General features: G+C 33.5%; 1 protein-coding gene across 1 annotated transcript; it reads right to left on the reverse strand.

The window, feature by feature from the left end:
- Positions 1 to 36177: 36177 nt before the first annotated feature.
- Positions 36178 to 49124, reverse strand: LOC139888949 (uncharacterized). Its single transcript, XM_071871930.1, has 10 exons — positions 49098 to 49124; positions 48873 to 49010; positions 48593 to 48787; positions 38840 to 38958; positions 37929 to 38061; positions 37682 to 37769; positions 37233 to 37312; positions 37033 to 37167; positions 36667 to 36858; positions 36178 to 36273 (listed from the first exon to the last, which is right to left on the reverse strand). Exons 1-10 carry the CDS (start codon positions 49122 to 49124, stop codon positions 36178 to 36180), a joined length of 1203 nt encoding a protein of 400 aa, XP_071728031.1.
- Between the last annotated feature and the right edge of the window lie 15546 nt (positions 49125 to 64670).

Here is a 64670-nt window from a genome sequence, read left to right on the forward strand (position 1 = left end):
AAAATTGAATTACTAACAACGAACTGCTAACTACGGACTAAGGAAATATTCAAAATATTAAAAGTATAACAAGTATATATATATATAACGTTTGTTTTAAAATGAAAACATATTGATATATTATATATGGATAGGTTCGTGATATCAACCGGAAGACCGAGTCAAAATATATATATCATCAAGACAAGAGTGAGTATATAGTCCCACTTTTAAACTCTAAAAATTTCGGGATGAGAATACATGTATTTTATGTTTTACATTATGGACACAAGTAACTGAAAAATATATTCTACGTTGAGTTGTACCACTGGCATACTTCCCTGTAGCTTGGTAACTAATATTTACAGCGGTAATGTAAACGCGAATCCTGTTGATAGATCTATCGGGCCTGACAACCCCAACCGGACTGGACGACCAGTATTCAACGGTTGCACAGTACTTCGTTTTGTGACTACACTTGGTACGGTGTAGTAAGATTTCATATTAAAGGGAATATGCGACGTGAAAATGTTAAGTATGGTTACCAAGTGCTCAACCACTTAGAATATTTTTATTGAAATGTTTATATACGAAATCTTGTGGTCTATATATATATATATATTGCTGCGCACTAAACCTATATCTCACCAACTTTATGTTGACGTTTTTAAACATGTTTATTCTCAGGTGATAATTAAAGCTTCCGCTGCATTATGTTGAATCTAAGCAGGATCATGCGTACTCATATTTGTGTCAAAAATAAAACTGCATATCCGAGGACGTGTGTTGTAAAATATGCTAGAAATCGTGTTGTTATTATCATTTGTAAAGTTTGTAAGTCGAAGATTATCGTTAAACGATAATCATCTTTTTATTGTCTAAAACTTGTAACAAAAATAATGGTTTGGTTTGTAATGTATAATATATGCAGTTTTCTTTTTTAAAAATGTCGCATATAGAGGTCAATACCTCGCAATGAAATCATACGTTATCTAACACGTTCCTATGGTTAAGGACGGGTTATGACATGTGGTATCAGAGCGTTGGTCTTAGCGAACCAGGTCTGCATTAGTGTGTCTAACCGAGAAGCCGTTAGGATACATTAGTAAGTCTGGACTTTGACCGGGTCTGATCTAAAAAAAAAAAAAACCATTGCTTATCACTGTTGGTTAAAATTTATATGTAAATATTATATAAGTACTAATGGGTTAGTTGTTGTGTGATAGATGTCGAGCTCAAAAATTGTTATCACAATCAACGACTCCGAATCAGAATCTTCAGATGGCGTTCCAGTCATTAACCTGTCCGACGACGAAAATGATATCCTTGGGGAAGACTCACAATTTCCGGATGAACCAACTATAGAAATATCGGAAAGTGAACCCGAGGAGGAAAGTGAACCCGAGGAGGAAAGTGAACCCGAGGAGGAAAGTGAACCCGAGGAGGAAAGTGAACCCGAGGAAGAAATACAGGAAATTACAAAAGACGAGTTCGAACTAGGAAAGAAACGAAAGGCTAATGAATTAGAAAATCCAAATCCCGAGTTTAATGAGAATGATGTGGCACCAATTCCACTCAACACTACCACCCCTATTCCCGCTATTCCTATTCGTTCTGTCCCGGCATCCAGTTCTTCAGTCCCACAGCCAAAATATAGGCAGACAGTTAGGATAAGCGTTAAGCAAATCTTTGTGTCTAAACGTCCTAGAAAATAGATCAAACGATGCGCTGCTGTGTCAAACCATGGAACCGAATAATGTTTTGTATAATATTAATAGTGTGGTTTGCTTAATGTTCGATGTAAGATAAGCATATGTAAAATATTGAAGTATGAAATGCAATAATTTTCCATGGTTAAGTATTATTTAGATTGTAGTAATTGATTCTGTACTAAGCTATTAAGTATGAACATTAACGGGTAGGTACTACCCAAGATATAATTATAAAACGCTAATAAGAAGAAAAGGCTTTTATAATAATACCTAGTTCATATTATTAATAAGCTATAATGTACTATAAATACACACTACATCTATAATAATCCATGTGAATAATTATTTTCTTTCATTAGGAAATGGCGCGATTGAATCGAATGACGGAACAAGAACTCGAGGAACTCATCAACCAGCGAGTGAATGACAGAATGTTATGGGTTGAGGCTGCAAGAGCTGCTGCAGTTAATCCAAATCCTCGTGTAGGATGCTCCTACAAGACGTTTCAAGCTTGCAAGCCCTCATCATTCAGTGGAACGGAAGGACCGATCGGTTTAACCCGATGGATAGAAAAGATGGAGACGGTGTTTAAAATCAGTGGTTGTGATGAAAAAGACATGACCAAGTTTGCATCGTGCACTTTACAAGATAGTGCACTCACATGGTGGAAGAATTATGTGAAGGCGGTAGGAGGAGATGTAGCTTATGATACTCCATGGGAAGAATTCAAAGCAATGATAATCACCGAGTATTGTCCAAGGAATGAGGTTATTAAGTTAGAAGATGAGTTACGAAGTTTGAAGGTGGTTGGTACTGAAATCACCAACTACAATCAGCGATTCATGGAATTGGTTTTACTATGTCCTGAATTGGTTCCAACCGAAGCACGGAAGATTGAAATGTACAAAGGTGGTTTGCCCAAGAAGGTCAAGGCAAACGTTACGGCGTCGAAACCTAAGACAATTCATGAAGCTATAACCATGGCGAACGAGTTAATGGATCAGGTCATTCTGGATAAGAAAGAATTCACTACTGAGGTGAAGGTATCGAGTAACAAAAGGAAGTGGAACGGAAATTATGATCGAGGTTACCAACAGCAATCTTTTAAGAAACCAGAAACCCCGAAAGGTGCGGGTAGCGGTTCAGGCTTTGGTTACAAAGGACAAAGTCCTTTATGCAACCGTTGTCACAAACATCATTTTGGTTACTGTAGTGTGTTGTGCACTAAATGCAATAGACAGGGACATCTTGCTGAAGATTGTAAGGCTCTCGTTACAAATGGCAACAAGACTCCTGCCACCAACGCAAATAGAACTGCTTTGGCTACCATTACTTGTTTTGGTTGTGGAAAACAAGGTCACTATAAGAGTCAGTGCCCGAATCAGAATGGCGGACCTGCACGTGGAAGAGCGTTTGTTATTAATGCTAGAGAGGCACGAGAAGACCCGGAGCTTGTTACGGGTACGTTTACCATTAATAACTTATCAGCATCTATTTTATTTGATACTGGCGCCGATAGAAGTTACGTGTGTAGAGACTTTCACGCTAAATTGAATTGTTCATCATTACCTCTAGATGCTAAGTACTTGATTGAGTTAGCTAATGGTAAACTAATTAAAGCCGATAAAATTTGTCGTGATTGTAAGATAAATTTAGCCGGAGAAACATTTAAGATTGATTTGATACCCGTAGAATTAGGAAGTTTCGATGTAATAGTCGGCATGGACTGGATGTCCAAAGTAGGAGCGGAAGTTGTTTGTGCCAAGAAGGCAATTCGTATTCCTGGTAAGGATAAAATGCCGGTGATGATTTACGGAGAGAAGGGTGATTCAAAGCTAAAACTCATTAGCTGTATGAAAGCCAAAAAGTGTTTAGAAAAGGGATGTTACGCTATTTTAGCACATGTTAATAAAGTCGAAAAGGAAGAGAAGTGCATCAATGACGTGCCTGTGGCAAGAGATTTTCCCGAAGTTTTTCCGGAAGAATTGCCGGGATTACCTCCATTTAGATCGGTAGAATTTCAAATAGATTTAGTACCAGGAGCTGCACCAGTGGCTCGTGCTCCATATAGACTTGCACCGTCCGAGTTAAAAGAACTTCAAAGTCAGTTAAAAGAATTACTGGACCGTGGATTCATACGACCGAGTACTTCACCGTGGGGAGCTCCAATTTTGTTTGTTAAGAAGAAAGATGGATCTTTTAGGATGTGTATAGACTATCGTGAATTAAATAAGTTAACTATCAAGAATCGGTATCCACTACCGAGAATTGATGACTTATTTGATCAATTGCAAGGATCATGTGTTTATTCGAAAATCGACTTAAGATCGGGCTATCATCAACTACGCGTCAAAGAAGAGGACATTCCGAAAACTGCTTTTCGGACACGTTATGGACATTACGAATTTTTGGTTATGCCGTTTGGATTGACGAATGCGCCAGCTGTATTCATGGACCTCATGAATCGAGTTTGTAGTCCGTATTTAGATAAGTTTGTTATCGTTTTCATTGATGATATTCTTATCTATTCCAAGAGTGAGCAAGAGCATGAAGAGCATGTAAGGTTGATATTAGAGTTGTTAAGAAAAGAACAACTTTATGCTAAATTTTCTAAGTGTGCTTTCTGGTTGAAAGAAGTACAATTTCTTGGCCACGTTGTTAGTAGCAAAGGAATTCAGGTTGATCCAGCAAAAACTGAAGCCATTGAAAAATGGGAGACTCCTAAGACACCAACGCAGATACGTCAATTTTTGGGTTTAGCCGGTTATTATAGAAGGTTTATTCAAGATTTTTCCCGAATAGCTAAGCCGTTGACAGCATTAACGCAAAAAGGGAAGAAATACGAATGGACCTCGGAGCAGGAGAACGCATTTCAATTACTGAAGAAGAAGTTAACTACGGCGCCTATTTTATCGTTACCAGAAGGGAACGATGATTTTGAAATATATTGTGACGCTTCGCGACAAGGTTTTGGTTGCGTTCTTATGCAACGAAAGAAAGTTATTGCATACGCATCCCGACAATTGAAGATTCACGAGCGGAATTATACGACGCATGATCTAGAACTGGGAGCAGTCGTGTTTGCATTGAAGATGTGGAGACATTACTTGTATGGGGTTAAATTCACTGTGTTTACTGATCATAAAAGCCTTCAACATATTTTCGATCAAAAACAGCTGAACATGAGGCAACGTAGGTGGGTTGAGTTAATAAATGACTATGATTGTGAAATTCGTTATCATCCCGGGAAAGCGAACGTGGTGGCCGATGCTCTAAGCAGAAAGGAACGAGAACCAATTCGAGTTCGAGCAATGAACATAAAAATTCGTATGAATCTCAACTCACAAATCAAAGAAGTTCAACGAGAAGCACTCAATGAAGAAAACATAAAGAATGAAATAATGAAAAAGTACGAGAAACAACTTGTTGTACGGGAAGATGGAATTCGGTATTTTGCAAATCGTATTTGGGTACCGAAGTTGGGTGGATTAAGGAAGTTGATATTGAACGAGGCACATAAGACAAGATACTCGATACATCCTGGAGTTGGAAAGATGTATCAAGATCTTAAGACACGTTATTGGTGGCCTAATTTAAAAACAGACGTTGCAACATATGTTGGGGAGTGTTTAACTTGTTCCAAGGTTAAAGCAGAACACCAAAAGCCGTCAGGGTTACTTCAACAACCAGAAATCCCAGAATGGAAATGGGATGGTATTACCATGGATTTCATCACGAAGTTACCAAAGACTGCCTGGGGATACGACACCATTTGGGTGATTGTTGATCGTCTCACCAAGTCTGCACATTTCTTGCCTATAAAGGAAACGGATAGAATGGAGAAACTATTACGATTGTATATAAAGGAAGTTGTTTCAAGGCATGGGATACCTATTTCCATTATATCCGATCGTGATAGTAGATTTACCTCAAAGTTTTGGCAATCACTACAGGAGGCACTAGGAACTCGGTTGGATATGAGTACCGCATATCATCCACAAACCGATGGACAGAGTGAGAGAACGATTCAGACTCTCGAAGACATGCTCAGGGCATGTGTGATCGATTTTGGAAACGGATGGGATAAATATCTATCGTTAGCAGAATTCTCGTATAATAATAGTTATCATGCGAGCATTGGAGCTGCGCCATTCGAAGCATTGTATGGAAGGAAGTGTAGATCTCCTATCTGTTGGAATGAAGTAGGAGATCGACAATTAACTGGTCCCGAGATCATACACGAAACGACCGAGAAGATAGTACAAATCAAGGAGAGATTGAAAACAGCCCGTAGTCGCCAAAAGAGCTACGCTGATGTCCGAAGGAAACCATTAGAGTTTCAGATCGGGGACATGGTTATGCTAAAGGTGTCACCTTGGAAAGGTGTAATACGCTTCGGAAAAAGGGGTAAACTGAACCCAAGGTACGTAGGCCCGTTTAAGATCATCGAACGCATTGGACCGGTAGCTTATCGACTCGAGTTACCGCAACAACTCGCCGGAGTACATAATACCTTTCACGTCTCGAACCTTAAGAAGTGTCTTGCAAAGGAAGACCTCACCATTCCTCTTGAAGAAATCCATGTCGACGAGAAACTACAATTCGTCGAAGAACCAATCGAAATCATGGACCGTGAAGTTAAACAGCTCAAACAGAGCAATATACCGATTGTTAAGGTTCGTTGGAATGCTAGAAGAGGTCCCGAGTTTACTTGGGAACGAGAGGATCAGATGAAGCAAAAGTATCCACACTTGTTTCTCGATGACGCAAAATAGGTACAATTTTAAAATTTCGGGACGAAATTTATTTAACGGGGAGGTAATGTAACGACCTGCACTTTTTCGATCATACTATACTTATAAGATTAATATTTACATAAATTAAACCTTGCCAACATGATAAGCAATCCAAATTGTCGAGACTTATATTTCCGAAAAGAGTTTTACACAACGTTTGACCGTCTAGTTTGACCGATGATATCACGAACTATACAATATATGATAATTATACGTTTGTGTATATAAATGTATATATACATATTTAACATGATTAATAAATGTTTTAATATCTCATTTTGTATTAATAACAACAAGTTATATGTGTATTTTGAAACTACTAACTTAAGTTTTCAAAACAATAACTATACGTAACGTTATTTGACATAAATACTTAAGACTTATAATGTTATACATATATTGTATAAGTAATGTATTTAATTACTTTTAAAGAACTTAAATACATAAAACCATATAAGTGTATTCACAAAAGATAGCTATATTTGAATCCTCATTTCATTTTTCACAAAATTTCTATACGTATACCTAGAGTATTTGTACTCGTATCATACCTAGCTCCTATACGTATTTACTAATAGTAAATATACATCAAAATCACCACCTAACCAGCCATTATTCATGCCCTTAGAGCTAGGTAATTACTTTTGGATGATTACTTGACTAATTAACAAAATTACAAACTAAAAATCTTATCATGTATTACATGATACACATTTTTTTTAGGTTATAAGTATCACCATTTCTAGTTCATTTTCTAACCTCATTTTTAGTTAAACACACACTCTTTCACAACCCTTAAAACCCTTAATCAATTCAGCAAAGTTTCCAAGAAGATCTAGCTTCAAAAATCATACTAAAACACCATAAGAAAACCATACAAAAACACTTCAAGAAAACCCTCCAAGAACACCAACTTACTCCCAATCTTTCATCCACTTCTATCACCCTTTTGATTCTAGCTTCTTACTCCTCTTTTACAGCAAACTTATCCAAGGAACTTGAGGTAGAATCTATGTTCATAACCTTATTCAATTCATATATATATAGCTATCTTATTTTGTGGTACAAAAGTTTAACAACAAGAACATAGTTTGAATGTTTTCAAACTTGTTTGCAAACTAAATAGATCCTTCTAACTTAACTTTTAAAATACTTCAAGACATGTAATATAACTTATTTATATGTTAATTTAACAAGATAAAACTTGGTTTTTCAAAGTATAAGTATTTTTGGAAAAATGGTCATTAAATGATTTTGTTGTAACAAAAATGTTTAACTTCATATGTTTCACTAAACTTTCACTTATGCCGTATGATTTTGAATACAAACCAAGGTATTTACAGTTCATAGTCTTAAAGAAGAACTCGATCCAAGAAGATGGCAATTTGAATCAACGAAAACGGACTTGTAACGAAGAAACTATGACCGAAACAAAATTGGCTATCCTAGACATTTTCAACTTCGGGATTCATTGGAAAAATTTACATAAAATCACATACTTCTAAGATAACATGATATTTTATATATATGTACTCATAATTCAATTTTATATGGTTCAGGATCACCCGTAAACAACACGAGAAGATTAATCATAAGATCCCATGATTGTACGCAACATGTCATTTGACAACACCGGTACTTTATGTACGCAACACGTCATTTGACAACACCGGTACCATGGGTCAAGATTAATCTCGACCAATACATATACGATGGGGTTTTATTTATTTCGTTGGGGGTTTTATTTATTTCATTGCGGGTATATTAAACATCTAAAAATGAACCATTAAAATTGAATTACTAACAACGAACTGCTAACTACGGACTAAGGAAATATTCAAAATATTAAAAGTATAACAAGTATATATATATATAACGTTTGTTTTAAAATGAAAACATATTGATATATTATATATGGATAGGTTCGTGATATCAACCGGAAGACCGAGTCAAAATATATATATCATCAAGACAAGAGTGAGTATATAGTCCCACTTTTAAACTCTAAAAATTTCGGGATGAGAATACATGTATTTTATGTTTTACATTATGGACACAAGTAACTGAAAAATATATTCTACGTTGAGTTGTACCACTGGCATACTTCCCTGTAGCTTGGTAACTAATATTTACAGCGGTAATGTAAACGCGAATCCTGTTGATAGATCTATCGGGCCTGACAACCCCAACCGGACTGGACGACCAGTATTCAACGGTTGCACAGTACTTCGTTTTGTGACTACACTTGGTACGGTGTAGTAAGATTTCATATTAAAGGGAATATGCGACGTGAAAATGTTAAGTATGGTTACCAAGTGCTCAACCACTTAGAATATTTTTATTGAAATGTTTATATACGAAATCTTGTGGTCTATATATATATATATATTGCTGCGCACTAAACCTATATCTCACCAACTTTATGTTGACGTTTTTAAACATGTTTATTCTCAGGTGATAATTAAAGCTTCCGCTGCATTATGTTGAATCTAAGCAGGATCATGCGTACTCATATTTGTGTCAAAAATAAAACTGCATATCCGAGGACGTGTGTTGTAAAATATGCTAGAAATCGTGTTGTTATTATCATTTGTAAAGTTTGTAAGTCGAAGATTATCGTTAAACGATAATCATCTTTTTATTGTCTAAAACTTGTAACAAAAATAATGGTTTGGTTTGTAATGTATAATATATGCAGTTTTCTTTTTTAAAAATGTCGCATATAGAGGTCAATACCTCGCAATGAAATCATACGTTATCTAACACGTTCCTATGGTTAAGGACGGGTTATGACATTTAGTACTTCGAGGTTATTTTAAACACACTTGATCTGGTGTACTTCAGAGGGTAAAACATGAACGTTAAGGCTTGTTACCGGGTGCCTACAACTTATAGAATACTTTTATACACTTGCGAGTGTTCATATATTTATAAACGGAAATCTTGTGGTCTATTAATATATTGAAATGATTGTTATGATAAACCTATGAACTCACCAACCTTTTGGTTGACACTTTAAAGCATGTTTATTCTCAGGTATTAAAGAAATCTTCCGCTGTGCATTAGCTCATTTTAAGGATATTACTTGGAGTCATTCATGGCATATTTTGAAAGACGTTGCATTCGAGTCATTGAGTTCATCAAGATTATTATTATGTCAATTATAGTTGGATGTATTATGAAATGGTGTGCATGCCGTCAACTTTCGTTGTAAAGAAAGTTTGTCTTTTAAAAACGAATGCAATGTTTGTAAAATGTATCATATAGAGGTCAAATACCTCGCGATGTAATCAACTATTGTGAATCGTTTATAATGTATATGAACAGGTCCTTTCAATCAACAATACTAATATTAATAATAATAAATAATGATAATTATAATAATAATTATAAAAATGATAATAATCATATTATTAATGATAATAATAAAAATACTGATTTTTTTTAGTGATAATACTTAATAATACTAAAATAGCAAGTTACATTGTTTTCAATTTTTATAACTATATTGTATATTTTATAATAATATTACTAATACAATTAATAATGTTAATATTAATATTAACATTAATAATAAAAATAAAGATAATAATAGTAACATTTATATAACACTTTATTTAAATTTGTATTATAGTTAAGATATTAAAAGTACATAAGTCCTTTTTAATATTTATATATCATATTTTAATATTTATATATTTATATATATGATGATATACTTTCAGTATTAATTATAGAAGTCATATGTATATAGATTCCTTTTAAATTACACATAATTATTTTGTGCCTTATTTTACATATTTGATTTTATTGTTTAAATTATATTTTATTACTTTCAACTATTATCTATATATATATTTACATTTATTTTTATTTTCAACAATGGTTCGTGAATCGTCGGGAATAGTCAAAGGTGTAAATGAATCTATGTGAACTGTTCAATATTTTTGAGACTCAACTTTACAGATTTTGCTTATCGTGTTGAAATCATATAGAAATTAAGTTTAAATTTGGTCGAAATTTCCCGGGTCGTCACAGTATTCAAGTTTGAGTTTTATATACCATTTAATTGAGAAGAAGTATTCACAATGTGTTAAGAGTACAGCAACCAAGAGGGTTAAATTGCCCTTTTAGGTAATTTGACAATTGGAATCACAAATGTTATTTCATCCTTTCCCTTTAGAAACAAGTCACAAGGCAACGGTTACAACTACAGCTCATGTTTCCATAAATGTAATAGGGGGTCCCAAAAGTATTATGGATTCACCCCTAAACTAGAAATAGCTGTTGTGTGCCTTAGTGTATATAAACACTTTGTAATCAGTAACAAAAATATAACAATTGTATCAATTCAAAGTTCATGAATAAACTGATCAATACATACAATTACAATCTTTAATTTTCTTAAACAAACATGGTATCAGAGCTGAAGGTATCAATTCATTGATCAAGATACTTCAATGGCTCAATCATCTACCTAGAATCAAGCTACCATGTCCATAATTGACGGTAGCTCTGGATTAAACCAAGCTGCCATGTCAAGTAAGGACGGTAGCAGATTCACTAACCCACAGAATGAAAGAACATACCTAGATGTTCTTTATAAAACATCACCCATCGACAAAATTGAAAACACCATAAACTACCATCAACCACTACAACAATTAAGTTGCATTTGCTGTGGAATACAAGGACACGTAATAATTAATTGTTTTAGGCTCCTTGGGTACCCCAAATGGTGTAACAAACAGAAAAAGGGCAGGGTGGTGATGACGGTAACAGAGACGACCGGCGGCTACCATGGGATTATCGGCGACGACATCTCAGAATCATCTAAAAACTTGAAAAGAGGTACTTCAAATTCCCTTTTACCTAAAAAATTGACCGAATGGGTGAAGGTAAAACCTTCAAACCCTAATTTTGCTTTAAAAAAATCAGTCAAAGGGATCGGAGTAAATCCTAAATCGAATGAAAAACATAACCATAATAGGTTCCATTATTTACAAACGATTGAAGAAGAGTGATTAAACCCCTATCTTCAATCAAAAACATCCAAATCGATTGTTTTAAAACCCGAAAACCCTAATCAGTTTCAACCCTCAAATTGCTTTCGAAATTTTAAAGAAAAGGAAGAATCAAAACTTACTTTTCAATCGGATGTATCATGTATTGATAAAGAAAAAAGGGATAGAGAAGATAAGTTTTTTGGGGATAGTAACTTGTCTGGGAACGATGAACAAAGGAGACTGACCACTCTTGGGAAACGTGGGGTACTAGAACCCATACACACGCATGATCTGAACAAAGCAAAAAGATCTCTTAAAAAGCTGGTCAAAGTAATCCAATCTGTTGGGCTAAATAAAGAGGTTGGGCCAAAACAAGAAAAGAATGTGATGTTGGGCCAAAGGGGTGGGAAGTCTCAACAAAAAGGGAAAGCACAGGCCCAAATTTCAAAAGGTGTTATTAAAAAGGCCAAACAATTAAACTTAAATTGTTTAAGAAAACCCAACAAGATCAGGCCCAAAATTTTAACTTTTTTGAGGTTCAAAATTTTGAAAATAAAAATGTACCTAATAACTTATGTCTTATCGAAAAAGCCAATATCATTTCAAATAACGTTAAGAATAACGAATGGATTTTTGATTGTGGTGCTACCCACACTATTTTTATTGAAAAATCCGATTTTTATGATCAATCAAAACCTCGTGTTAGTAAAATTCAAACGGCTAATGGAGGTATTGTACAAGTTGAAGGGGTGGAAAAATTGAAATTACTCCGACTATGAACTTATCAAATTGTTTATATATTCCAACCCTGTCCCATAAGTTGTTGTCCGTTAGCCACGTTACAAAGGAATTAAATTGTTTTGTCTTATTACACCCTACCTTTTGTATCCTTCAAGATATTAGGACTGGGGTGATTATTGGGCGTGGTACCGAACTGGATGGGTTGTACTATGTGGACGAAGTAACCCAACAAGGTACCGTGATGCTTGCTCACGGAACACCTACGAGGGAAGCTTGGTTATGGCATAAGATGTTAGGTCACCCATCTGCCAGATACTTACACTCTTTATTTCCAAGTCTTTTTCCATCCAATGTTACGTTAAATTGTGAAACTTGTATTTTGGCTAAAAGTCACCGAAATACGTTTAAACCTAGTAACACTAGGAAAGAAATTCCTTTTGCTTTAATCCATTCTGATGTGTGGGGTCCTCTACCTGTTGTTGGGGGAAATTTTTTTTGATATTTTTTCTTATTTATTGACGATCATACCCGAATGACTTGGATTTATTTTCTAACCCACAAATCAGAAGTTTTTGAGAAATTTTCTCACTTTTATAAAATGGTTCAAACCCAATTTAATAAAAACATACAAATGTTAAGATCCGATAATGGGGTGAGTTTGTGAACTCATCGATGAAATATTTTTGCGAAAATAATGGGATTATTCCTCAAATCTCATGTGCTCATACCCCCGAGCAAAATGGCGTAGCCGAACAAAAAAAATCGACTACTTTTAGAAATGACAAGAGCATTATTAATTGAATCCAAAGTTCCGAAGAGTTTTTGGCCCGAAGCTCTTGCTTTCGCTACTTATCTTATCAATCGTTTACCTACCAAAGTTTTAGGCACAAAAACCCTTAAAGATACCCTTTCCAAATTTCATATCCTTCCGACTTCATTTACCATCGAACCTCGAATATTTGGGTGCTCGGTCTTTGTTCACATTCCAAAACATGAGCGCACCAAACTAGATCCATGTGCGGAAAATGTGTCATGGTTGGCTATGGAATAAACCAAAAAGGATATCGATGTTGTAGTCCAAAAAGGCGTCATTTTTTTACCACAATGAACTATGATTTTGTTGAAACTGAATATTTTTACAACAATACCCAACTCACGAGTGAGGAGGAGAATGAAAGTAATGACACTCTCAGTTGGATGACGTGGGTGCCACATCAAATACCTCAAAGTCAACTCCCTGAACCTCAAACACAAACCCCTGAACCACCTCAAACACGAGAGCCCGAGCCAACACAAAACCTCGAACCTATACAAACTCGAACACTAAACTCCGGGCCAACACAACCAACACAAGACCATGAACCCACGGAAACTATCCCACTAAACCATAAAACTACTGAAACCTCCTCGAACAATGAACATCAAACCCTTGACACAAATCCTGATGAAACCACCCAACGATATGTCCTACCTCAAAGAGCCAATAGAGGTGTCCCACCAAAACGATATTCTCCAGAAAAAGAAGAGCAAAGATCTAGATATCCTATGGCTAGTATAGCACAAGGAAATCTGTCAAAAGAAGCTCAAAAATTTAATTCCGCAATTTACTCTGAAAATATTCCAACTTCTGTTGAACAAGCGTTCAAATCAAAAAAACTGGAAAAAAGCAATGAAAGTTGAAATGGAAGCTCTGAATGATAATGACACTTGGGAAAAATGTGTCATACCTCAAGGAAAGAAACCAGTGGGATGTCGATGAGTATTTACGATAAAGTATAAACCCGATGGAACTACTGAAAGATACAAAGCACGACTAGTTGCAAAAGGGTACACTCAGACATACGAGATTGATTACTCCGAAACCTTTTCACCAGTTGCAAAGATTGATACCATTAGAGTTCTATTCTCTATCGCTGCAAATGAAGATTGGCCACTTCATCAATTTGATGTGAAGAATGCTTTTCTCCATGGCGAATTAAGAGAGGAAGTCTATATGGAAGCACCTCCTGGATTGTGACGATCGCTCCAAATCCATATGGACGAACACGTCATTCATCGATTTCATTGCGAGGTATTTGACCTCTATATGATACATTTTTAAACATTGCATTCTTTTGAAAAGGCACACCATAAATGAATATTTAAATCAAAGGTTTTCGACATCTGATGATTTCTACATATAGACAATCACCGTAAATAATAGTTTACAATAGTACTTCCATTGACAATGCAGTCAAAATAAGATACATGGTGATGATTTGGTGAATGCAACGTTTCCTTGATAAATATGCCATGTAAGACTCCATGCACATAGCTTGTCTAACATATAAGCAAACAGCGGAAGACTTCTAGGAACCTGAGAATAAACATGCTAACAAGTGTCAACACAAAGGTTGGTGAGTTCATAGTTTTAGTATTTCGCACAATCTGTATATAAAGGTGGATCACAAGATTTCAGTTGTTTCATCTAGAAACGTTTATCAAAATATTCTACGAAATTAAGCACCCTGGTAACTAAACTTAACGTATATATAATTTATACCCTTTGTATAATCATCTTAATAATACACGCAAACCAACGTGTACGCTTCTCAAATAGCATACGTCCATTAAAAGGTTAGTGCTCTAGCTCGGACGGGGATATCAAGCCCTATGGATCCATATACCTCTATTCGTGCCCATCGGTTCTTATAACCGACAGTTACTAGTTACCAAAGCTAAGGGATTTTTGGTTCAAACTTGGTGTAGAATTTAGTATGTACTTGTGTCCATTGCGTTTAAAATAAATTGCATGTATTCTCAGCCCAAAAATATATTGCAAAAGCAATTAAAAATGGAGCAAATGAAACTCACCTTAGCCGCATATAAAGTCGTTCACCAAAATGTGATCGAAACTCGGATTACCAAATAACCGTAGATCTCAACCTAGAGAACATATGTTGGTCAATAATTGTTTATCAAGCTAGGTCAGGTCATAGTGTATCACAATCCTAATGCTCGAGATCGACATACAATAGTTATCAAAAGTTATTTCAAAAAGTCAATCTGACTCCATATAATAGTTTAATGATCATGGCAATCGAATCATTTTAATATTTCACATAGTTTTACAATTCTTGTAAAATTAAACTATAGTTTTTATAAGGCTTTAAAATATGATAAAACAATCAGTTTTGACAATTGTTCAACAAAACAAGACGTGCCTTATATAAGATTTCAGTTACTCGGCTGGTAATATTTAAAAATCCATTTTATCAATCTCGTAAACAAGTTGTTTATATCTTAATTGCAGATTCAAAAGCAATTTCAATTAACGTCAATCATAATTCAGTTGATCATATCTTTTAATCCGTTCATCGAAACTATTCGATATCTAAATGAAAAGTTATTGATTTTTCGCCAGCTTTCCAAAAACATGTATATCATATACCTTTTACCAGTAATATATGTATTTAATTCATGATCTATTATAAACTATTTAACGACAAAATTTAGTATACAAGCATGTATAAATATATATACTCGAGCACTAGACATGTATACACTATTAATTTATAAAAGATAAAATATAAATGCTTACGTATCAATATTGTGATTCAATATTTCAGAAAAGTATGTAGACGTAACGGAGATGATAAACACTAGGTTAAATATACTCCCGAACATTACCCATAACCTCCTTGGCAATAACCCATAATTTCCTTAGTTCTATCCCTCTCGAAAAACCATTTTGAAAGTGATACGCTCAAGACCTCGTCGTAGTATTTTATGTATAATATTAATACTACTAATAATAATAAGATTAATAATAATATTAATCTTAATAATAATAATAATTATAATAATAATAATAATAATAATAATAATAATAATAATAATATAAATATAATAAATAATACGGAGGAATGAATTGGAAAGAAACTGAAACCAGCTCGAGCTTTTATAGGATTCTGGCCTGCTACAGTACCCCATGTGATCGCATGGTTTTTGGGCATCAAGGCCATGCGATCGCATGGCCCTCTGATCCAGCTCACAAACTTTTGTTTTCTTGTTTGTCGACATATTTATTTATTAATATATAATATATATAATTTATATTAATTAATTATATATTATATTATATTCTCGTGCATAGCTGACTTGAAATTTTCGTTCCGATGTCTCTTACGTTGTCACTCGACTTATGCCCCGGTTCCGGTTTCTCGAACGCATTTTCGTATGCATAGAAAACTATCACTTTACGTTTCGTGACTCGTACCTTTGTCAAAATATAGTTTTAAATTATCAACAAACTATACCACTCAAAGTATATCTTAATCTTTCGAGTGTTTTGGTTATTTACTTCTATAAATCATTGTCTCGTTATTTATTAATATAATAGTATTTATCAAACGTTTCATAACCAAGTTAATATCTATTTTCAATATTTATAAACACGTCTTAAAATACATAACGCAATTTATTCATATATCTAATTCTAACAGTTAATATTTCTTATTATTGTATGTGTCCAAATTACGTTATTTAAACAAACACTTTACCATTTATTCCGAATACCGTCGAACATGAATGATTTCCCAAATCAACGTGGACCTCACAACAGAAACTCGTAATAATATTATAATTCTTAAGGGACTTAATAAATATCTTTTAATTCAATCGTTTGGCATAATCTTTTAATTCCGTAGTTAAATATATCAATCAGATAATCAAACCAATAAGTTTAATGCACAGTATCATTTTCTTAACACTTTGTTATGTTTTCAAGTTATAGTGTATATATATATATATATATATATATATATATATATATATATATATATATATATATATATATATATATATATATATATATATATATATATATATATATATATATATATATTTACATATAATTGTTTGCGAATTGTTGAGAACAATCGAAGGGTATTTGAATAGTTTAAAATTTTGAGATTCAACTTCATAGACTTTGCTTATCGTGTCGGAAACGTTAAAGATTAAGTTTAAATTTGGTCAGAAATTTCCGGGTCATCACAGTACCTCCCCGTTAAAGAAATTTAGTCCCAAAATTTGAGTGAGGTCGTCATGGCTAACAATAAAAATGTTTTCATGACGTACATGAGTTGATAAATAGGGTTTTATTACCGTTGAATAATATGGATAAAATAATCCAGCTGCTCGAAGCGTATGAGAGAAGTTATCGTAATAAAGTGAAATGAGGGAATAGAGATTCATCTTAACTTTTGACGTATTAACGATTGATTTCCGAAATTTAAAGAATAGAAAATCTTCATAATCTATATAAGATTTGATTCTTCAGAATTTGCGAAAATTAGGATTTTCTTTGATTAAATGCGTAATCTGCCTCGATTGCTATGTATGATATTTCGCTATAAATTGACCTCTTCCGTTTCATTTATTTTCACCACTCCTATAATCTTCTTTCTTATTTCATACATCCCAATAGATTGTGAAAATGCTTAATCCAGTTCTGATTCTTGATATACTCCTAACTTTCATATCTGTCATTCTTCTTTTTCATCTACCACCAGAGGAAGTTATTTTCTTCTATCACTACCTTGGGGTTATAGTGTTTTTCATTCTCCCGTGTCTTTATATTGCTATACGCATTGATATACACGGTTTGTAATTTTGGAGTTGTTATCGGGCTTTATATTCTCCATTATATTTCGAAGCTTCATACTTTCGTTTTCTCTTCTCGACCTTAAGTCAAGCGGATAATGGTCCAGAATTCGTAGCCATACATCTCGGAATGAACATAGTTAATGTTCTAAGAAAGAAATTGTAATGACACGATCTTGATTTGTCAAATTACCAGAATATCTAGAAAAGACCGAATCATCAAGAAAAGTATTTTTCTTGATATATTTAGAGATTAAATAGAATGAAAGAGTTATGTAACATGGTTCATGATGAGGATGTGATCGGTGAACCTTTATCACGTTCCATTAGAAACTCAGCATGACTTACTGTAATATAATCACGTTGATCAAGTGTCATTATATTATACTAACTCATGCTTCAGTTCCTAACATTACTTCAAAACATCCATTTTTTTTCGAATTTTTCAGATTTTAGAAACTAAAATAGTTTCTTTTATGATGTAACACAGATAGTGCGAAGAGATGAATGATTTTCGATAAGAATAGGTATGAAGATATCTCCAGAAATATCGAGGATATTTATAATGAAAGATACGATGATATCTTAGAATTTCTAATATCAGAGGATGATGCGGAAAATCTGTCTGTGAAGGTTTAGAATAAGAAGTAAGGTTCTTACTAATGGTTTCAGCAGTCACTAAATCATTTGGATTCTTTGAAAGCACGTTCAGTCTTTGTGATTTATCCACAGCCTCTTTCATACTTTACTCAATCCGTTTTTAGTTCCAAACCTTCTCTTTTTCTCAGCTTTACCACCATACTATTCTTTATCATCAAACTTTCGACTGTTAAGGTCGTTCACAGTTTTTGCTGCTTCATCAACATTTTTCCAATTTCAGAGAACTAGTTCATAGTTTAGGATGTTTTTCAGAAACTTCACATTCGAAGTATGTAAGTCTAGAAGTTGGATGTTATCTATATATAACTGTTGTCGTAGAAAATGCTGCGAGATTCAAAATACTGATTGCTAATTCCTGGTGGTTGGTATGACATTTATTGTTACAAGATGTGGATGAGTACATGATAGGGTTTCAATGAGTATAAGGATTTTTCGAAAGGTCAAGGATTAATAAAGTTGTTGGTAAATTTACTGCTAATGTGGTGGAACATGAAAGGTTCCCCAGTAACAAGAACGTATATGTCAAGGTTATAATAAGGTTAATCTGAAAAGTCGAAGTTAACTGGTTGAAAGTGTGGTAAAACTGGATACTTTGAAAAGGGATTGCAATTTTATTTTCAGTAATAACAATGCTAAAGGATCTTTCACATTTTTGAAGTCAAAGTATAGCTTTGAAAGATGTAGAGATCTAAGAATGATGTCACCCGTTAAATCTTGACTTGGATTCTGATCCGTCAATATCAGAATATGTAATTGAATTTGTATGGAAACGATTGTATATCGCTGTGAACATAGTTAATAATTTTTTTGAATCAAAGTTGAAGAATGTATAGTATAACATATTAATTGTGAACTTATATATTTCTCGGGAATTACCTACCCGTTAAAGATTTCACAAGTAATATTTTGTACAAAAGAATTTTCATTACAGTCTTTATGAAAATATATGTATGTATATTTCTTCAGATGTAATACAGATTTAATGAGTTAATATCATATTAAGCTCATTTGATTTTCGGCTTGACTTAGAAATGATTAATCTCTAAAACATTAAAGATTACATAATCTTTGCGGAGTTTTTCACTAATGAAATCAACACTTCATTATTTATTCTTATTGATATTCCTCGGTGAAGGATGTTGGTGCTCGTGGAATTTTTGTGAACCTTACAAGGCACAGATGATGTTTTCTGGAAAGTTTTGAGTATATCGAAATTGAAAATGTGAAATCAATTATGTAATTGATTAATACACTTGATTTATTATGAAATGGAATTCATTGGGTTGAAACAGAGATTGTAGTTAACAATGGTTAAGTTGTTAAGGAAGGATGTACATCATTGCATATTAGTAATATGAACTAACCGAGTAGTACCTACCAGTTAAGATTCACATGTAATAGCTTAGTACGAAAAGATTTATTTTGATTTCAAAATTCATATATATTAAATATACATAAAATTTCTTCAGGGGAAATGAGTTAATACTTCATCGGTTATTGTTGCTGGTATTTCTTGGTAGCTACGGTGCGTATGATGTTGATGCTCGTGGAACAGATTGTGAAGTTGAGGTTTGCGATGCGGATGTTGTTGGTGGTGGTAATGGTACTGTTGGTGTTGTTGTCGGTGGTACTGTTGATGCCGGTGATGCTGCTGGTGCTTGTAACCTTTGTACCATATTCTCCAAAGCCACTATCCGAGCGCGAAGCTCGTTGACTTCTTCTACTACACCGGGATGATTGGCGGTTCGGACGAGCGGATGAATAAGATCCAGAATTTGATATAGTATATTATCGTGACGAGATACTCTGGAAATGAGAGAGAAAATGGTGTCTCGAACAGGTTCGCCGGTAAGTGCTTCAGGTTCTTCGCCAAGAGGGCAATGTGGTGGATGGAAGGGATCGCCTTCTTCTTGTCTCCAATAATTAAGTAGGCTAGAACCCATCCCCAATTCATCCAGAATAGGTGATGGCTGATTGTTTGATCCATTCCGGTTACACTATCTTCGGAATTCAGGTGAATATCCATATCGGAATAGCTGTCGGAGTTTAAGGAATTTGAACTAGATACGGGATCCATCTTGTATAATTAGAGAGATGATTTTTGATATAATATAGATTATAGAATTTAGATTGGTACTCTTCAATACATAATTTACATATGTATATATAATACCAAAATTCCATAAATCACGGAGGAATTTTCGGAAGATGTCAGGAAAAGTTTACAGTAACAGATACGCTAAGATATGAATTTTGTCTATACGCTATCTATGCAATCAATGCAATAAGATGCGTTTAGACTTAAGATGATAAACATGTAATTTCTGACAAGAAATGATAAGCAAAACTTTTAACATGCAGACACGGTCGAAGTCCAGATTTACTAATGCATCCTAACCACTATCAGTTAGACACACTCATTCAAGACCTAGTTCGCTAGGACCAATGCTCTGATACCAACTGTGATGATCGCTCCAAATCCATATGGACGAACACGTCATTCATCGATTTTATTGCAAGGTATTTGACCTCTATATGATACGTTTTGTAAACATTGCATTCTTTTGAAAAGGCACACCATAAATGAATATTTAAATCAAAGGTTTTCGACATCTGATGATTTCTACATATAGACAATCACCGTAAATAATAGTTTACAATAGTACTTCCATTGACAATGCAGTCAAAATAAGATACATGGTGATGATTTGGTGAATGCAACGTTTCCTTGATAAATATGCCATGTAAGACTCCATGCACATAGCTTGTCTAACATATAAGCAAACAGCGGAAGACTTCTAGGAACCTGAGAATAAACATGCTAACAAGTGTCAACACAAAGGTTGGTGAGTTCATAGTTTTAGTATTTCGCATAATCTGTATATAAAGGTGGATCACAAGATTTCAGTTGTTTCATCCAGAAACGTTTATCAAAATATTCTACGAAATTGAGCACCCTGGTAACTAAACTTAACGTATATATAATTTATACCCTTTGTATAATCATCTTAATAATACACGCAAACCAACGTGTACGCTTCTCAAATAGCATACGTCCGTTAAAAGGCTAGTGCTCTAGCTCGGACGGGGATATCAAGCCCTATGGATCCATATACCTCTATTCGCGCCCATCGGTTCTTATAACAGACAGTTATTAGTTACCAAAGCTAAGGGATTTTTGGTTCAAACTCGGTGTAGAATTTAGTATGTACTTGTGTCCATTGCGTTTAAAATAAATTGCATGTATTCTCAGCCCAAAAATATATTGCAAAAGCAATTAAAAAGGGAGCAAATGAAACTCACCTTAGCCGCATATAAAGTCGTTCACCAAAATGTGACCTAAATTCGGATTACCAAATAACCGTAGATCTCAACCTAGAGAACATATGTTGGTCAATAATTGTTTATCAAGCTAGGTCAGGTCATAGTGTATCACAATCCTAATGCTCGAGATCGACATACAATAGTTATCAAAAGTTATTTCAAAAAGTCAATCTGACTCCATATAATAGTTGAATGATCATGGCAATCGAATCATTTTAATATTTCACATAGTTTTTCAATTCTTGTAAAATTAAACTATAGTTTTTATAAGGCTTTAAAATATGATAAAACAATCAGTTTTGACAATTGTTCAACAAAACGAGACGTGCCTTATATAAGATTTCAGTTACTCGGCTGGTAATATTTAAAAATCCATTTGTGACGACCCGGAAATTTCTGACCAAATTTAAACTTTAATCTTTATATTATTCCGACACGATAAGCAAAGTTTGTTAAGTTAAATCTCAAGAATTTTAAACTGTGTTCATACATTCATTATAACCTCGACCAAATTCCGACGATTCACGAACCGTTATATATAAATAGATATGTATATGTATATATATATTATAACTTGAGAATATTAATAAAGTATTAAACGTATAATACCTTACACGAACGTATTTGTTTCAATATGATTTTCGATGAAATTAAAAAAATATATTAAATGATTGAATTATCAGAAACATTGAATTATGATTACAAGTCTCTGTTGAGAGGTCCACTATGATTTGAGAAAATCTATTCCTCTTAACGATATTCAGAATAATTTGTAAAGCTATTTATAAATAAAAACAAAAAGTGTCATTTATGAAAGTTAGACAAAAGTTAGTGGAGAATTGGTTTCCATAATATTCTATTAATTTAGTTTCAAAAGTACAAAAAACGTTTTCAGTTTAAAAAGAACTTTATTATTAAAACGTATATATCTTTTATAAATATCTTGAACCACTTTTGACAACTCATTACTTAACCAGTATGATAAAGATAACGATATTTATATTTTATTTTATTAAATATATATAACGATTTAAATTAATATTATATATACTTATACGCGTATTATACGTATATAGTTTTATACTTTTACTGTACTTTAACTTTACATTTACTTTACTTTTATCTTACTTTAACTTTAATAATTCATACTTTAATAATTCACTTTAATAATTCACTTTAATAATTCATACTTTAATAATTCACTTTAATAATTCACTTTAATAATTCATACTTTAATAATTTATTTTAATAATTCATACTTTAATAATTCACTTTAATAATTCAAAAATCTGTTATAAATAGAATTCAATAGGTTTCATTATTTCATAGAAATTTGAAAATATATTTCTCTAAACTCTCTCAATCGAATTACATATATATATTTTCTTTGTATTATTTCAAGATATTATTAGTATACATAAAATATTACGACGGATTGCTGTCCGAGTGATTTCAAAATAGTTTTTTTGAATGAGTCGAAGCTAAGGAAATTATGGGTTATAGCTATGGAGGTGATGGGTATGGTTCATGGGTATGCTCGTGAGGTCAATCTAGTGTTTATCATCTCCGTTGCGTCTACGTACTTTCCTGCAATATTGAATCTCAATATTGATACGTTCGTGAATGCGAGTCCAACCTTGTACTTGTTAAATGATGTTATATGTATTTTTACTACAAAATACAGTATTGTGAGTTTCATTTGCTCCCTTTTTAATTGCTTTTGCAATATATATTTTTAGGCTGAGAATACATGCGCTGTTTATAAATGCTTTACGAAATAGGCACAAGTACTAAAACTAATTCTACGTGGGTTTAAACCAGAAATATACCCTTAGCTTGGTAACATTAAACTACTTGTCTATATACGGTAGACGCGAATCCTAAAGATAGATCTATTGGGCCTGACAAACCTCATCCTGACTATGGGATGCTTTAGTACTTCGAGGTTATTTTAAACACACCTGATCTGGTGTACTTCAGAGGGTAAAACATGAATGTTAAGGCTTGTTACCGGGTGCCTACAACTAATAGAATACTTTTATACACTTGCGAGTGTACATATATTTATAAACGGAAATCTTGTGGTCTATTAATATATTGAAATGATTGTTATGATAAACCTATGAACTCACTAACCTTTTGGTTGACACTTTAAAGCATGTTTATTCTCAGGTATTAAAGAAATCTTCCGCTGTGCATTAGCTCATTTTAAGGATATTACTTGGAGTCATTCATGGCATATTTTGAAAGGCGTTGCATTCGAGTCATTGAGTTCATGAAAGGACCCGTTCATATACATTATAAACGATTCACAATAGTTGATTACATCGCGAGGTATTTGACCTCTATATGATTCATTTTACAAACATTGCATTCGTTTTTAAAAGACAAACTTTCTTTACAACGAAAGTTGACGGCATGCACACCATTTCATAATACATCCAACTATAATTGACATAATAATAATCTTGATGAACTCAATGACTCGAATGCAACGTCTTTCAAAATATGCCATGAATGACTCCAAGTAATATCCTTAAAATGAGCTAATGCACAGCGGAAGATTTCTTTAATACCTGAGAATAAACATGCTTTAAAGTGTCAACCAAAAGGTTGGTGAGTTCATAGGTTTATCATAACAATCATTTCAATATATTAATAGACCACAAGATTTCCGTTTATAAATATATGTACACTCGCAAGTGTATAAAAGTATTCTATAAGTTGTAGGCACCCGGTAACAAGCCTTAACATTCATGTTTTACCCTCTGAAGTACACCAGATCTGGTGTGTTTAAAATAACCTCGAAGTACTAAAGCATCCCATAGTCAGGATGGGGTTTGTCAGGCCCAATAGATCTATCTTTAGGATTCGCGCCTACCGTACATAGACAAGTAGTGTAATGTTACCAAGCTAAGGGTATATTTCTGGTTTAAACTCACATAGAATTAGTTTTAGTACTTGTGCCTATTTCGTAAAACATTTATAAAACAGCGCATGTATTCTCAGCCCAAAAATATATATTAAAAAGGGAGTAATGAAACTCACAATACTGTATTTCATAGCAATTATGTATATGACGGCACTGAAAATGATAAACGTTTGGTTGACCTCACGAGCAATACCCTCGATCAATACCCATAACCTCCATAGCTATAACCCATAATTTCCTTAGCTCTATCCCGTTTGAAAACTTATTTTGAAATCGTCCGAGTATAACTCCGTCATAGTATTTTATGTATACTAATAATATCTTGAAATAATACAAAATATATATATATATATATATATATATATATATATATATATATATATATATATATATATATATATATGTAATTCGATTGAGAGAATTTAGAAAAATATATTTTCAAGTTTCTATGAAATAATGAAACCTATTGAATTCTATTTATAATAGATTTTTGAATTATTAAAGTGAATTATTAAAGTATGAATTATTAAAGTGAATTATTAAAGTATGAATTATTAAAGTGAATTATTAAAGTGAATTATTAAAGTATGAATTATTAAAGTGAATTATTAAAGTATGAATTATTAAAGTGAATTATTAAAGTGAATTATTAAAGTATGAATTATTAAAGTGAATTATTAAAGTGTGAATTATTAAAGTATGAATTATTAAAGTTAAAGTAAAATAAAAGTAAAGTAAAGGTAATGTTAAAGTATAGTAAAAGTATAAAACTATATACGTATAATACGCGTATAAATATATATAATATTAATTTAAATCGTTATATATATTTAATAAAATAAAATATAAATATCGTTATCTTTATCATACTGGTTAAGTAATGAGTTGTCAAAAGTGGTTCTAGATATTTATAAAAGATATATACGTTTTAATAATAAAGTTCTTTTTAAACTGAAAACGTTTTTTGTACTTTTGAAACTAAATCAAATAAATATGATAATTTTGTTTTCCAAAACTAAATATATTTAAGAATCATTTTGTTAAAAGGTTAAAATAATGGAAATCGTTATACCACAAAACATTTTAGAAAAGTAGAATTATATATATTCATAATAGGTTTCAAGTTTTTAAATTACAGTCTGTTGGTGAAGCATGGGATAAAGTCCAAAGGTTAAATAAACGTATGAAATCATCTTAATGAAAAATGTCGAGTTACTTAACTTGTCAATATCCAACATCTAAGTTATTTACACTCCACGTTCTTATTTTCATATTAAATAAAATGAAAGTTAACATAGTTATCTTATCAAGGTCACGAGGAAAATATTATAAAACATGCCTTGGAAATTAAACAGGAATTTCCACTAACCCTTGTCTAGTTCTCGTTAATTGACACATTTGTTCTTATTTATAAATCACTTTACCATTTTCCGAATGTTGTCAAAAAGAATAGATTTCTTAAATCACAGTGGACCTCATAACATACGCTCGTAATTATATCATAATGTATCTGATAATTCAATCATTTGATATTATCTCTTAATTCTGTCGATAAATATATCGAAACAAATACGTTCATGTAAAGTATCATATATCTAATACTTTGTTAATGTTTTCAGTTAATATTATATATTATATATACATATCTATATACTCATAATTGTTCGTGAATCGTCGAACACGGTCAAAGGGTAATTGATTACATGAATGTAGTTCCAAACTTTTTGAGATTCAACATTACAAATTCTGCTTATCGTGTCGGAAACAGATAAAGGTTAAGTTTAAATTTGCTCGGAAATTTCCGGGTCGTCACAGTACCTACCCGTTAAAGAAATTTCGTCCCGAAATTTGATCGAGGTCATCATGGCTAACAATAAGAATGTTATTATGACGAATATAAGTTGATTCATAGGGTTTTATCATGATTGAGAAATATGGATAAAATAATTCGATTACTCGAAACGTATGAGTGAAGCTATCGTAAAAGAGTGAAATGAGAAAATAGGGATTCATCTTATCTTTTGACGTCATCACGGTTGATCTCCGGATTAAAGAAAATCTTTGTAATCTATATAGGATTTGATTCTTCGATGATTAAGGAAATTATGATCCTCTTCGATTTAATGCGATGATTCATCTCGATTTTTCTGTCGGATATTTCACTATAAATCCACCTCCTTCGTTTCCTTTTAATTCACACCTTCTATTCTTTCTCCCTCAATTCTTACTTTAAAATTATTTGTCAATATGCTTCATCCAGTGCTGATTCTCGATATACTCCTCACTTTCATATATGTCGTTCTTCTTTTTCATCTACCTCCATAAAAATCTATTTACTTCTACTATACTCTTGGTTTTATAGTGTTTTTAGTTCTCCCGTGTCTTTATATTGCTATATGCATCGATATATACGGTTTATAGTTTATGGGTAGTTGTTGGGTTTTATATCTTCCCTTATATTTCGATGTCCCTACTTCTGTCTTCTATAATCATTGTCATTCCCAATTAATGCTCTCTTTTATTTGTTGCGATTTATACCCCAATTTCTATTTCGGAGTTTTGTCCTTTCGTTTCTTCTTCTTGCGATTAAGCACCACTTGTAATGGTCCATAATTCGCATATATGAATTTCGGAATGAACATTGTTAATGTTCTAAGAAGGAAATTGTAATGGCACGATCTTGACTTGTCAAATTACTAGAATACCTCGGAAAAGGCCGAATCATCAAGAAATATTTTCTTGATATTTTAGAGGTTAAAGAGAATACAAGAGTTGTGTAACATAGAACATGATGACGTTATAATCTGTGAATCATCACGTTCCATTTAGAAACTCAGCATGACTTACTGTAATATAATCACGTTGATCAAGTGTCATTATATTATACTAGTTCATGCTTCAGTTCCCAACACTACTTCAAAAATATTCCTATTTTAAATTCGAAAGTTTCAGAATTTAGAAACTAAAATAGTTTCTTTTATGATGTAATACAGACAGCACGAAGAGGTAAATGATTTCAGATAAGAATAATTATGGAAATATCTTCAGAAATATGGAGGATATTTATAATGAAAGATACGATGATATCTTAAAATTTCTAATATCAGAGGATGATGAAGAATATTGTCCGTAAGGGTTTAGAGTCAGGAGCAAGGTATTCGATAATGACTTCAGCAGACATGGAATCATTTGGATTCTTTGAAGGTAGATTTCGTCCTTGTGATTTATCCACAGCCTTCTTCATGGTTTGCTCAATCCGTATTTTTCAGTACCAAATCTTCTCTTTTTCTGAGCTTTGCCAACACACTACTCTTTATCATCAAACTTTTTACTGTTAAGGTCGTTTATAGTTTTTGCTGCTTCATCAGTATTTCGAGAACTAGTTCGCAGTTTAGGGTGTTTTCAGAAACTTCACATTCAAAGTATATAAGTCCAGAAGATATACACATATAATTGTTGGTGTAGACATGCTGCGAGATTTCAAAATACTGATTGCTAATTTTCGATGATTCGTATGGCAATTCTCGTTACAAGATGCAGATGAGTAAATGATGGGGTTTTGATAAATATAAAGATTTTTCGGAAAATCAAAGATCAATGAAGTTGTTAATAAGTTTACTGCAAATGTGGCGAGATATGAAAGGTTTCCCGGTAATAATGATGAAGGGGTAATCATTATAATAAGGCTTATTCGATTGAACAATTGAAGTTGGTTTGCAGGAGCTGTGACAAAACCGTCTATTTTTAGAAGGGATTGAAAAGTTATTTTATCTAGTAAATGCCAAAAGGTCTGACATGGATACATGTTAAATTATGACTTTGGTTTCAAGAGTTTTTCAGGTACGTAACTGTGGATAACATGTGGTTGGATCATCATCTCGATTCTTCATTATTTGAAGTGTCTTCAGGTATTTCGAAGGGCTTGAACACAGATTATAATCGTTAATATACATACGATGTTCTAACACAGTTTTGAAGTTAAAGTATAGCTTTGAAAGATGTAAGAATCTAAGAGTGATGATACCGGTTATAACTTGAATTGAATTCGGCGATTTCAAAATCAGAATATGTAATTAGATTTTTGAACGAGTATGGTTGTTTTGATTTCTATAAAAGAATGTATATTGTTGTGAAAGTAGGGAGTATAATGGATGATTTGCTGAATCAGATTCGAAGAATGTAACATATTAATTGTGAATTTATATATCTCTCGGGTATTACCTACCCGTTAAAAAAAATGTCACAATTAATATTTTGTACAAAAGAATTTTATTACAGTCTTTATGGAAATATATGTGTATATTTCTTCAGATGTAATATAGATTTAATGGGTTAATATTAAATTAAACTCACTTGATTTATGGTTAAGGCTAGGATAGATAATTTCTAAATTTAGAAATTACATAATCGTCGTAGAATGTTTTCCCAATGAAGTTATGAATCAATACTTCATCGTTGTGGTATTCCTTAGTATCTACAGGGCGTATGACGTCGATGCTCATGGAACAGATTGTGAAGTTGAGGTTTGCGATGCGGTTGTTGTTGGTGGTAGTAATGGTACTGTTGATGTTGTTGATGGTGGTACTTGTTATGTTGCTGGTGCTGCTGCTGATGTTTGTAACCTTTGCACCATATTCTCCAAAGCCACTACCCGAGCGCGAAGCTCGCTGACTTCTTCTATTACACCTGGGTGATTGTCGGTTCGGACGAGCAGATAAATAAGAACTAGAATTTGGTGTAGTATATAATCATGACGAGATACTCTGGAAATGAGAGAAAATGGTGTTTCGAACAGGTTCGCCGGTAAGTGCTTCAGGTTCATTGCCAAGAGGGCAATGTGGTGGATGGAAAGGATCGCCTTCTTCTTGTCTCCAATGATTAAGGAGGCTACGAACCCATCCCCAATTCATCCAAAATAGATGATGGCTGATTGGTTGATTCATTCCAGTCACACTGCTTTCGGAGCTTGAGTAAGATTCCATTTCGGAATCCGAGGAACTTGAACTGATGACGAATTCCATTTTGGACGATTTGATAAAGGATTTTTCGATACGAAATGATTTTCCGGCTATCGGGTGGTATTCTAACTACATAGAATATCTATATATATAGATCAAAAGATTTCATAGATTACGGAGGAATTTACGGAATATGTCAGGCAAAGTTTACGGTAATAGATACGATAAGATATGATTTAGCAGATACGCTAAGATATGAATTTTGTCTATACACTATTCATGCAATCAATGCAGCAAGACGTGTCTAGACTAAGAATGATAAGCAGGTAATTTCCTAAGGATGGTAAGTAGATGATTTCCGACTAAAAATGATAAACAAAACTTTTGACATGCAGACACGGTCGAAGTCCAGACTCACTAATGCATCTTAACAACTATCAATTAGACACACTAATGCAAGACCTGGTTCGCTAAGACCACCGCTCTGATACCAACTGAAAGGACCCGTTCATATACATTATAAACGATTCACAATAGTTGATTACATCGCGAGGTATTTGACCTCTATATGATACATTTTACAAACATTGCATTCGTTTTTAAAAGACAAACTTTCTTTACAATGAAAGTTGACGGCATGCACACCATTTCATAATACATCCAACTATAATTGACATAATAATAATCTTGATGAACTCAATGACTCGAATACAACGTCTTTCAAAATATGCCATGAATGACTCCAAGTAATATCCTTAAAATGAGCTAATGCACAGCAGAAGATTTCTTTAATACCTGAGAATAAACATGCTTTAAAGTGTCAACCAAAAGGTTGGTGAGTTCATAGGTTTATCATAACAATCATTTCAATATATTAATAGACCACAAGATTTCCATTTATAAATATATGTACACTCGGAAGTGTATAAAAGTATTCTATAAGTTGTAGGCACCCGGTAACAAACCTTAACATTCATGTTTTACCCTCTGAAGTACACCAGATCAGGTGTGTTTAAAATAACCTCGAAGTACTAAAGCATCCCATAGTCAGGATGGGGTTTGTCAGGTCCAATAGATCTATCTTTAGGATTCGCGCCTACCGTACATAGACAAGTAGTTTAATGTTACCAAGCTAAGGGTATATTTCTGGTTTAAACCCACATAGAATTAGTTTTAGTACTTGTGCCTATTTCGTAAAACATTTATAAAACAGCGCATGTATTCTCAGCCCAAAAATATATATTAAAAAGGGAGTAATGAAACTCACAATACTGTATTTCATAGCAATTATGTATATGACGGCACTGAAAATGATAAACGTTAGGTTGACCTCACGAGCAATACCCTCGATCAATACCCATAACCTCCATAGCTATAACCCATAATTTCCTTAGCTCTATCCCGTTTAAAAACTTATTTTGAAATCGTCCGAGTATAACTCCGTCGTAGTATTTTATGTATACTAATAATATCTTGAAATAATACAAATATATATATATATATATATATATATATATATATATATATATATATATATATATATATATATATATATGTGTAATTCGATTGAGAGAATTTAGAGAAATATATTTTCAAGTTTCTATGAAATAATGAAACCTATTGAATTCTATTTATAATAGATTTTTGAATTATTAAAGTGAATTATTAAAGTATGAATTATTAAAGTGAATTATTAAAGTATGAATTATTAAAGTGAATTATTAAAGTATGAATTATTAAAATTAAAGTAAAATAAAAGTAAAGTAAAGGTAAAGTTAAAGTATAGTAAAAGTATAAAACTATATACGTATAATACGCGTATAAATATATATAATATTAATTTAAATCGTTATATATATTTAATAAAATAAAATATAAATATCATTATCTTTATCATACTGGTTAAGTAATGAGTTGTCAAAAGTGGTTCTAGATATTTATAAAAGATATATACGTTTTAATAATAAAGTTCTTTTTAAACTGAAAACGTTTTTTGTACTTTTGAAACTAAATCAAATAAATATGATAATTTTGTTTTCCAAAACTAAATATATTTAAGAATCATTTTGTTAAAAGGTTAAAATAATGGAAATCGTTATACCACAAAACATTTTAGAAAAGTAGAATTATATATATTCATAATAGGTTTCAAGTTTTTAAATTACAGTCTGTTGGTGAAGCATGGGATAAAGTCCAAAGGTTAAATAAACGTATGAAATCATCTTAATGAAAAATGTCGAGTTACTTAACTTGTCAATATCCAACATCTAAGTTATTTACACTCCACGTTCTTATTTTCATATTAAATAAAATGAAAGTTAACATAGTTATCTTATCAAGGTCACGAGGAAAATATTATAAAACATGCCTTGGAAATTAAACAGGAATTTCCACTAACCCTTGTCTAGTTCTCGTTAATTGACACATTTGTTCTTATTTATAAATCACTTTACCATTTTCCGAATGTTGTCAAAAAGAATAGATTTCTTAAATCACAGTGGACCTCATAACATACGCTCGTAATTATATCATAATGTATCTGATAATTCAATCATTTGATATTATCTCTTAATTCTGTCGATAAATATATCGAAACAAATACGTTCATGTAAAGTATCATATATCTAATACTTTGTTAATGTTTTCAGTTAATATTATATATTATATATACATATCTATATACTCATAATTGTTCGTGAATCGTCGAACACGGTCAAAGGGTAATTGATTACATGAATGTAGTTCCAAACTTTTTGAGATTCAACATTACAAATTCTGCTTATCGTGTCGGAAACATATAAAGGTTAAGTTTAAATTTGCTCGAAAATTTTCGGGTCGTCACAGTTCATCAAGATTATTATTAAGCCAATTATAGTTGGATGTATTATGAAATGGTGTGCATGCCGTCAACTTTCGTTGTAAAGAAAGTTTGTCTTTTAAAAACGAATGCAATGTTTGTAAAATGTATCATATAGAGGTCAAATACCTTGTGATGTAATCAACTATTGTGAATCGTTTATAATGTATATGAACGGGTCCTTTCACCATTTTATCAATCTTGTAAACAAGTTGTTTATATCTTAATTGCAGATTCAAAAGCAATTTCAATTAACGTCAATCATAATTCAGTTGATCATATCTTTTAATCCGTTCATCGAAACTATTCGATATTTAAATGAAAAGTTATTGATTTTTCGCCAGCTTTCCAAAAACATGTATATCATATACCTTTTACCAGTAATATATGTATTTAATTCGTGATCTATTATAAACTGTTTAACGACGAAATTTAGTATACAAGCATGTATAAATATATATACTCGAGCACTAGACATGTATACACTATTAATTTATAAAAGATAAAATATAAATGCTTACGTATCAATATTGTGATTCAATATTTCAGAAAAGTACGTAGACATAACGGAGATGATAAACACTAGGTTAAATATACCCCCGAACATTACCCATAACCTCCTTGGCAATAACCCATAATTTCCTTAGTTCTATCCAGCTCGAAAAACCATTTTGAAAGTGATACGCTCAAGACCTCGTCGTAGTATTTTATGTATAATATTAATATTAATACTACTAATAATAATAAGATTAATAATAATATTAATCTTAATAATAATAATAATAATAATAATAATAATAATAATAATAATAATAATAATAATAATAATAATAATAATAATAATAATATAAATATAATAAATAATACAGAGGAATGAATTGGAAAGAAACTGGAAACCAGCTCGAGCTTTTATAGAATTCTGGCCTGCTACAGTACCCCATGCGATCGCATGGTTTTTGGGCATCAAGGCCATGCGATCGCATGGCCCTCTGATCCAGCTCACAAACTTTTGTTTTCTTGTTTGTCGACATATTTATTTATTAATATATAATATATATAATTTATATTAATTAATTATATATTATATTATATTCTCGTGCATAGTTGACTTGAAATTTTCGTTCCGATGTCTCGTACGTTGTCACTCGACTTATGCCCCGGTTCCGGTTTCTCGAACGCATTTTCGTATGCATAGAAAACTATCACTTTATGTTTCGTGACTCATACCTTTGTCAAAATATAGTCTTAAATTATCAACAAACTATACCACTCAAATTATATCTTAATCTTTCGAGTGTTTTGGTCATTTACTTCTATAAATCATTGTCTCGTTATTTATTAATATAATAGTATTTATCAAACGTTTCATAACCAAGTTAATATCTATTTTCAATATTTATAAACACGTCTTAAAATACATATCGCAATTTATTCATATATCTAATTCTAACAGTTAATATTCCTTATTATTGTATGTGTTCAAATTACGTTATTTAAACAAACACTTTGCCATTTATTCCGAATACCGTCAAACATGAATGATTTCCCAAATCAACGTGGACCTCACAACAGAAACTCGTAATAATATTATAATTCTTAAGGGACTTAATAAATATCTTTTAATTCAATCGTTTGGCATAATCTTTTAATTCCGTAGTTAAATATATCAATCAGATAATCAAACCAATAAGTTTAATGCACATTATCATTTTCTTAACACTTTGTTATGTTTTCAAGTTATAGTGTATATATATATATATGTATCTATTTACATATAATTGTTCGCGAATTGTTAAGAACAATCGAAGGGTATTTGAATAGTTTAAAATTTTGAGATTCAACTTCATAGACTTTGCTTATCGTGTCGGAAACGTTAAAGATTAAGTTTAAATTTGGTCAGAAATTTCCGGGTCATCACATGGATTCACCGACAACTTTAAAAATAGGGAAGTTTGTCGACTTAGAAAGGCTTTATATGAGTTAAAACAATCACCACGGACTTGTTTGGGAGATTTACACTATTTATGAAAAAATATGATTTTAAACAAAGAAACTCGGATCATATTCTATTTTTTAAACGAAAAGGAGATTTAATTACATGCTTAATCATTTATGTTGATGATATGATAATAACAGGAAATGATAAAGAGGAAATTTCTAACTTAAAAATGAACTTATTTAAAGAATTTGAAATGAAAGATTTGGACAGACTTAAGTATTTTTGGGAATTGAGGTATTACGATCCCAACAGGGAATATTTATCTGTCAAAAGAAGTATGTTCTTGATTTTCTTGCAGAAACAGGTATGATTGATTGCAAACTAGCTGATACTCCAATGATTCCAAACCAAAAGTTATATATGGAAGACGAAGCTGATCTTGCTGACAAAGGGCAATACCAAAGGATGGTAGAATAACTCATCTATCTTGCTCACACTCGGCCAGATATAGCACATGTAGTTGGAGTTGTGAGCCAGTTTATGCATCAACCACAGGTTCACCATATGGAAGCTGTAATGAGGATCATCAGATACTTAAAGAAAACAGCAGGAAATGGAGTTGTATTAAAAAAGAATGGGCACCTTGAAGCGCAAGTTTATACGGATGCAAGTTGGGCTGGAGAAAAAGGAGATAGACGATCAACTTCAGGTTTCTTCACAATAGTTAGAGGAAACTTAGTTGCGTGGAAGAGTAAGAAACAAAAGGTCGTTTCCTTATCAAGTGCTGAATCAGAATTTAGAGGAATCGCAAAGGGAGTGGTGGAAGCTTTATGGATACGAAAACTCTTGACATAAATAGGATTCCCTCCAAAAGAAGCTATTCAGATCCTCTGCGATAATGAAGCAGCAATCGCAATCTCAGAAAATCCAGTTCAACATGATCGAACAAAACATGTTGAAGTGGATAGACACTTTATCAGAGAAAAGTTGGATGCATAAATAATTTTTTTACCAAATATAAGATCAGAAGACCAATTGGCCGACATTCTCACCAAATCAGTCAACGGAAGACTCTTTAGCGATGTTCTAGACAAGTTGAACATTGAAGACCCCATTATTCAACTTGAAGGGGAGTGTTAGAGTACAGCAACCAAGAAGGTCAAATTACCCTTTTAGGTAATTTGACAATAGGGATCAGAAATGTTATTTCATCCTTTCCCTTTAGAAACAAGTCACAAGGCAACGGTTACAACTACAGCTCATGTTTCCATAAATGTAATAGAGGGTTCCAAAAGTATTATGGATCCATCCCTAAACTAGAAATAGTTGTTGTGTGTCTTAGTGTATATAAACACTTTGTAATCAGTAACAAAAATATAACAATTGTATCAATTCAAAGTTCATGAATAAACTGATCAATACATACAATTACAATCTTTAATTCTCTTAAACAAACACAATGTAGTCCTATGTTTATCATGCTTCTTTTCCTATTTCCGTACCAAATAAACAAAGTTACTTTCTGTTAGTAGTTTAATATTTTATTTGTTAAGAGGGCCTGTATCCTACATAAACACCTAAGAGGCTAAGACAAAACTGAATCTCAAACCAACCACTTCTTACCACACAATCAGACAAAGTTGTGACAGTGTGATTTATATTTTTTTTGGGTTACAGTGTAGATATGTTCATGATCGTACCCCATATTAACAAGCAAAACCACTGCCTACAAAAGTATAAAAAGTAAAACAACCGACATATAGCACAGAAACAGTTATCTGTGACATTTAAGTCGCATAATAAGTTTTAAAATCCATAAGACATTCAACATTCAAGTGAGCAAAATAAGTTTTGATTTGAGATCCATAAAAGAAAAACCCAACATAATTAATCCATTTGAAAGTATACTTAACTTCTGACCCCTGATGATTTTCTATATCTATGTTACTTTTACTTAATAACAACATATCTGGATATGAGATGCTATTATGAACACCTTTATCTCTCACCCATTATTTGATATATGGGTCAGCTTCAACTATCTACCTATATGCACCTGTTGCATATTGCAGTTTCAGAAAGAGAGAGATGTTAAGGCATGAGAAAAGTCAAAATCTACAATGTCCTTCAAATTCCAGACTCTCGGGTCATTGATGATCCAAGCCACACCAACCGCCATTGAAACTGTGAGAAACGCTGTAGCCTTTAAGCAACGATTTCCACCCGAAAACTTTGATAGGATAGTTTTGCAGTGCTTGTCTGCTTCTTTGATTAATACTTCATCGATACTACTAGCCAGTGCTTTCTCATTCTATATGATCATGATTAGAAACCTTGTTAGCATAGCAAATCAGTTTGGATTGGGTCATATTGAGGGTGTCAAAATAGTCAACGTTACTTCTTGCTTAATTGCAAGTTTCATTATGTCTGTAACGTTACTAGACATGTATCATTATAATCTGTATATATAAATATTAAGAGTTACCTTATCTCTGAAACTCTTCAAGGCTTCTTTCAAATGATCAAGACTAGAAAGCTTATTAGACTGCATCATCCAATTTTCAGCCAGCTTTCTAAATACAACCACACTAGCTTCAAGGTTATCCACATAGATATTGCCCTGTTTCCAATTTTACAGTAAGAATCCCATAAACGCAACAAACCACAAATATATATAAAACTTACCCATTGCTTGTAGCAGTCTGCATTTTGGCTTAAACACCATATGAATAAGTCACTTGCTTCACCTGCCAGAGCAGATTTGCCTGTATACAGCATACAATATTGACATTTGTTAATGATGAATATATGTATTAATAGGTGGATGAACAGAAACATTTCTTTACTTTATGATGAAATTCATTAAAAATTAATGTTTATGACTACAAAAACCTTTGCAAAGTGAAGGGTCCCATATATGATTTTAGATGTTGTGGACACCTATATATTGTTTCACCTGTTTCTTATGATATTTCCGCTCACCCAATTCACCCATTAGTAGTATTGGATGACCCAAATTGACCAATTTTGATATGAACGAGTTGAAATCTCCCCCAGTCTAACTATAATATGACCATATCGAAGATTACCAAATAAGGAGATCAGATAGAAGAAAAATAACATATGAAACTTGCCTTGTCCAGCAGCTTTAGCAGCAATTGGTAATAGCTGTTGTGTAAGTTGCTTCATAGCTTTACTGCCAGGAGCAACAGCCAGAGCAACCTACTTTAAGAGGGGATAAACGGATTCAAATCTCTCAGTTGCCTAATAAGAAATACACCAAATGCAGTTTAATTAATTCTAGTTCTTATATTTATAAATTTATAAATTCGAGTAATATTACTAAATTTGAAAGTCGTAATCTATCTCGAGAGAAGTCACCTTGACACGAGCTGGAGTAGTAGGAAAGGTGGGTCCCATCAGAAGCTCGAGAGCTGTGGGAGTCACAACACGCTCCCCCTTTCTCACAGCACCGTTAACTAGAATTGTACGAGCTTTAGGGGAAGACACGATCCTAAACATGTGAATAAATTAATTAATTTCCTAGTAATAGAATAATAAACAAAGAAAATTGCGACAAATAGCTAAGTTATAAACATTCCAAGATAAGCAAGAATCGGGCACATTCAGAAACCATTTAACTTTCGAAAAAGTGTTCACTCGCATCAGAATTTACAGGTCTTTCAGTTAAGATAATTGAAACTGACTAGATTTGGATACTGATGACTAAATTGGTAAGGTATCTAAACTAAATTGTAACTTATTGTAGATTACCTTGTATATAAGGACATGTAGAAAGTAAACGCAACATACTAAGCACTTCTTAATTATATATGTAATTAATCTTTTTAATCATCATTTTGGTACATAATTGCTATATCTTACAAAAAAATAACTTGCTACCTTAAGTGGGCAGAAAATGGTATGTATGTGGATATAAAGGTTACAATTTGTGTGGAAGTTATCATGTTGCAATTAATGTTACATATACGGACAGAAAGTGAACATTATATTACATTATACAGCACTTTGTCCTAATATAAATCTAAGCCTATTTATTTACCACTTAATGGTCTGTTTCTATACAGCTCTTAATTAAGTAAGTAAAATTGCTCTTAATTAAGTAAGTAAAATTGCTGTTTCTTTGTCACTTAAATCTGGCACTTAATCTGAAATGTGGTCTCAGACACCCCTCCAGAATAAGAGTCAAATGAAAACAGAGGAAAATTCAGAAAAAAAGTAAACAACCCCAAAAAATAACACGGAGTAGTTTTTATGCAAGTGATTTTTACCTCTCAACCAATTGCAAAATAAGGTCTCTGGATTGAGGGTTACAGCCCGATTTACACGCTATTGGCAAGAGCAGATGGGCCCACATGAACAGCCCAACAACAAGGTCACCTTGACAACCCTAAACAAAATCACTCTTATTAAAGTTAATTAACATCCTAATAAATAAAATATATATTACAACTGGTTACCTGGGTGATAATCCACAATAGGACTGGTAGCTTATCTTGCCCTTGATATTTAGAAGTATCTTTTATGATAGGCAGAAGACTGATCAAAACATCAGGTTTACGCCGTAATACCATTGCTAGAACCACAAATATGGCAACTTGAGAAAATAATAAATGCAAAATGCTGATTAATATGAAAGCTCGGTCAACCCTTTAGCTGCACAAATAATAAATGCATGATGCTATTCTACTTTGATTAGCATAGCACATTGATATATCTCCATCTCCAAATATAAGAAAAAAAACATAGCAATACACATTATATATAACAATTCCAAACCAGATCAAGTATTATTGCTTACTAAAATTCGACCTCTAAGGGCCAATGTCCACCAGTTTCTCTTGGTTTTCAGTTCTTGGCGAAATTACTAAATTTACTTGTGTTGTAAGTTGTAAGACTTGATCACTTTTCCTTTTCTGGTTTCAGCTTAAAGGAAACTCCGCATCATCAACATGCAGGTGAAGTGCATGCAGTATATCATAACTACATGTTGCTTCATAAGTGTATGAAAGACAAAAGTTAAGCCTAAAATAATCTATTTCAAGTTTTTAAAAGAAGCAAAAAGGTTATTAAGGTTGTCTGCAGTGTATGTGATGGAAAACCGTGTGTACTTTTCAAATTCAGATTAACGTAGCGGACAGTTAAAATTAAATATAATCTATATTACAAAACATGCACACGATTGACGGTTCCACCAAGATCCAATTACACCACTAATAATTGTCAAAATATATAAATCACAAGAGTGAGTTAAACGATATACCTTTCCTGAAGAAATGAATTGTAGGAGAGAAACTTACGATCAATAGTATGACCGTCTCTTTGGATAGTCCACACTACACTTCAAACGACCGTCAATGGATGCTAGTCCAAAACTCAAGTAACAATTAATCAACCCTTGATTAATTGTGAAAACTATTAAAACAATAATACTCCGTATATATCTATTTGTTTCTCAAAGAAAAATGGTGAAGTTGTTTCTTTTGGATTTGTTGTTTTTTGTTGTGTACCAAATCAATACTAATGTTTTGAGTTTATATCTCGGTTGACAACTCTTACATCCCAACTAGAACATGCTAAAATAATATAATATTTAGTATATTATTACTAACTCTATTATTTGTTATGCTTTTTCTTTTCCTTTTGCTTTAACTTTTGTTTTTGTCTCCCACACACAAATAATAACCAATAAATATATTTTATGGAGTAGGTGATTGATTATCAAGTCCCACATTACTTAATCAAACAATGGAGTCTTCTGCTTGGATAAAATATATACATACATCATATATATATATATATATATACTATTTGACGTCTATGTGTATATGTGTGTGACCCCGAAGGCTCAAATAAATTTATCCATATAGTTTTATGTTGTACCTTGCACATTAATCCTACAGACTCCCACTTGTGCATGATACAACATCAAGTAACTATACAAACAATAGATACCGTCTAGCAACAGGCCATTGTACCTAAATTCACGTGAGGGTAGTTTCTCAGAGCTGCTTATAGTAAGTGCTAAATGTCATTCGTCCTTTTGTTTCAGATACTTTAGTTAAACTTGAGATATGGATCATCGGTCATTCTCATTTGTTTAACAATTTTATTTTTTTCGATCTTAGAATTGAATTAGATCACCAAATTAATTAAGTATCATCTTAATTACATCTGGGTGCGGCCACACAAATATCTTATTCATTCATCGAGGAGCTCAAAAGTATCTAACTCCAAACATTTTGGAGGAACAAATCCTATAGTGCATACACGTGTCTCTCACGAGCTTTACATTATACCCAATTATGGCCTTTATTACAGCCTTATTCAGGACAGCATTTAACCATATCAAAATACAATATTCCACACATCGAAACCGGCGTGCATCTCAAGTCTAAGGACATAAAGACATAATCACTAAAAGATTCACTACTGACAATGATCCATGTAGTGATATCTCGGTTGGGTCATTCCAATATCCATCATCAATGAATACATATGAATTTGGTCTCTACAAGTTAACTATTTATCATCAATAAATATAACCAACATTCATATTAATCTTAATCCATGTTATTCCCATAACATGATTGATTATGGAGATTTTGAATAATCAACAATTACTCATGGATTAAACATGCTAATATAGAACACGGTGATATAAATGAAAATGATCATACCATCAATATATCAATTCATTATGATAATACTGTTTAATGTTCCAAAAATATCCAAATACTAAATTACAAATTAAAAAGATCTGCAGCATAACGAAGTCCAATACTACTAGCATGATCATCATGCTTGTTGTGTGTCATGGGCTTTGTGAACGGGTCAGCCACATTATCATCCGTATGAACCTTAAGAATACTAATATCATTCCTCTCAACGACTTCTTGAATGTAGTCAAACTTTCGAAGAATGTGTCTGCTACCTTTACGTACACGTGATTCTTTCGCAAGTATAATAGCACTTGAATTATCACAGTACATTTCCATAGGGAATTCAATGCTGGGAACTACTCCGAGTTCAGCAATAAACTTCTTAATCCAGACAGCTTCTTGAGCAGCTTCTGAGGTAGCAATGTATTCTGCTTCCGTTGTAGACTGTGCAACAGTGCTCTGCTTTGAGCTTCTCCAATCAACTGCCCCGCCATTCATGACAAAGACATACCCTGATTGGGATCGAGAATCATCTCGATCAGTTTGGAAACTATCATCTGTATAACATCTAATACTCAACTCTTCTTCCAAACCACCGTAAACCAAGAACATATCTTTAGTTCTTCGCAAATACTTGAGAATGCTCTTAACAACAATCCAATGTTCTTTACCTGGATTCTATTGATAACGACTCGTCAAACTCAAAGCTAACGAGACATCAGGTCTAGTACATAACATAGCATACATAATGGATCCTATAGCCGAAGCATAAGGAACACATTTCATTCGTCTTATCTCATCAGGTGTGATAGGACTTTGAGACTTGCTCAAGGTTATGCCCTTTTGCATGGGCAATGCTCCGCGCTTGGAGTTTTGCATGTTAAATCTTCGTAAGATTTTGTCAATGTATGTACTTTGACTCAAACCAATAAGCCTTTTGGATCTATTTCTATAGATCCTGATTCCTAAAATATACTTAGCTTCTCCAAGATCTTTCATGGTAAAACATTTTCCAAGCCAAGATTTGACATCTTGCAAAGTTGGAATGTCATTTCCAATAAGTAGTATGTCATCAACATACAAGATCAAGAAGACAACTTTGCTCCCACTAGCTCTAATGTAAACACAGGGCTCATCTTGGTTTTGAGAAAAACCAAACTCTTTGATTTTCTGATCAAACTTAAGATTCCAGCTCCTGGATGCTTGCTTTAATCCATAAATGGATTTTAGAAGCTTGCATACTTTATTAGGATGCTTTGGATTTACAAACCCTTTCGGCTGAACCATATATACGTCCTCACTTAGGTCGCCATTTAGGAAAGCGGTTTTCACATCCATTTGCCATATTTCATAATCATGAAAAGCAGCTATGGCAATAAGTATCCTAATTGACTTAATGCTCGCGACTGGTGAATAAGTTTCCTCATAATCAATTCCTTGAGTTTGAGTATAACCTTTTGCCTCCAATCGAGCCTCAAAAGTGTTTACATTACCGTCCATGTCAGCCTTCTTCTTGAAGACCCATTTACACCCAACTGGTTTACAATTAGGTGGAAGATCAATCAAGTCCCATACTTGATTTTCTTTCATGGAATGCATCTCTGTATTCATAGCATCTCCCCATTTTTCAGATTCTAAACCTGATATGGCCTCACGGTAGCTAGAGGGTTCATCATAATCCCCTAGATGAGGTTCATCTGAATTAATCAGAAGATTTAACTTCTCAGGTCGTTGAGGAGTTCTACTAGATCTATGAATTATAGGTGCAACACGTTCTGGCTCATCAACAATGTGCTCAGCTTCAATGTGTGGATAACTAGTGCCTTCAGAAGGTATGTTACCTTGTGATTCTTGAATTTCTTCAAGATCTACTTTACTCCCACTAACTTCTTGTAAGAGAAGATCTCTTTCCAAAAATTTAGCAAACCGAGCAATAAACACTTTATTTTCAGCTTGGTAGTAAAAGTAGTAACCCATTGTTTCCTTTGGGTATCCCACAAAGTGACATTTGATACTTCTGGGTTCTAATTTGTTTGAAGTGTTATGTTTCACATACGCTTCACAACCCCAGACTTTCAAATAAGACAACTTGGGAGTCTTCCCATGCCATAGCTCATATGGTGTCTTTTCTACCTTCTTGGTTGGAACCATATTGAGTATGCGTGCAGCAGACTCCAATGCATATCCCCAAAAAGATGGTGGTAGAGTAGTCAGACTCATCATAGATCGAACCATATCAAGTAAAGTTCGATTCCTCCGCTTAGACACGCCATTGTGTTGTGGTGTGTAGGGTGGAGTGAACTGTGAGACAATCCCACGATTCTTCAGGTGGTCCAAAAACTCTTGACTCATATACTCCCCTCCTCGATCAGAGCGAAGGGCTTTAATGGTCTTTCCAAGTTGATTCTCTACTTCATTTTGAAAGATTTTGAACATTTCAAAAACTTTATGTTTATGTTTCAGCAAATAAACATAACCATATCTACTATAATCATCAGTAAATGTAACGAAGTATGATTCACCATTTCTAGACGTAGTTCTAAAAGGGCCACATACATCAGTATGTATTAGTCCTAAAAGATCTTTAGCTCTTTCACCTAAACCGGAGAAAGGAGCCTTTGTCATCTTTCCACATAAACATGACTCGCATAAATCAAATGACTCAGAGCCAGTTGATTCCAAAAGCCCATCCGATTGGAGTTTTGAAATGCGTTGTTTATTTATATGACCAAGACGACAATGCCATAGATAGGTCTTGTTCAAGTCTTTCTTGAATCGTTTGGCAGTACAGGTATATACAAAATTATTATTTGAAATCACACCATGCATATCAATTTCAAAAATACCATCACGTGGAATAGCATTAAAATAAAATACATTATTCTTAGAAACTGAAATACCAAAGTGCGTAAATGTAAGTTCAAAACCAACATTTTTCAAAAGAGAAACTAAAATTACATTGCTCGTAATACTTAGAGCATAATGACATTGTTCCAACAAAACAATAAGACCACTAGGTAGAGTAAGCTCATAGGTGCCAATAGCTTCGACTGCAGCTCGAGCCCCATTGCCCACTATTAAGTCTAGTGTGTTGTTCTTCAGTCTCTTACTTCTTCTCATTCCCTGCATATTGTTACAGATGTGAGTACCACAACCAGTATAAAAAATCCAGGAATCACTAGAAAAAGTATATAACTGTATATGAAATATACCTGATTTGCTGGTCTGGCCAGCTTTGCCTTTTCTCAACTCAGATAGGTAGGAAGGACAGTTCCTCCTCCAGTGGCCAACTTTTCCACAGTGAAAACATTCGGCGTCTTTCGCTGGGTTTTCTTTCTTGGGAGGTGGTGGAATCTTTTTCTTAGCAATTGACTTGCCTTTTCCTTTTCTCCAAGTTTTTGGCTTATTCTTTCTCACCTTACCATCCCTAATCATCAGGACACCTGGATTGGAAACCTTATATGGAATATCCTGTTTAGCTGTTTTGAGCATCGAGTGCACCTCTGCCAGAGATTTCTCCCAACCTTGCATATTGTAATTCATCACAAATTGGTGATACGATTTTGGTAGTGAAACCAAAACCGTGTTCACAACCAAGTTAGGCGGCAAGGTAGTTCCAAGTTTTTCCAATCGGTCAATGTAGCTTTTCATTTTTAAGACATGAGAGCTCACTGATTGACCCTCCTCCATTTTGCATGTTTGAAGAAGCTTATAAGTTTCATATAACTCTTGACTAGCCTGTTTCTGAAACATATTTTTCAGCTCAGTCATCATATCATATGCTGTACGATCTTCCATTTCCATTTGGAGGTCAGAAGTCATACTAGCAAGCATGATTAAAGCTATCTTCTCTTGCTCATCAAACAACTTCTGATAAGCATTCTTTTGAGCAGCAGTAGCTGTCTCAGGAGGAGCTTCGGGTAAGGGTTCTTCAATTTTGTTCAACTTCCCTTCATATTTGAGAACAATTCTCAGGTTGCGGTACCAATCGAGGAAGTTTGAACCATTGAGTTTCTCCTTCTCCAACAAAGAACGGAGGGTGTTTTGGTTTACGTTTTGATTGTTTGACATCTACAAAAAAACGAGATTCAATTTTAGTATTTTCGATATTGTACTTTAATAAAATAACTACCCAGGTTTTAATATATTTGAAAACAATTAATTTACGAAAGCTTAAGATTCACATAGAGGTTCCATAACTACATATGTTGATCAGCTAGCAGTTATAGAGTCTATTGGTAGGTAGCGGTTACCAATTGCATCACAAGTACAACTCTTAGATCTTTATGGGACTCAATAGTATGTGTAGTTCAACAAACCACTATTATCTACTAACATGTTTGTCCCATCTTTGCCTCGAACTCAGGTCTCACTGTGAATACGATTAAGTCGTTTAATTTGAAAACTGTGGAAATTCAGCCTAGTCTCACTCGTAACTGAAAATCCACCTCGTGGCTATAATTGGATTAGGTCTCACCGTAACCAAAAAATAACGAGGAGTGTTTGCAAGCTCATTGGATGGCATGACTTAAATTTGACGGGTATTTTAAAAATGTTTGTGTTTAACGAATAATGCATGCACACAAGATTCGCTACACTATTTGTTAAAAATCATTTTAACCAATTTTATATATGTCGATCGTGTTTATGCGTCTAGTTTGTTATTTTATTTTATATATAAAAGTAACAAATACACAAACGTGTATCGTTTTAAAACAATTTTAAAAGATTCCGATCATATATAATTTGTGTTTCAAAAATCATTTAACTTTAAACTCGTTAGAGTTTAACTTTTTAAAATCATCAATTTTAATCATTGAAACTGTTACCGGTTTTATTTGATGTTTTCATCAAAAACATTTAGCATATATTCTAATCAACAATTATGTATAATGCAAAAATAAAACACAACCATATCATGCATCACACACACATAGCCTAGCCCAAAAATCCTATGCTCGATCCCATGAGCCGACATGGGATCAAGAGGTCAAACTAAGGGTAATATCGTAGCTCCCACTTGATTCAAGAATCAAGTGAAAACTTGACAAACGCCATCGTTGTCAACTTGACCTGTTCGTCATCTTCTAAACCAAAAGCATGTTGTATTTTATCTTCAATCTTCATCTTGTTACATTTATTTAAATTTGAAAATACACTAAACTGGTACTTTTACAAACTGAAATAAATTTAAATACAATACTATGAAAATGAGAAATAAATATAATACAATTTTGGCTTCAAAATGGCCTTATAATACAAATAATCAACATGACACAATATTGCTGTAATCAACAATCACAACAATCATACATAGGCCGGGGCATTATGGGCTACGTGTGCAATCACAATTCTAATAACTACATTATTAAAAACTACGTATGGCTTGTCCATGGTTACAATGCATGTGTACAACCATGGAATGAAATAAACAATAATTATTCAAGCCATAATAAATAAATTCAAAATTTATAACAGTGATATTTTTCAGATCTTATTTGTGCGTCATGAGATTTAATTTAAAACAAACATGTTGAAATTATAAAAAAAAGTTTTTACTTTTTACCATCTCACAAAACTAGATCTGAGAAAATCACGTAACAATTAAAATGGTGTAAAAGCGGCTCTGATACCACTGATGGAAAACCGTGTGTACTTTTCAAATTCAGATTAATGCAGCGGACAGTTAAAATTAAATATAATCTATATTACAAAACATGCACACGATTGACGGTTCCACCAAGATCCAATTACACCACTAATAATTGTCAAAATATATAAATCACAAGAGTGAGTTAAACGATATACCTTTCCTGAAGAAATGGATTGTAGGAGAGAAACTTACGATCAATAGTATGACCGTCTCTTTGGATAGTCCACACTACACTTCAAACGACCGTCAATGGATGCTAGTCCAAAACACAAGTAACAATTAATCAACCCTTGATTAATTGTGAAAACTATTAAAACAATAATACTCCGTATATATCTATTTGTTTCTCAAAGAAAAATGGTGAAGTTGTTTCTTTTGGATTTGTTGTTTTTTGTTGTGTACCAAATCAATACTAATGTTTTGAGTTTATATCTCGGTTGACAACTCTTACATCCCAACTAGAACATGCTAAAATAATATAATATTTAGTATATTATTACTAACTCTATTATTTGTTATGCTTTTTCTTTTCCTTTTGCTTTAACTTTTGTTTTTGTCTCCCACACACAAATAATAACCAGTAAATATATTGGTATCTTCTATACATTCGCAATTTTAAACTAGGGGTTATTTCTTGGTTTCGTTGATCATTAATAACTTGATTATTTTTAGACACAATGCTATTAAGGAGTCCTGTTAAGAAAGACATTCACACATGGTAACCCATTCCTTTTGAATATCATCAATTTCAAACATGCTAATTCATTATGACTTATTATTGTTTATAGTAGTTACAAATTTATTTAAAGCAAGGCTATATAAGTTGAAAACTAATGGAAAATCTACTAGTGTTCCAAGCAGCTTTTCAGGACATAACTGCTTTTCATTTCTACGCCAAATAAGTTAGGAATCTATCACTATAAGTTCTCCACACGGGTATTAAGGTGTATTGAACAGTAAACACTTAGTTAACTGTCTAGAACGGAAAGTAACCTATCACATAAGTATTATATGAAAATGACTCAATAATTTCTCTCCAGGATGATATCATGTTTAATCCATCTTCAGGAAAAACTGGCATTGTTGCAGGCTAATTTAAGCGCTATCCCTAACAACTACAAGAGTGTAACACCTAACCACCCAATGTTAGTCATCGCCAGTCGATCAACCACTCATGATCTAATTCTAAGCCTTATATTGTTTCTTATACGTGGAAAAAATAGTCTTCCACCCTAACGAAACTAAGCACTTGAAAATCAGCACAATAGCTACACTATATATCTTTTTCCATGACCTTGTGCAACAAGGTAAATGGTCATCTTGATAATCCTTGGAATTGACAGGTATTCGTATATTTAATCAAACTAAATTAGGCCCAATCAATCTCAGTAATCAAGCTTACAAGTCAATTGTCACTCTTTTTCTATAGTCAAAGATACAATAACAATGCTGACATGGCATAAGTATATGAGCATCATTTCATTTATTCTTATATTTCACAGCAGAAGGCATATAAATTTCTTAATTATCAACCAAAGATACAAGTAGAAGATTGAGCACATAGGAATATAGGAATCTATTTAATGTATTTTTCAAATATCACTGAACAAGTTTCTAGGCTGATATATACCTTACACCACCATCAATTAATTCATCATTATCAACAACACCATTAAAAACATGCAATAGTATTCAGTAATCAGTATTACCAATAACTGTGATTTTGAAGGTGCCTGTTGAACCACCTTCTTTGAACCTTTGATGGTTCCTTGCTGAAGAGTGAGGTCAGCAATTAAAATATCTAAGCACCACACCACAAACGAGCCAAGGGCGTCTATAGGCTGATCATTCAGCCAGTCAGCAGCTGTCCTATACACATCTTCAGATATTTGTGATAAAGGAATCTGCATAAAAGTCAACAAAAACAGTCAACAGAAAAGGCATTTCGTAATCATTACAAAAGCGAATTTAGTTATTGTTAACTGTTACATCAATCATCTTTTCAACAGAAGCTTCCTTAAGTATTTTCATCCATGGAAATTGAGATGCACTGACATTAGCAAATGCTCGACCAAAATAATCTGCAAATCTCATCAGCCGTATATCCGCTTGCAATTCATACGATTCCTAAAACAAAAATTCATTAATATATTCAATTCGGTACAAATTAATTAAATAAGATCAATAATATATACATACATTCAATTCAGTTACCGTTATATCAGCAAAAAAAACAGCCATGATCATTAATGTTCGCTGAAGCTTCAGTAACAGTGATTTTACGTTTCTTCACTTTCTTAGGTTTACTCTTCTTAACCTCTACTCCGGCCTAATCCTCGGCATCAATGACGTCATCCTCGCCGTTACAAGCATCATCATCCTCCGGCAGCTGATCGATCGGACGGAAAGCAGCACCGGAATCATGATCGAAGAATTTGTTAGTAACACTATTAGTGTTTTTACGTTTAGATTTCTTATAGGTGACCGTTTGCCACCCTTGATCGTCGTTGTTAGTGTAGCTGCTATTCAGACGCTCTATATCTCTCAAAATCGCTTGAAATTCTGCTGAATTTTCGTCCATTGTAACAGAAGTTGCTATACGACACCGTTTTGAATGGGAGTAGGTCTCCGTCAATTACTAGTAGTCGCCGGTGAAGAGAGATTGTAGGTGTGTAATGAGGAAATATAGGAAGAGAGATAGCTGGGTTCACTAGTGTAGGAATTAATGGGGAAATTACGAAATAACCCTTGTAAAATCAAAATAGGTATGGATAAATTATACTGTACTCCGTAGCTTAAAGTAATTATACGTTATAATTTTACCCTTTTAGGCCACATGTTATATTTGATTAGTGAAGTGAAAGTTAGTTAGGACTTAGGAGAGAGAACAGGTTTGGTGAGTATCAAATATAAATGTTACTCCGAATTTAAGTGAACAAGTTTTGAATGTGTGTTAAAATATGATTGCGTTGGATGAAATAGATAAATTAATGAATTAATTATATAATTAGTATATGTGATTTATTCAAAATTATATCAATAGTTTTTTTTTTTTTTTTTCTAAAAAAAAAATTATACAGGGAGTCCCTGTCTATTTTAAAATGCATGGTCCAAAACCTAATGCCAGTTAATTGATTAACATAAAAAATTATCAACGTAAGGTTTAGGACTACCGGTTTAATTTTGTAAAACATTGCGATTTAGAATGGAGATTTGAGGATATCTCTAGCAGTTCTTCTTTTTCTTCTTATCATGTTTAAACTAAAATGTTTAAATTTACGATACACGGCCATATAATAATCCCGTATCTTCCTGCTCGGCGTGAGTTAAATTTTTTCGACAGCACCGCCAGACTCGAAATAATCTTATGAATAAAAGGAAACTAACTACGTTCGAAACGGACATTTTTTAAAAACTGCTAAACACAACGACAACCCGTATCTTCCTGCTCGCCAAGTTAAGACGGCACCGTCAGACTCGAAATAATCTTATGAACAAAGCGAAACTAACTACGTTCGAAACGGATAATTTTTAAAAAACGCTAAACACAACGACATCTATCCAAATAAATCGATCGATGAATCTATTCAATCAAACGTGTTAGGGTAGGAATCAATTTGTCTATAATCTAGAGCGCTAAATCTATTTTAATTTTCCTCCGTAAAAAAGTAGGATTTGTAATTAATTTGTCTATAGAAAATAAATATGAATATTCCGGGTCCGGCCCGCGCGATGCGGCGGGGGCTTTCGGTCCGCGTATTCATATTTAAAGTAGCTTTATGTATTTACAGAAGGGAAAACGGTCTATGTGTTAAGCGCCGTTGTTGGTGTTGTCGTCTTTACTATTTTTTAAAATCTGTCCGGTTCGAACGTAGTTAGTTTCGTTTTGTTGATAAAATTATTTCGAGTCTGACGGTGCTGGCGAAAAAATATAACTCGCGCACCTTCATTAAGAGAATGACCAGCCACGTAGGACACATTACCTACATGTACAAATTTAATCAATTAACAATTGTCATCAACAAAACATACTTAAGAAAAACATAACGACAATCAAGTAAAAATGATAACATACCATTTGATCAGACCTCCTGACATCATTAGAGAAAGCACTAACAGCAACATTGAAAGACCCGATACAATCGGCTCCAATACTAAGCCCATAGTTTCTAACTGCAGGTCGGTTTAACATCTTTTTCTTTTTTTCTTATACAATCAGGTTGTTCATAATAACTAAAGACCATCAGAAAAGATGGCATATATGTTTCTACATATTTACTAACCCTTTATCTAGGCGGAATTATGAATCCCTTTTCATACCCATAAACCAAAATCAAATGATACACGACAAGAAACATGCCAAAAAAATTGACTAACAACATGGGAAAAAATATCGGCATAAACAAATCTGGAAAACTAACATAAACAGCTACATCAAACCAAAAAAAATCCAGCAAACATCAACCAAAAAAAATCCAGCAAGCACCCACAATTTGAAATCGAAAATATAAAAAAAAAAGCAGATAAGAAAAACTTAGTTATTGTTAACGTATAAAATGTTTTATACTATTGAGCATGATTCAAGAAAAAAGCACATATCAGAGTATAAAAACAATTCACTAAGTGGAATGGGGCTCAGATACGAATATAAAATTAGGCATCGGAAAACGGAATGTGTAACACCCCGTTTTTCCCCGTACATGATTTATAGGTGTATTGTGTATGTACGATAGGCGTATGAAGGGTTCAGGACATGTCCGGGTGTTGAGGTCTTGTATGCAAGGAAATGAGTCAGACCACGTTGAACGTCGCGACGTGACAAAGGAGGCCACGACAATTAACTGGAATCAAGATCAGAAGTTCGATTAAAAATGATCCCAGACCTAGGCAAAGGTCGCGGCGCGACATTTAAGGTCGCGGCGCGGCGATACGGTCAAACTGGTACCAGATTCTTGTAATTTTAAATAAGGTTCAAGGGCAATTTGGTCATTTCGTGTTTGAGCCAGATTTGAGGTTTTAACCTCATCCACTCATTCATTTTCTTTAATTTCTTTTTCCTTTTCTTTCCTATTTTCCTCTCAAAACATAAATTCCTCAAGTTAAGAAAGAAACATAAATTCCTCATCCACTGATTTGGAATGCTCGTAGAGGACCCGAGTTCACCTGGGAGCGTGAAGATCAGATGAAGAAGAAATACCCGCATCTATTTCCAGAAGATTCGTCAACACCTTCAACAGCTTAAAATTTCGGGACGAAATTTATTTAACGGGTAGGTACTGTAGTGACCCGAACTTTTTCATGTTTATATATATTAATTGAGATTGATATTTACATGATTAAATGTTTCCAACATGTTAAGCAATCAAACTTGTTAAGACTTGATTAATTGAAATATGTTTCATATAGACAATTGACCACCCAAGTTGACCGGCGATTCACGAACGTTAAAACTTGTAAAAACGACATGACGATATATATATGGATATACATATGGTTAACATGAGATTATGATAAGTAAGTATCTCCATAAGTATATTAACAATGAGTTATATACATATAAACAAGACTACTAACTTAAGGATTTCGAAACGAGACATATATGTAACGATTATCGTTGTAACGACATTTAAATGTATATATATCATATTAAGATATATTAATATATCATAATATCATGATAATATAATAATTTAACATCTCATTAGATATAATAAACAATGGGTTAACAACATTAATTGAGATCGTTAACTTAAAGGTTTCAAAACAACACTTACATGTAACGACTAACGATGACTTAACGACTCAGTTAAAATGTATATACATGTAGTGTATTTAGATGTATTAAAATAATTTTGGAAGACTTCAAGACATATATCAAAACACTCATACTTAACAAAATGATTACAGTTACTTTTCCATTCTTTTCTTTCATCAAGAATTCTAGTCGTATTCTTACCCGTATTATACACAGCTTCAAAACGTACTTACTATAAGTATATACCAATAGGAACTAGCATGTGATTCCACTCTTGATTATGTCATGTATGACTAATCAATTTTAACTTCTACCATGAGCTAGTCAACTAACTAGAACTCCTTTTAACCCCACTCACCACTCACCAATTACCACTCATCATTCACTCCATTTCACTTCCAATTCTCTTTCTAATTCTCTCTCAACACATACACACTATTATGAACGTATTTTTCCAGTAGTTAATCATCATCTTCATCAAAAATCACTTCAAGAATCAAGCTATAATCATCATAGGAAGAACACTTCAAGAACACTTCAAAAATCCCTTCAAGTTTACTAATTTACTTCCAAGCTTTCTAATCCATTCCAAGTAATCATCTAAGATCAAGAAACCTTTGTTATATACAGTAGGTTATCTTTCTTATTCAAGTTAATATTCATATTCAAACTTTGATTCAATTTCTATAACTATAAACTATCTTAATTCGAGTAAAAATCTTACTTGAACTTGTTTTTGTGTCATGATCCTACTTCAAGAACTTTCAAGCCATCCAAGATCCTTTGAAGCTAGATCATTTCTTGTCACTTCCAGTAGGTTTACCTACTAAACTTTAGGTAGTAATGATGTTCATAACATCATTCGATTCATATATATAAAACTATCTTATTCGAAGGTTTAAACTCGTAATCACTAGAACATAGTTTAGTTAATTCTAAACTTGTTCGCAAACAAAAGTTAATCCTTCTAACTTGACTTTTAAAATTAACTACACACATGTTCTATATCTATATGATATGCTAACTTAATGATTTAAAACCTGGAAACACGAAAAACACCGTAAAACCGGATTTACGCCGTCGTAGTAACACCGCATGCTGTTTTGGGTTAGTTAATTAAAAACTATGATAAAATTTGATTTAAAAGTTGTTATTCTAAGAAAATGATTTTTATTATGAACATGAAACTATATCCAAAAATTATGGTTAAACTCAAAGTGGAAGTATGTTTTCTAAAATGGTCATCTAGACGTTGTTCTTTCGACTGAAATGACTACCTTTACAAAAATGACTTGTAACTTATTTTTCCGACTATAAACCTATACTTTTCTGTTTAGATTCATAAAATAGAGTTCAATATGAAACCATAGCAATTTGATTCACTCAAAACGGATTTAAAATGAAGAAGTTATGGGTAAAACAAGATTGGAAATTTTTTCTCATTTTAGCTATGTGAAAATTGGTAACAAATCTATTCCAACCATAACTTAATCAACTTGTATTGTATATTATGTAATCTTGAGATACCATAGACACGTATACAATATTTCGACCTATCATGTCGACACATCTATATATATTTCGGAACAACCATAGACACTCTATATGTGAATGTTGGAGTTAGCTATACAGGGTTGAGGTTGATTTCAAAATATATATAGTTTGAGTTGTGATCAATACTGAGATACGTATACACTGGGTCGTGGATTGATTCAAGATAATATTTATCAATTTATTTCTGTACATCTAACTGTGGACAACTAGTTGTAGGTTACTAACGAGGACAGCTGACTTAATAAACTTAAAACATCAAAATATATTAAAAGTGTTGTAAATATATTTTAAACATACTTTGATATATATGTATATATTGTTATAGGTTCGTGAATCAACCAGTGGCCAAGTCTTACTTCCCGACGAAGTAAAAATCTGTGAAAGTGAGTTATAGTCCCACTTTTAAAATCTAATATTTTTGGGATGAGAATACATGCAGGTTTTATAAATGATTTACAAAATAGACACAAGTACGTGAAACTACATTCTATGGTTGAATTATCGAAATCGAATATGCCCCTTTTTATTAAGTCTGGTAATCTAAGAATTAGGGAACAGACACCCTAATTGACGCGAATCCTAAAGATAGATCTATTGGGCCTAACAAACCCCATCCAAAGTACCGGATGCTTTAGTACTTCGAAATTTATATCATATCCGAAGGGTGTCCCGGAATGATGGGGATATTCTTATATATATGCATCTTGTTAATGTCGGTTACCAGGTGTTCACCATATGAATGATTTTTATCTCTATGTATGGGATGTGTATTGAAATATGAAATCTTGTGGTTTATTGTTACGATTTGATATATATAGGTTAAACCTATAACTCACCAACATTTTTGTTGACGTTTAAAGCATGTTTATTCTCAGGTGAATACTAAGAGCTTCCGCTGTTGCATACTAAAATAAGGACAAGATTTGGAGTCCATGTTTGTATGATATTGTGTAAAAACTGCATTCAAGAAACTGATTTCGATGTAACATATTTGTATTCTAAACCATTATGTAATGGTCGTGTGTAAACAGGATATTTTAGATTATCATTATTTGATAATCTACGTAAAGCTTTTTAAACCTTTATTTATGAAATAAAGGTTATGGGTTGTTTTAAAAATGAATGCAGTCTTTGAAAAACGTCTCATATAGAGGTCAAAACCTCGCAACGAAATCAATTAATATGGAACGTTTTTAATCAATAAGAACGGGACATTTCATGTACTTTTGGTATTGCCTTTAGTTAGGTTATGTTGAATCCTGAATTAGTTATATATGCGACTGAGATAAGGTATAAGATATGCATGTCATTGGAAAGCTAGCGAAAAATTAAGAACTTTTCATTTAGATATCGAATGATTTCGATGAACGGATTTGAAGTTATATTCCATCGAATTTTTGTATTATTATTAAAAATGATTATTATTATCGTCGTTATTATCGTCGTTCTAGTTTTATCTTATTATTATTATTATTATCTTTATCAATAAAAGGATTTATCATTAAAAATTGTTATTTTTTTTATTATTACTATCGTTATTATCGTTAAAGTTATAATTAGTATTATTATTATTATCCAATTATTATTATTATTATTATTATTATTATTATTATTATTATTATTATTATTATTATTATTATTATTATTATTATTATTATTATTGGTATTATTATTATTATTATCATTATTAATATATATATATATATCATTATTTAAAAATGGTTATTGTTATTGTTATTATTATTATTACTATATTATCATTAAGATAATTATTAGTATTATCGTTAATAATGTTATAGTAACTATCATTATTAATATTAGTGTAATTAAAACAAATATTTGTAACACCTAATTATTTTGATTACTATTATTATCATTATTACGAACACGATATAAAAGAAGATTAAAAGCTATTAAACGAAACGATTAGGAAATAATGGGTAAGAGTATCATGATGAAATTAAAATATTATAAGATATTGATTTAGATAAAATTATCGTTCTTATTATTTTTATCATTACTATTATTATTAAAATTATCGTTAGTATTAAAACTATCATTTTAACAAAAATTATCATTTTAGTAGAAATGTCATTGTTACTATAAAATATCATTATTATTATTATTTTAAATAGAATTATTATTTTAAAGATAATATTAAAAATTATCGTAAATATTAAAGTTATCATAATTAGAATTATCGTTTTATCATAATGTCATCTTAGTAATTATAAATATTGATATTTTTATAATAATAATTATTATTACAAAATAATACAACTTTTACTTACTATCATTATAGATATTATTTTATCAAATAAATATTTGATACAAACATATTTTACTACGTGTAATAACTTACTTTAATAATATGTATCATATTATCTTTATAATATTAAATGAACCCTATAAATTTTATTACTTAATATATATAAAATTATATTTTATTATATAAATATAATATAAAATTTTATTTATTAATAAATAAATTATATTATTTACTCTAATAAATCTTTTAAAAATATTTAAAAATATAAAACGACGATATTTAAACTATATATTAATCATGTATAAATTTTTGGAAATTATTTTGAGTCAAATTTACTTTTGTTGACTTTTGCATATTAGTCTCGAGCATTAGGATTGTGGTACACTATGACTTGACCTAATTTGTTAGACAAATATTGACCAACACATAAATATATATAATTAATTTAGGTTCGAGAATCCGAGACCAACCTTGCACTTGTTTAATGACGTTATATGTATTTTTACTACGAAATACAGTATGGTGAGTTTCATTTGCCTTTTTACCCTTTATATTTTTGGGACTGAGAATACATGCGTTTTTATAACTGTTTTACGAAATAGACACAAGTAATTGAAACTACATTATATGGTTGAATGATCGAAATTGAATATGCCCCTTTTTATTAAGTCTGGTAATCTAAGAATTAGGGAACATACACCCTAATTGACGCGAATCCTAAAGATAGATCTATTGGGCCTAACAAACCCCATCCAAAGTACCGGATGCTTTAGTACTTCGAAATTATATCATGTCCGAAGGAGGATCCCGGAATGATAGGGGATATTCTTATATGTATCTAGTTAATGTCGGTTACCAGGTGTTCACCATATGAATGATTATTTTTTGTCTCTATGCATGGGACGTATATTTATGAGAACTGGAAATGAAATTCTTGTGGTCTATTAAAATGATGGAAATAAATGATTATGATAAACTAATGAACTCACCAACCTTTTGGTTGACACTTTAAAGCATGTTTATTCTCAGGTGTTAAAGAAATCTTCCGCTGTGCATTTGCTCATTTTAAAGATATTACTTGGAGTCTTTCATAGCATATTTCGAAGAACGTTGCATTCGAGTCATTGAGTTCATCAAAGATTATTATTAAATCAATTTATAGTTGGATAGTGGATATTATGAAATGGTATGCATGCCTGTCAATTTTTGATGTAACGAAAGATTGTCTTTTAAAAACGAATGCAATGTTTGTAAAATGTATCATATAGAGGTCAAATACCTCGCATTGTAATCAACTATTGTGAATCATTTATAATGTATATGAACGGGTCCTTTCATATAACTCATTGTTAAAATACCTAATGAGATACATACTTATAATAAAATCATGTTAACTATATATATAACCATATATATGTCATCGTATAGTTTTTACAAGTTTTAACGTTCGTGAATCACCGGTTGTAGCGACCCGACCAAATCATGTTTGACGGCGCCGACTACTTCGGTCCCGTTGCGCGGTCATAAGTCTTTATTATGACTTTTGACCAAAATATGTCGCATTTATTTTATAAGAAAAAGGATGTTTCAAGTTAACAAATGTAGTTCGAAAGACTAGTTACATTACAATGTTTAACGTACGAATGAAACCTATGCGACACAATTTAAAGTAGTCAAAAGACGCTCCATCTATGCATGTATACTCGACATCCAAGCAAGTATCAAAAAGAGTGCGGAAGCATGTATCAAGTAGCTTTCAAGGACCTGAGAAAACATATAGAAAACTGTCAACGAAAACGTTGGTGAAATCATAGGTGTTTTAGTAAACGTTGCATTTGAACCACAAGATTTAATATAATATGATTATCTAAATCATTTGCATTCCAAAGTTGTTATTTGTTTCGCGGGCACCCAATTATCAAACTTAACTGTTTTGCACCCTTCGCGTAGTGTTAGAACATACACTAGACCCGAAAATATATTTCATCCGCTAACGGTAGCGAACCGTCCGAATGAGGCTCGTCAAGCCCATGTGATCACATAATATAAGTTCACGTTTACACCCTGCAAGTGTAACTAATGATAATTGAATTGAGGCTTTTTGTTCAAACCCGTACGTGGAATGTTCGTTTTCGTACTTGTGTTCAAAGTGTAAAAGTATGATACGTATATGTTTCTCATCCCATAGTTTAAAGCATAAAAGTTGTTTGAAGGATGGGACTATGATCTCACCTTGAGTGCACGTATGAAAAGTACTTCACAAAGTAACGTGTGCGAAGGATAGTGCTAGTCTTGACCTAAACTAATAGGTCGTATCAATAACGGTAAACACGATAGGTCAAAGATGTTTAATTAGTCCTATGGCTCGTTACGACTCGATTATGTAGCATGTGAATCAAATTGTCAAGTTTCATGCAAGATACAAGTACAGAAACAAGTTAGGAAGGTTGCATAATCATTTGGTTAAGTTTGACAAAAAGTCAAACTTTGGTCGGTCAAAGTCAACGAAAGTCAACACGTTCGGGTCGGGTCCCGAACTATTTTTCTGAGGTTTTTATTCATATATAAGCATGTTAGAACAAGTCTCATGTGAATCGGAGGTCCATAGTGTGCCAAACATTTTTCGTATTTTGACCAAAGAGGTCAGAAACTGGACACGGCTTAGGCCGCGCCGCGGCCCCAAATTGTCGCGCCGCGACAATACACGGGAACTGGTACCTGGTCAGTCTCAAATGTCCAAGTCTCAATTCCAAACACTTTCAAGCATAACTCGCAAACCGCTAATACTTAGAACTCGTATCTTATATCGTTAGAAAGGTAATTTGACAAAGAACACATCTAAATACATTTCACCAACCAAAAATGTTATTTGTAACAATCGGCTTTCCAAAGTAAATGATCAATTAATGCACACATTTAATACACAAATTTGATAAGTGCACATTTATGATTCGGGCATTTAATGCATACATATAACATGCCGTTTTGTAGGTAATCGAGCATACAATACAACTAACTACTTACTAACTACAATTCATGTCATTCAATGCATCAAATATTCATTTCAAGCTTATCAAACCCTAACCCGAATTCACCAAAATCACTAATCAAGTTTATGGAGTTTTCTCAAGCAACCTACACATCAATTTGAAGCTAGTGATACTAGGAACACATTTAATACATGCATTTATAACATTTAACAACATTCAAACAACCAAATCACCAAATCAAACACACCAAAGTTCATACTCAAGCTAGTTACTTCAAATAACGAAATCGAGCATATAAATCATATATTCATGTTAGACTTGAGCCATAGACACTAATTAACAACTTTATAAGTTCAAAAATATCAAGAACACAAAATCTAGTGATTTTAGAAAGTTTCCCAAACTTGATGAAGTCGGTATGGAATCGAAGAGGAAGTTGCAAGGATTTCAAATATGTAATTTGTTTTGCAAGACACCCGCTAGCTTGGATTTAGATGATGATTCCTTGTTTGAGAAATTGAGAGAAAATATGGAAGTAGAAGAAGAAAAGGGAAAATGAAAAAGAAAAGATGGGGGTGGGGGTTGACTAGTCAAAGGCTAGTCACCTCTTTGGCATTTTGGAGAAACTAGTCCCTCAAGTTCGGTTGCGGGTGCGTGAATTACCTAGACGAGATATTTTTAAAACACGTATTAACGGGAGATGTTATAAACATATAACGGGATTTAAATAGTTAAACGGAAAAGTAAACGGAAAAAAGCGGGATGTTACATTACCTACTCCTTAAAAGAAATTTCGTCCCGAAATTTAAGTAGGCGTAGTAGTCGTTGTTTCTTCCTCGGAATCCTGCGTTTCCGGAATTGGGAATAAATGAGGGTATTTCTTTTGCATTTGATCTTTCCTTTCCCAAATAAACTCGGGTCCTCTTGTGGCGTTCCAACGGACTTTAACAATCGGGATTCGGCTTTGTTTCAATGTCTTGACGGAGGTGTCCACAATTTCAACCGGTTCCTCCACAAAATGAAGCTTGTCATCAATAGTAAGTTCCTCGAGAGGGATGACGATATCGGGTTCGGCAAGACACTTTTTCAAGTTAGATACATGGAAGGTAGGATGAACGGAGTTCAATTGAGGCGGAAGATCTAAACGATAAGCAACGTTTCCAATACGCTTCAAGATTTCGAAAGGACCAATATACCGCGGATTTAGCTTCCCGCGTTTCCCAAAACGGATTACACCTTTCCAAGGTGCAACTTTTAACATTACTCGGTCACCGACTTGAAATTCGAGGTCGTTGCATCTTTTGTCGGTGTAGCACTTTTGACGACTCCGGGCCGTCCGGAGCCTATCTCGGATTTGTACGATCTTCTCGGTGGTTTCGTGAATGAGTTCGGGTCCGGTGATTTGCACGTCGCCTACCTCGGCCCAACAAAGAGGTGAACGACATTTTTGGCCGTATAGCACTTCAAAAGGTGCGGCTTTAATACTCGCGTGATAACTATTGTTGTAAGAGAACTCGGCGAGAGGTAAGTGCTCGTCCCAAGCTTTTCCAAAATCAACCACGCAAGCTCGTAACATGTCCTCCAAGGTTTGAATTGTACGTTTGCTTTGTCCATCGGTTTGAGGATGATATGCGGTGCTCATGTCTAAACGCGTTCCCAACGCTTCTTGCAAGGTACGCCAAAATCTAGAAACAAAACGGCCATCTCGGTCGGAGATAATCGATAAAGGTACACCGTGTCGGGCTATGATTTCTTTAATGTAAAGTTGCGCAAGTTTCTCCATTTTGTCGGTCTCCTTCATGGCAAGAAAGTGTGCGGATTTGGTGAGGCGGTCAACAATAACCCAAATGGTATCATAACCGCCCGTCGTTTTTGGTAGTTTGGTGATAAAATCCATCGTTATCCTTTCCCACTTCCATTGCGGGATCTCGGGTTGTTGAAGTAGTCCGGACGGTCTTTGGTGTTCGTCTTTGACTTTGGAACATGTCAAACACTTGGAAACATAAGTAGTTACGTTCCTTTTGATGTTCGGCCACCAATATTGTTGTTTAAGGTCGTGGTACATCTTATTGGCACCGGGGTGGATCGAGTATCGTGACTTATGGGCTTCATCTAAAATGAGACTTCGTAGGTTCCCATAACTAGGCACCCAAATCCTTCCGGCGAAATATCGGAGTCCGGTTTCCTTAGTTTCGAATCGAGAGACGAGAATGTTCAAGAGCTCGTGTGAAACGTTTTCATCCTTGAGAGCCTCATCTTGGGCTATCCGAATTTGGCTATTAAGGTTGGTGTGGATGGTGATGTTTAAGGCTCGGACACGAAGAGGCACCGCTCTTTCTTTTCGACTTAAGGCATCGGCTACTACGTTTGCCTTCCCGGGATGGTAACGAAGTTCGCAATCGTAATCGTTTAAGGTTTCAATCCACCTTCGTTGTCTCATGTTTAGTTGCTTTTGATCGAAGATGTGTTGGAGACTTTTGTGATCGGTAAAGATAGTACTCTTGGTTCCATAAAGATAGTGTCTCCACATTTTAAGTGCAAAGACAACGGCTCCGAGTTCGAGATCATGTGTCGTGTAGTTTCGTTCATGAATTTTGAGTTGTTGAGAAGCATAAGAAATGACTTTCGTTCGTTGCATCAACACACACCCAAAACCATGTTTCGAGGCGTCACAATACACAACAAAATCATCGTTGCCTTCGGGAAGTGACAAGATAGGAGCGGTGGTAAGCTTTGTCTTCAAGATTTGGAACGCGGATTCTTGCTCGGTCGCCCAAATGAATTTCTTTCCCTTGTGAGTTAATGCGGTTAGAGGACGTGCAACCAAAGAGAAGTTTTCGATGAATCTATGATAGTACCCAGCGAGACCCAAGAATTGACGAATGTGAGTCGGAGTAGTAGGAGTTTCCCATTTACTAATGGCTTCGATTTTTGATGGATCGACTTTAATACCTTGGTCACTTACAACATGACCAAGAAATTGAACTTCCTTCAACCAAAATTCACACTTGGAGAATTTGGCATAGAGTCTTTCTTGTCTTAAAAGTTCAAGCACAAGTCGGAGGTGTTCATCGTGTTCTTCTTCGCTTTTTGAATAGACCAAATATCATCGATGAACACGATAACGAATTTGTCAAGATACGGTTTGCACACGCGGTTCATAAGATCCATGAACACCGCCGGTGCGTTAGTGAGACCAAATGGCATTACAAGAAATTCATAATTACCATAACGAGTTCGGAAAGCGGTTTTGGAGACATCTTCCCCCTTAACCCTTAATTGATGATAACCCGAGCGGAGATCGATTTTTGAATATACGCAAGACCCTTGTAATTGATCAAAGAGGTCATCAATGCGAGGAAGAGGATATCGGTTCTTAACCGTCAATTTGTTTAGTTCACGATAATCAATGCACATTCGTAGGGATCCGTCTTTCTTTTTAACAAACAAAATCGGAGCGCCCCAAGGTGAATGGCTAGGTTGGATAAAACCACGATCAAGTAGTTCTTGGATTTGACTTTGCAATTCTTGCATTTCGGATGGAGCGAGTCTATATGGTGCACGTGCTACGAGTGCGGCTCCCGGAATAAGATCGATTTGGAATTCAACCGGTCGATGGGGTGGAAGACCCGGCAATTCGTCGGGAAATACATCAAAAAAGTCACTAACAATAGGCACATCATCGATATGCTTCTCATCGGACTCGACTTTCTTAACGTGGGCAAGGATCGCAAAACAACCCTTACGGAGTAGTTTTCTAACTTTAAGGCACGAAACGAGGTTGAGTCTGGTGCAACTCTTATCGCCATAAACAATCAAAGGTTCACCATTCTCGATAGGAATTCGGATTGCGTTAAGATCACAAAGGATGTGAGATTTCGTTTTGACTAACCAATTCATACCGATTATTACATCAAAGCTTCCTAGTTCCATGGGTATCAAGTCAATTTCAAATTCCTTACCCAAAATGTTTAACGTACACCCCCGGTAATATGTGTCGGCACTTAATAGTTTCCCGTTAGCCACTTCAATGGTATAAGTGGTATCTAGTGGAAGTGGTGGAGTGCTAAAAGAATGAGTCAAAGTCTTGGATACAAAACTCTTATCGGCACCCGAATCGAATAAACAAGTAACATAAGTGTTGTTGAGGAGAAACGTACCCGTGACTAATTCATTGTCATCTCGGGCTTCCTCAGTGTTGATGTTGAAAGCTCGGCCGCTTGTGTTGGGGTTGGCTTTCTTCTTCGGACAGGCATTTCTAAAATGACCTGTTTGGCCACATTCATAACAAGTACCCGATTTTGGTGCATTGGGCACCTTTTGAGCGACGGGGGCGGCACTTCTACAATCGTTGGCCATATGACCACCCCTTTGGCACCGGTGGCAAAATAGATTGCTACATTCACCATAGTGGTGTTTGTGGCATTTGTTGCAAAAGGGTTTATTTCCGCCATAACTTTTCTTGGCGTCGGAGGTGAAAGGCTTTTTGGTGAAGTTGTTGTTGTAGTTGTTGCTTGATTGAGGGGCTTCCCATTTTCTTTTGTTGTTACCCGACTTGTCCTCGGCTTTAGGCGCCAGTACTACGATTTCGTCAACCGTTTCGATCAATTGGCGGGCCATGTTCAAAGCTTGTTGTAGGTTAGCGGGTTTGGATGACAGCACCCCTTGTTTGATGCTCTTTGGAAGACCATACATATAAAGTTCGACCCTTTGAGATTCGGGGTTCACGAGGTTTGGGCACATCAAGGATAGTTCGGCGAATCGTTGATTATAGGCATTGAGATCGTTTCCGACTGCCTCCAAGGTTCTTAGCTCTTGTTCGAGATTTCGGGTTTCTTCGCGAGGGAAATATTCGATGACCATCTTTTCCCTTAAATCGGCCCAAGAGAGGGCGTGAGCTTCATCGGTACCCACCGATTGTACATAAGTATTCCACCATGTAAGAGCGACACCGGCGAAAGTGTGAGTGGAGTATTTGACCTTGTCTTGGTCCCGACAACCACTTATGCTAAAGACGGCTTCCGTTTGCTCAAACCATCGGGTGAGCACAACCGGTCCCCCGGTTCCATCAAAAGTGTGAGGTTTGCACCCCATGAAGGCTTTATAGGAGCATCCCTCGTTTGAGTTACCGGCTCCATTGTTGTTGTTGTTGTTGTTTTGGTTGTTGTTATTATTATTGTTATTGTTGTTGGATGAGTGACCGGCCATGGCCGCATCTA

Source organism: Rutidosis leptorrhynchoides, chromosome 2, assembly GCF_046630445.1.
Source record: "Rutidosis leptorrhynchoides isolate AG116_Rl617_1_P2 chromosome 2, CSIRO_AGI_Rlap_v1, whole genome shotgun sequence".
Taxonomy (NCBI): domain Eukaryota; kingdom Viridiplantae; phylum Streptophyta; class Magnoliopsida; order Asterales; family Asteraceae; genus Rutidosis; species Rutidosis leptorrhynchoides.

Coding starts and splice junctions, on each gene's coding strand:
- LOC139888949 (XM_071871930.1), bottom strand. CDS start 49,124: ATGGCTGTTTTTTTTGCTGATATAACG. Junction 49,011..49,097: donor TTTTTTTTGCTGATATAACG/GTAACTGAATTG, acceptor TTTTTGTTTTAG/GAATCGTATGAATTGCAAGC. Junction 36,274..36,666: donor TCTGGAATTTGAAGGACATT/GTAGATTTTGAC, acceptor ATACTTTTGTAG/GCAGTGGTTTTGCTTGTTAA.